This window comes from Eumetopias jubatus, unplaced genomic scaffold (assembly GCF_037043125.1).
Source record: "Eumetopias jubatus isolate StellerSeaLion01/CBP00866 unplaced genomic scaffold, mEumJub1_p1.0 scaffold_16, whole genome shotgun sequence".
Classification (NCBI taxonomy): Eukaryota; Metazoa; Chordata; class Mammalia; order Carnivora; family Otariidae; genus Eumetopias; species Eumetopias jubatus.
This window is the reverse complement of record NW_028274822.1, coordinates 23,128,484-23,200,572: the sequence shown is the minus strand read 5'-3', so window position 1 is coordinate 23,200,572 and position 72,089 is coordinate 23,128,484. Positions and strand designations below refer to the sequence as shown.

At 39.1% G+C, this 72,089-nt stretch overlaps 2 pseudogenes; one reads left to right on the top strand and one right to left on the bottom strand.

Moving 5' to 3' along the window:
• Nucleotides 1–25,854: 25,854 nt before the first annotated feature.
• On the bottom strand, nucleotides 25,855–50,063 carry LOC114204976 (AP-3 complex subunit sigma-1-like; annotated as a pseudogene).
• A 635-nt stretch (nucleotides 50,064–50,698) lies between these two features.
• On the top strand, nucleotides 50,699–51,748 carry LOC114205101 (hepatic sodium/bile acid cotransporter pseudogene; annotated as a pseudogene).
• Nucleotides 51,749–72,089: the final 20,341 nt, after the last annotated feature.

The window sequence follows — 72,089 nt, the reverse complement described above, 5'->3', positions numbered from 1 at the left end:
TCTATCCAAATTCATCCTTCAAGATAAAATTCAAAAGTTATTACAATTAAGCTTTTTTGACCAGCTTCAGTTCCATTTCTGAACTCCTATAATGCCTTTAAATTACTCAAGTGGTTTAATGTGATAAATTAGTATAAAGTGACTTAAGAAATTTTTCATATTTCTGCCTTTTACATCCACAGAAAACGAATGTTAGGAACACAAGGAACACGCAATAAATACATTTTTTAAAGCTTGCTTTTGTTGAGTTTTTTTTTTAACATTCTTAATATTTCATTTTTAAATATCTATTGACCTATGAGTATAGTCTTAGCCTTTTTTTAGACATTGGGAAACTAAGTGAAATATGCAAATTCAGATACCAAATGAGCTGAAGACCTATAATAAACAAAAATATTCAAATGGTGATACCTTCTATAAAGAAAAATAGGGTGAGGGGCCTAGACAGTGACTGGAGAGGGCTGTGTCTGAGTTTATACAAGGAAGGCTTCTCTGAATAGGTGACATTTGAACAGGTAGCTGATGAAAATAAAGGAGTAAATCATGAAGATCTCTGGAAGATAGTTCCCATGGTAATATTGTACAATTGTGCATATAATACATGATAAAATATTGCATTATATTGAATTCATGAATATTAATGGGTTAGAAAAGTTGAGGTTATTGTGCTATCTCTGTTTGCTCTTCATTAGGGATATGAGATAATTTGTGGTGAAGAAACCCGTTTTTCCTGATTTCAGAAACCAGAGAAAATAGACATGGAGAATTTGTTTCTTACTGATTTATTAATGTAACTCCCAGTGAAGCAAGTCATCTTTCAGAAGGATGGGGTTGAGAGGTAAAAAGATAGCTACTGATACAGTGAATTCAAATGCAAAAATGTAGTAGAGAGAGAGAAAAGGGCACTGGCCCAGAGAGTGAATGAGGTGGGTAGTGTCCTAGTGGAAAGTAAAGTAAGCAGACGTCCTTCAAAGCCCCCAAACCAGAAGACAAAGATTGAAACGCAAGACAGAGCACTCAAAGGTGTGATAGCTAACTTACTGGGAGAACAAGGATTCAAAGTTGTGAGAGTTACAGGTTAAAGCAGCTGAAAAGAACTGTCGCTGGGATGGGGACAGTAAAATCAAAGGCAAAGCCAGAGCTCACTCTCCTTGGCCCTCGGACTGTCAGTTCCCGTGCCAGTGACCTGAATGAGGAGGGATTTTTGCCTAGTTTAATTTAGCAATGAATATTTTATGTTCATGTTGCCATTTCATTAAGGAAATAGTAGCTTAACAGTTAAGAGCACTGTCTCTGGAGTCAGACTGCTTGGGTTAGAAGCCTGGCTTTGCTTCATTTAGTTGTGTGACCTTGGCAAGTTACTTCATCTCTCTGTGCCTCAGTTTCCCCATCTGTAAAATAGGACAGGTGTGCTATTATGATCCTAGGATTATAATGCAATTTAATTAAAACAGCTAAAGCATGTAGATAATACTGACATTAAATAATCCCTTTTATGTTCCAACTTAGGAAGCTTGGCATCCTATTGGTTAGCATGATACCTGAGTATGTATGGACCTTGCTGTCTTTGTTTACATACCTTGACTTCTAGGCTGAGAATGACAACTTGCTTAAATCCATCTGTATGTAATTACTGGCTACAACTGGACTGAGGTATAACTATTTCTTTTAATTTGAAGAGGGATGACTGCAGTAGCACAACTCTAATTTCACCATTAATCACTAAAATATGTCAGCAGTCTCAGGCTATCTGAAACTTAGAATGATAAAACTGTTATTAAAAATAATAGCTTGATCAGGAGAGGTACCGTGTCTATTTTGATTGCTCTTGTAGGTCAGCATCAGGTTCAGTGTAGAAGCTCAATAAAAATTTGTTGGAAGAATGAATACATGTGTATTTTCACCACTGTACCAAAACTTAGAAATTTTAGTCCTTTTTTTTTTTTTAAAGACTTTATTTATTTATTTGACAGAGACACAGCGAGAGAGGGAACCACAAGCAGGGGGAGTGGGAGAGGGAGAAGCAGGCTTCCCGCTGAGCAGGGAGCCCAATGTGGGACTCGATCCCAGGACCCTGGGATCATGACCTGAGCCGAAGGCAGACGCTTAATGACCGAGCCACCCAGGTGCCCCTTGAGTCATCTTTAAGAGAAGCTACACGTGGCCCCACTGATGTCAGAATGACCTTCAGATCCAGATTTCAAATCATAAGGCAGAGCCAGTCACATTTAGATCAATAAAAGCTCTAATACCTAAGTGTGATCACCTGGCTTTGATCATGAACCTTATTTGCCACACTTGGATTGTTTTAATTAAATGGACTTTTTCATAAAAGTAAATTGCCCCTCAGGTATAAGAATTGGTCCATTGATGGGTTATTTAAATAAATGTGTTTTGGTCAGTGAAAGACTTCCTGTAAACTAGGTCTCAGACAGCTGGAATTTAAACACTGGGAATGTAGGAATGAGGGCGCACACACCCCAAAGAACGGCTTGAAAGAGTGAAGGTGAGAATACTCCTTTGGATGTATAATTTCTAGGATGTTTAAGAGGTCAGTTGTGTTATTGTTACGCCTTACATTGCATCTCTGAGAAGAATAAATCAAAAGGTGTGAATTTAGAGAAAATGAGTGAATCATTACAAAGTTAAAACTCTGGGTCTCAAGAGAATATTTGTAAATATTGGTGAATTGAACTTTTATTTTTTCCAGTGGATTCATTATCCATTTGGAATTATTTTTTTAAAATCCATCTTATATATTAGGTGAGAATGAAGAATTTTACTTCATTTGGTTTCCTGTTTCATGATATAAATGACTTATGAATGAAGGTTCTGTGTTCAGTCATATTGACCCTTGGCAGATTGGTGGTCTGACCTATTCTCAGAAATTAGATGATCAGTTTGGTAGATTCTGATGACCAGATTGATTAGACTGTAAAGGATCAGGCCAAATAAAAATTACCACTTGGCATCAACCAATAAGACAATTTAAAAATGGATTTTGACCTCAAAATGTTTAGTGTAGTGCCCAGAGTAGAAAAGGATATAATACACATTCTCTAGAGTAGTGGTTCTCAAACTTCCAGTGCATCAAACTCACTTGGAGGGCTTGTCTGAAGCACATTGCTGGGCCTACCCTCAGAGCGTCTGACTCCCTAGGTGTGGGTGGGGCTGGAGAATTTGCGTTTCTACCAAGTTTCCGGATGCTGGTACTGGTTCAGAGATCACACTTAGCAACACTAAGAAGTAATGCATTATTGGGGTCATATCAGATAGTTCTGAGAGTCTATTTTATAGAATACAGGGGAAAGCAAGTGCTGGAGACTGAAGTGGCTAGACTTCATGGAGGAACTGATTTTTTTTTTTTTTTTTTTAAGATTTTATTGTCAGAGTGAGAGAGAACAAGCAGGGGGAGAGGCAAGCAGAGAGAGAAGCAAGCTCCCCCTGCTGAGCAAGGAGCCCTATGCGGGACTTGATCCCAGAACTCTGGGATCATGACCTAAGCCAAAGGCAGACGCTTTACTGAGTGAGCCACCCAGGTGCCCCTTGTTAGGTTTCAGTACCATTCACCAGTAAGGCCAAATAAAACCAAGAATCCAGGAGACTGTGCATTTTCTGCTGCTTCACATTTCTTGTGAGGAATATTCAGAGAAACGAAGAAGATTAAGATGCTAATTGCTGCCACAATTTCTGAGCAGATCAGTGCCATACAAGATTTCTGTGTTACTAACTGGTGTTTGTTCCTGCTTGCAAAACTGAGTTTGTACAAATGGACAGAGTCCAAAAGGTCTGAAAGAAGTTAATCAGTTTGTTTGCCGAGGCCTTGTCCTCTGATCCTAGGACTAGGAAATAGGATAAACCCGATGCATATAAATCTGTACACATAAGTAAAAGATTATGATTATGTTTAATATAATTATCCATTTTCACATGATCATAACTTTATTGGCTGCAAATGGAATACAGGTCAGGAATTTTATGATGGAAAGTGAGAGATAGGAAATGTTTATGCTGATATCGATAGTTCTCTAGCCATGGCCCAGTGCCCCCACAAGCACCTGTGATATTTAAAAACAATACAGAGTCTAGGCTCTCCTCCCTCGAGGGAGGAGAGCATGTGGAATGTGTCCTGGAAATCTGTATCTTCTTAACCAGTTCATCCAGTGATTTGGTTTCATAGCTATGTTCGGAAAATATTGGTCAAAATGTGTGCACACAATGTTATGCTATGCATTGAAAGGGTGGAAAAGACTTGTACACTAGTCTTTGTTGTCTAGCAGTCATAATGTGGTAAAAGGAACATGTGCCAGACATACAGAGTGAATAGCAGCACTCTGAAAGTATGCATTCTTGGGGCCATATTGGGTACTACTGAGGGTCTGTTGTGGGTGATGGGCCAAGAAGGTACAATATTTTAGAAGTAGATCCTTGAGTCCTGGGTGACTAAATCATTTCCTAGATGTCACAGTCAAAACAGTTGATTGGGGATCTTTACACTTTTCTGCAGCACAGCATAATGGGAGAGTTACTAGGCTTAGAACCTTTGGGATAGGAATTCTTTTACATTCAAGGCGCCTAGAAGAGTGTCTGACCCAGAGCGGGAGCTCAATATAACTGTAAGCAGTAATGAACAAAAACAACCTAGTTAGTCATCAGTCATTGCCAAACGACCCAGAGGACGTCAACTCATGTAAGTGCTTTGCACAGTTCGAATGCTTATCAAAACATGGGAAGTATTGCCACTGATGTTATTTATATTAATTTGATTTTTAGCCAGTTAGTTCTCTGTGGCCACTACAAATGGCATACTCACTTGGCTTCATTGTGCTATAAACTGATATACATAGAACTTAATGCACTGTTACCAGTTTAATATAAAATTCTCTATCCTGGGTGACCAGGCAGTGAGTAGTTCCCCATGGAAAATAAAGTGAATCAAATGTCTCTTATCAGCACCTCAACTGCTACTGTGGATCCAGAGCCAGGAGATGAGAACACGTCATCGTGCAGCCACACTGTCCTTTCTGGTCACACCTCTTTATTGCCTCTACACCACCAGATATTTTTAATGAAGTTATAGCTGTAATTGTGCCTTCATTCATGTAATCTGTGGCTCGGTGTTGGAGGCATACTCTGAAGTCTGTGGGTGGGAGGCACCCTGAGGGCACAGCACATCTATTACCCCGGAGAAAGTAGAACAGGAAAACAAATGATAATAGCAAAATGCTAATGTCTCAAATGAGCTGAAGATGATGATGTAGCACTTAGAGTTTTCCAGCTCTTCTTGTGATGAGGCAGGGCCTATCGTTAGTTTGATATATAAATGTGCCTTAGAGAAGTCTTGCAGGGATGTTTGTCTCTCAGTGATAAAGAGAATTCATTAGCATATGGAGCCTTCTCCAGTGACAATTACCTGAGGATGCATGTGGCCTGCCTTTGCACAGATATTGCAATGTAATTGTGCTTAAGGGGGCATTTTGACAAAGAAGGCAAAACCATTATTTTTATCCATGTACAATAGCAAATTAATTGAACAATTAGTAGTAATAGCTTGGATGTGCATAACAAGGTGTCTTGCATCCCAAAGTACTATACTGACAAAATATGAGCACTAAGGCTCCAGTAGTGAGAAATGGAGCAACCTCTTCACGATTTCCAAGCAGAAGAAAGAGAATGGCATAACCAGCTGAAAGGAAGAATTCATCAAGAAAGAACTGGAAGATACAGCAGATTCCATATGTGGCCTTTGACTTACAAAGAGAGTAAACTACACGTTTCTTTTGTTCACAGAAAGAGGTTGACATCACTAGATAGATTCAATAGGACTTTAAACATAGCAAAATAATAGAATTGAAGTGAATACTAGAACCAATTCTTGGGCCTATATATTTTAGAAGGGAATATTTATGGATTTGAGGGGCTTGATAGCAAGGTGAGGAAAGTGAGCATTGGGGAGAGGGTTTGCCACCATTTTGATATTAAAGCATCTCTCTTCTTGAAAGGATTCCTAATCAGACATTTTGATTGCGAGTCACCATATGATTGTCAGCAGTGCCATGCTGTGATTAGAATAGCTCTTCAGTCCCCATATTCTGTAGCATACCCTATGTCATGCCTACTTTCATCCGGCTGATAGCACATAAACATGGAACTGTTAACAAATGTAGTTAACATACAGCTCCATTCTGGACAGACACCCTTAAGTGCTAGTGTTGAAATACATAACTCATAGCATTCTAGACTTTGTAAGTTTAGAAGAGCTAATTTTCAAGTGATTGCATAACATTGTAATATTTTACTGTGGATTGATTCATATGAAATACCTGAGGTTTATAAACAGTTGGCTATTTTTCCCTCCAAAAAAGGGGATAAGTAATTATCAACATTAGCACCCTCTTCCTAGCATATAAATTCCTGTATACTTGTACACTAGCAGAGAATACGAGGGAAGCATAGCTAGACTTGGGAAGATCCTTATCTTAGCCTAAGACTCTCCAGTAAATAGTGTTCTATGGAAGCCCTAGGAAATAATTACTATCCTCAACTTAAGGCATAAATTGTTTTTGTTTGCATTCTTTGACTTCCGTAATCGATCCAAATGTTATGTAAATCTGGTTGATGTAACATTTCCCAGACGATCCATTTGGCTTTTATTTGCCCATCCAAAATATAATTTTTCTCCCTGCCTTTAAAAAAAAAATCATCTGCTCAATGCATATCATCTTTTTCAGGTTTATTAAAATAACCTTTCCAAGATCCTGCTTCCACAATCTCATCTACCTATTATAAAACTCTCATGGTTTTCCAGCACTTCCAAATAGAGTCCAAATGTGCCACTCTGGAGTCCAAAACCTGTACAGTCTGGTGCCAATTCATCTTGCTAAAATTTTGTTGCCAGTATTCCTCAGGACACACACTTTATCCTAATTACACTGCTTAATTACAATCCCCAGAAACCTCCATTTGCATTTTTGTCTCTGTATTTTTAGCTCAGATCGCTCCCCACCATTTAGAATACCTCCTTCTAACCCAGTTATCTTAGATAAATCTCTTATAGCTTCTAAGATTCCACATGACTACATACCCATTGCTCTGTGGGTAATGGAATTCAGTTGTCTGAGCATAGCATGAGCTTAAATAGCCAGAGAGCAAAAGGGCCAAAATACTATGTGGTTTTTAGCATTCTCATGGTGCTTTAATGATAAAAATTGGAGTTCAGAACCCATCATAAATAAGGAATACTAGGAAACTATTCATATTATTAGATAGCTATGTCTTTGGAGTAGGGACAATCCAAAAATAGACTGACCTTAGAACATACAGATTAGCCCCAGTTAGCTCAATACCAGATCAGACTAAAATAATCAGTACTCCTCCTACTGTTAGAAGCTAGAATGAGTCACTTATTCGGAGCCTCTATAAATGTTTGTACATAAACAGCATTCAAATATTACCAGGAATTGCAAAAACAACTATAAGAGAAGACATAGACATTAGAAACAAACCTACAAGTGACCTAGCTATTAGAATTATCAGACATAGTCTTTATTTTTTTAATTTATTATTATGTTAATCACCATACATTACATCATTAGTTTTGATGTAGTGTTCCGTGATTCATTGTTTGTGTGTAACACCCAGTGATCCATACAGAGCGTGCCCTCTTTAATACCCATCACCAGGCTAACCCATCCTCCCACCCCCCTCCCCTCTAGAACCCTCAGTTTGTTTTTCAGAGTCCATCGTCTCTCATGGTTCAACTCCCCCTCTGATTTCCCCCCTTCATTCTTCCCCTTCTGCTATTTTTTTAACATATATTGTATTATTTGTTTCAGAGGTACAGATCTGTGATTCAACAGTTTTGCACAACTCACAGCGCTCACCATAGCACATACCCTCCCCAATGTCTATCACCCAGCCACTCCATCCCTCCCACCCCCCACCACTCCAGTAACCGTTTATTTCCTGAGATTAAGAATTCCTCATATCAGTGAGATCATATGATACTTGTCTTTCTCTGATTGACTTATTTCACTCAGCATAACACCCTCCAGTTCCATCCATGTCGTTGCAAATGGCAAGATCTCATTCCTTTTGATGGCTGCATAATATTCCATTGTGTGTGTGTATATATTCTTCCTTATCCCTTCATGTCTTGATGGACATCTTGGCTCTTTCCACAGTTTGGCTATTGTGGACATTGCTGCTATAAACATCAGGGTGCACGCTCCCCTTTGGATCCCTACATTTGTATCTTTAGGGTAAATACCCGGTAGTGCAATTGCTGGATCGTATGGTAGCTCTATTTTTAACTTTTTGAGGAACCTCCATACTGTTTTCCAGAGTGGTTGCACCAGCTTGCATTCCCACCAGCAGTGTAGGAGGGTTCCCCTTTCTCCACATACCCGCCAACATCTGTCATTTCCTGACTTGTTAATTTTAGCCATTCTGAGTGGTCTGAGGTGATATCTCACTGAGGTTTTGATTTGGATTTCCCTGATGCTGAGCAATGTTGAGCACTTTTTCATGTGTCTGTTGGCCATTTGGATGTCTTCTTTGGAAAAATGTCTGTTCATGTCTTCTGCCCATTTCTTGATTGGATCATTTGTTCTTTGGGTGTTGAGTTTGCTAAGTTCTTTATAGATTTTGGATACTAGCCCTTTATCTGATATGTCGTTTGCAAATATCTTCTCCCATTCTGTCAGTTGTGTTTTGGTTTTGTTGACTGTTTCTTTTGCTGTGCAAAAGCTTTTTATCTTGATGAAGTCCCAATAGTTCATTTTTGCCCTTGCTTCCCTTGCCTTTGGCAATGTTTCTAGGAAAAAGTTGCTGCGGCTGAGGTTGAAGAGGTTGCAGCCTGTGTTCTCCTTTAGGATTTTGATGGACTCCTGTCTCACATTTAGGTCTTTCAACCATTTGGAGTCTGTTTTTGTGTGTGGTGTAAGAAAATGTCCAGTTTCATTCTTCTGCATGTGGCTGTCCAATTTTCCCAACACCATTTGTTGAAGAGACTGTCTTTTTTCCATTGGACATTCTTTCCTGCTTAGTCAAAGATTAGTTGACCATAGAGTTGAGGGTCCATTTCTGGGCTCTCGATTCTGTTCCATTGATCTATGTGTCTGTTTTTGTGCTAGTACCATACTGTCTTGATGATGACAGCTTTGTAATACAGCTGGAAATCCGGAACTGTGATGCCGCCAGCTTTGCTTTTCTTTTTCAATATTCCTCTGGCTATTCGGGGTCTCTTCTGGTTCCATACAAATTTTAGGATTATTTGTTCCATTTCTTTGAAAAAAGTGGATGGTATTTTGATAGGGATTGCATTGAATATGTAGATTACTCTAGGTAGCATTGACATCTTCACAATGTTTGTTCTTCCAATCCATGAGCATGGAACGTTTTTCCATTTCTTTGTGTCTTCCTCAATTTCTTTCATGAGTATTTTATAGTTTTCTGAGTACAGATCCTTTGCCTCTTTGGTTAGATTTATTCCTAGGTATCTTATGGTTTTGGGTGTACTTGTAAATGGGATCGACTCCTTAATTTGTCTCTCTTCTGTCTTGTTGGTGTATAGGAATGCCACTGATTTCTGCGCATTGATTTTATATCCTGCCACTTTACTGAATTCCTGTATGAGTTCTAGCAGTTTTGGGGTGGAGTCTTTTGGGTTTTCCACATAAAGTATCATATCATCTGCAAACAGTGAGAGTTTGACGACTTCTTTGCCAATTTGGATGCCTTTTTTTTTTTTTCTTTTTGTTGTCTGATTGCTATGGCTAGGACTTCTAATACTATGTTGAATAGCAGTGGTGATAGTGGACATCTCTGCCGCATTCCTGACCTTAGGGGGAAAGCTCTTAGTTTTTCCCCATTGAGAATGATATTTGCTGTAGGTTTTTCATAGATGGCTTTTATGATATTGAGGTATGTACCCTCTATCCCTATACCCTGGAGAGTTTTGATCAAGAAAGGATGCTGTACTCTGTCAAATGCTTTCTCTGCATCTATTGAGAAGATCATATGATTCTTGTTCTTTCTTTTAATATATTGTATCACATTGATTGATTTGCAGATGTTGAACCAACCTTGCAGCCCAGGGATAAATCCCACTTGGTCGTGGTGAATAATCCTTTTTATGTACTGTTGGATCCTATTGGCTTGTATTTTGGTGAGAATTTTTGCATCCATGTTCATCAAGGATATTGGTCTGTAATTGTCCTTTTTGATGGGGTCTTTGTCTAGTTTTGGGATCAAGGTAATGATGGCCTCATAAAACGAGTTTGGAAGTTTTCCTTCCATTTCTATTTTTTGGAACAGTTTCAGAAGAATAGGTATTAATTCTTCTTTAAATGTCTGGTAGAATTCCCCTGGGAAGCCATCTGGCCCTGGGCTTTTGTTTGTTGGGAGAGTTTTGATGACTGCTTCAATTTCCTTAGTGGTTATAGGTCTGTTCAGGTTTTCTGTTTCTTCCTGGTTCAGTTTTGGTAGTTGATACATCTCTAGGAACGCATCCATTTCTTTCAGATTATCTAATTTGCTGGCATATAGTTGCTCATAATATCTTCTTATAATTGTATTTCTTGGTATTGGTTGTGATCTCTCCTCTTTCATTCATGATTTTGTTGATTTGGGTCCTTTCTCTTTTCTTTTTGATAAGTCTGGCCAGGGGTTTGTCAATCTTGTTAATTCTTTCAAAGAACCAGCTCTTAGTTTCGTTGATCTTTTCTGCTATTCTTTTGGTTTGTATTTCATTGATTTCTGCTCTGACCTTTATTATTTCTCTTCTCCTGCAGGGTTTAGGCTTTATTTGATGTTTTTTCTGCAGCTCCTTTAGGTGTAGGGTTAGGCTGTGTATTTGAGACCTTTCTTGTTTCTTGAGAAAGGCTTTTATTGCTATATACTTTCCTCTTAGGACTGCCTTTGCTGCATCCCAAAGATTTTGAACAGTTGTGTTTTCATTTTCATTTGTTTCCATGAATTTTTTAAATTATTCTTTAAGTTCCTGGTTTACCCATTCATTCTTTGATAGGATCCTTGTTAGCCTCCGTGTATTTGAGTTCTTGCTGAGTTTCCTCTTGTGATTGAGTTCTAGTTTCAAAGCATTGTGGTCTGAAAATATGCAGGGAATGATCCCAATCTTTTGGTACCGGTTGACACCTGATTTGTGACCTAGGATGTGATCAATTCTGGAGAATGTTCCATGGGCACTAGAGAAGAATGTGTATTCCGTTGCTTTGGGGTGGAATGTTCTGAATATATCTGTGAAGTCCATTGGTCCAGTGTGTCATTTAAAGTCTTTATTTCCTTGTTGATCTTTTGCTTAGATGATCTGTCCATTTCAGTCAGGCGCGTGTTAAAGTACCCCACTATTATTGTATTGTTGTGAATGTGTTTCTTTGCTTTTGTTATTAATTGCCTTATATAATTGGCTGCTCCCATGTTAGGGGCATAGGTATTGACAATTGTTAGATCTTCTTGTTGGATAGACCCTTCAGGTAGGATATAGTTATCTTATTACAGTCTTTGATTTAAAATCTAATTTGTATGATATAAGGATTGCCACCCCAGCTTTCTTTTGGTGTCCATTAGCATGGTAAATGGTTTTCCACCCCTTCACTTTCAATGTGGGGGTGTCTTTGGGTCTAAAATGAGTCTCTTGCAGACAGCATATCAATGGGTCCTGTTTTTTAATCCAATCTGATAACCTGTGTCTTTTGATTGGGGCATTTAGGCCATTTACTTTCACGGTAACTATTGAAAGATATGAATTTAGTGCCATTGTATTGCCTGTAAGGTGACTGTTACTGTATATTGTCTGTGTTCCTTTCTGATCTATGTTGCTTTTAGCCTTTCTCTTTGCTTAGAGGACCCCTTTCAATTTTTCTTGTAGGGCTGGTTTTGTGTTGCAGATTCCTTTAGTTTTTGTTTGTCCTGGAAGCTTTTTTTCTCTCCTTCTATTTTCTTTTCTTTCTTTTTTTTTTTTTTAAAGATTTTATTTATTCCCCATGAGAGAAAGAGAGAGGCAGAGGGAGAAGCAGGCTCCCAAGGAGCAGGGAGCCTGATGCGGGACTCAATCTCAGGACCCTGGGAACATGACCTGAGCTGAAGGTAGATGCTTAACCATCTGAACCACCCAGGTGCCCTCTCCTTCTATTTTCAGTGACAGCCTAGCTGGATATAGTATTCTTGGCAGCATATTTTTCTCATTTAGTGCTCTGAATATATCATGCCAGTCCTTTCTGGCCTGCCAGGTCTCTGTGGATAGGTCTGTTGCCAATCTAATGTTTCTACCATTGTAGGTTATGTATCTCTTCTCCCAAGCTGCTTTCAGGATTTTCTCTTTGTCTCTGAGACTCTATGGTTTACCATTAGGTGTTGGGATGTTGACCTATTTTTATTGATTTTGAGAGGGGTTCTCTGTGCCTCCTGGATTTTGATGCCTATTTCCTTCCCCACCTTAGGGAAGTTCTCTGCTATAATTTGCTCCAATATACCTTCTGCCCCCCTCTCTCTTTCTTCTTCTCCTGGGATCCCAGTTATTCTAATGTTGTTTCATCTTATAGTATCACTTATCTCTTGAATTCTGTCCTCATGATCCAGTAGTTGTTTATCTCTCTTTTTCTCAGCTTCTTTATTTTCCATCATTTGGTCTTCTATATTGCTAATTCTCTCTTCTGCCTCATTTATCCTAGCAGTTAGAGCCTCATTTTTGATTGCACCTCATTAATAGCTTTTTTGATTTCAACTTGATTAGATTTTAGTTTTTATTTCTCCAGAAAGGGTTTCTCTAATATCTTCTGTGCTTTTTTCAAGCCCAGGTAGTATCTTTAAAATTGTCATTCTGAACTCTAGTTCTGTTATCTTACTAATGTCTGTATTGATTAGGTCCCTGGCAGTTGGTACTGCCTCTTGTTCTTTTTTTTGAGGTGAGTTTTTCCCATCTTGTCATTTTGTCCTGCGGAGAATAGATGAATGAGAGAACAAAATGCTAACAGGGTAACAACGTCCCCAGAAAATATACTCTAAACAAATCAGAAAAACCTGAAACCAGGGGAAAAGAAAGGGAAAGAAAGAAAAAAGAAAGAGAAAAAAAAAGAAAAAGATAAAAACAAACAAAAACAGAACAAAACAAACCAGAATATGATCAAATATGATCAGGCTAGTGCATAGATCAGTGCCACACACTAGAATTTGGGTGTATTTTGGCCTGGTAGAAGAAATTGCCTCCCAAAATTTTAAATAAAGACTTATATATGTACAAAATAAGGGTTGATACGATGAAGGGATGGAATATGAGTGTAAAGATGGAAATTATAAAATTTTTATAAAAGGAATTGATAAGTTTGAAAAAAGAAGAGGATTAAAAAAAAAAAGAATGTGATCAGGCAGGAGACTAGAACAAAACCATACACTTATGATTTAGGGTATATTTTGATCTGTTAGAAGAAACTGTATCTCAAAATTTTAAAAAGAACAACTTATATATATATGCCAAAAATAAGGTAACTAGTATGAAGGGATAGAATAGGACTCTAAAAATGTAAAATGAAAATGTTTTTTACAAAAGGGATTGAGAAGATGTTGGTTGAAAAAGGGAAAAAAAATTAAAAAAAAAAGTTAAAAAAAATTAACTTGAAAGACTAAAGAATCATGGTAAAAATACCATGAATTCTATGTGCTGTATTCCCCTAGCTCTGGAGTTCTGCCATTCTCATTGATCAGTGAACTTGATCTTGGCTGGCTGTTCTTGCTGATCTTCTGGGGGAAGGGTCTTTTGCCGTCGTTCCCAAATGTCTTTGCTGGGGACGGAATTGCCCCGCCCTTGCCAGGCCCGGGCTAAGTAATCTGCTCAGGTTTGCTCTCTGGAGCTTTTGTTCCCAGCAAGCTTTCCCTACAGTTTTGGAGGAGGAGAGTGAAAATGGTGGCCTCCCAGTCTCCATCCTGGAGGAGCTGAGAGCTGGGGGCTCCACTCCTCAGTACGCTCCCGGAGAAAAGCAGTCAGTCACTCCCGTCTCTCCGGTCTCCAGCGGCACTCCCTGCTCACCCGGCCTGTGACCGAGCATTTCTGTCTCTGGCACCTGACCCTGTGTGTGAGTCTCCAAACCCAGCACATCCCTGCGGTGCGCTCCCACGCTGCTCCTCCCGGGGGAGGAAGTAGAGTCTTCCTGGATCTGCCACTTGTTGGGTCCCTGCTGGAGTAGAAGTGGCCTGACTGTGCCGCACATCACATTTTATGGCAACCCCAAGCTGAGAGCCCACGCCTCGGTTCTGTCTCTGCAGCCGGCTTCTCCACTCTAATACCTGGGAGCCCTGTGGCACTCAGGCACCCGCGGTCTTTCTGTGACCCTGAGGGTCCTGAGACCACACTGTCCCGCGAGGGTTCCACCACCCGCTTAGCCACTGGAGCGACGTCCCTCAGCGGAGCCGACTTCTAAAAGTTCTGATTTTGTGCTCCGTGGCTCTATCACTTGCCAGAAGCGGCGGATGGAGGCCCCCTCCCCCACCATCTATCCTGCCGAATATCGCCTCGGATTCACTTTTCTGCAGTCCTACCTTCCAGAAAGTGGTCGCTTTTCTGTTCAGAGAGTTGTTGCTCTTCTTTTCTTCGATCTCCTGTTGAGTTTGTAGGTGTTCAGAATGGTTTGATCCCTATCCAGCTGAATTCTGAGACCAGACGAAACCCAGGTCTCCTACTCCTCTGCCATCTTGCCCCTCTCAGACATAGTTTTTAAAGTAACTGTAAATAGTGGGTGCCTGGGTGGCTCAGTTGGTTAAAGTAACTGTAAATAATTAAAATAAATGGAAAGATCTTGATGTTACCCAACTTAATTTATAAAAAATGGAACTGAAATGCTAGGAGAGAATTAATAACTGACGTTAAGATTCTAAGAGATTGGTTTAACAACAGATTGAGCACAGTTAAGAGATTATTAAATAGAAAAATAGGTCAGTAAAATGTCTGTAGAGGGAACAAAGGGATAGAAATTATAGACAAAAAGTAAGATGTAATGGCACAGTGAAAATATACAGAAAATTAGATTCCCAAAAGTAAAGGAAAAAGATATTGGGAAAAACTAACATTTGAAGAAATACTATTTGAGAAATTCGCAGTAAAGAAAAATAGCCATATATACTAGCATTTCTGTGAACCTCAGATAGGATAAACAACCCCCCCCATAGACATATTATCTAATTGCTAATAATCAAAATATATAAAATCTTAAAAACAGCCAGAGAAAAATGTTAATTTCAATAACAAAATTGACAGCTAAATTCTCAATAGAAAGACTAAGTAATTATACATTTAAAGTAATTTTTAAAGTGCTGAAGGAAAATGACCGAAAACGTAGAATTCTATATTCACTTAAAATATCCTTTAAAAATAAAAGTATAATAGTTTTCCAGCTATGAAAAATGAAATCATGGTCAGCAGATTGCTATCAAAAAAAACATACTGAAAGTTCTTCAGGTCAAAAAGAATATGATTCCATATGGAAGCTTTGTAATAGAGTGAAAAGCACTGGGTAAGGGTAATTATGTATGTAAAATTCTAATCTTCTAATTTTCTGGATTATAGTGTAGAATTAAAATATAGGAAAACAAAAACATAAGCCTGGAATGTGGTCAATGGAGTTAAAGTGTGTTAACATCTTGGATTCTTTGTTTAGTGGCAACTCTTGACAATGTGGCCTGGGTACCATTATTACAACTTCTTATTAGAAATTACTAAAAGTTAGAATACTCCAATAAGTTAAGGAGGTATGTTGTAGTCTTTAATATAACCACTAAAAAAATGTTTAATAAGAAAATAGAAGGAAAATTATTATGGAAATACTTGTTAATGTAAAAGAAAAGAGGACCGATGAGTCAAATTAAAAAAAATAGATATATAATAAATTTAATCCAAATATTCCAGTAATTTCGTTAAATATATATAGATATTCCATGTAAGAAAAAAATAATCAGGTGAGATTAAAAAAAAAAACCTCTAAGGTGCTTAAAAGACAAACATTAAATAAAAAAAGCCAAAAAGTCAATAATAAGGATGAAATGAAGTATAGCTATGTTTGTATTAGTACCAAGTAAAAGTCAATTTTAAGAATTTACTATTTCATAATAAAGTGCTTAATCCAACAGGAAAATATAAAATTTTTAATTTTAATTATAAAAAATATTAATTTAATTATAAATTTTTATGTACCTAATAACTCAAAATTATAAAGCCCAAACCAAAACCAACTGCCAAATGTGAAGGTATATAAAAGACATTTTAAACCACAAGATTTTAGAACCTTTATCTCTTATAAATTCTTACTTTGGAGGGTAGTATGTCCTCAAACAAAATTAGAAAGTTATCCAAACCAGAATATGGCATGGGACCGGGGAGTGGGGGAAGCATATAATGATGACAGTGGTGTGCAGACCTGGAGGTCAACCACCCAGATTGGAGAAGGACAGCAACGCTAGAGGAGACATCCCTAAGACAGAGTGGGGGCTGGTGGAATACCTTGATAGAATATCAGCCAGAGAACTAAAAACATTATTATACAGAAGACATTGGAAGAAGAAGAAGATTTAAAAAAAAAAAAAAAGGAACTTGCAGTTACAAAAGGAAAACATCAAAAAAGAAAGGAAATATATTCATGATACCTTATTTGATTCTCAGTAAATAAAAATTAGTTATGATACTGAACACTTTTATAGTGTTGACTGAAAATGGTCCATGAGGATGGAGAGCAAAAAGAGATATGTTGTATAAGATATCTAATTGACATCCATTACAGTAAGGCAAAGAGAATATTTAAAATTAACATTATATGAGCACTGCTTAACAATATATAGAGGAAATCATGAGAAGGAAAAAACCTAAAGAATGCATAGTTGTTGCATCTGGGCAGCAGGATTGGGGTAAGTGTGGGTTAATTCAAGGGACAGTTATTTTTCATTTTTTACTATGTTTAGTTACTACTTTGAGATGAAAATTAAAGTGGTAAGAGTTTCATGCTAATTAAGGGAAATCTTAGAAAAAGAAAATGATAAAATAAAAATGATCCTGATTCTATCACCTAGACTGTTCGGTTTTGGTTGTATTCCCCCAAGTCATTTGTAAAACACATAACTATTTTTTAAACAAAATTGAAATTGTATTGCATTGAAACTTTAATGCCTAAAATTTTATTATTAACATTTCTGTTTTCTAGCTTATAAATCAAACATACATTTTAATGTCTGCACAGTTTTCTAGCATCTAACTGTTGAGATTTTATTTCACTAACCAGTGGTTGAATATTTAAGGTGTTTCCAAATTCAGGAGTATTATAATGTTGCAATAAATATCTTTTTACATAAACATTATATATCCTTTTACATAATCAGAGGTTATATAAATAATGTAGCAATAATTGTCCTTTCTTCATAAAAATACTGATTATCTCCTTATGATAAATACTTAATAGAGCTACTTACTGAAGTATATAAATCATTTTAAACTTCTTGATATCATTGCAAAATTGCTTTCTCTCAAGGTTGAATGAATAATGAAAGTTGTAGAGGCCAAGTTGAGAAATACAGAGAATATTTGATACAAAGGAAGGGGCAGATCTGGGTGGGCTGGAGTGGGCAGGCAAGGCCCCATACATGAGTTTGGCCCTCACATCTTTTGGGAATGTACACTGTTATCACTTAACAGTGATGCAAAATAGAAATAAATGAAGTCCATTTCTCTAAAATTTCTGCTTTCTCATGAAGAATGCTTCCTAAGAACTGAAACAGGTTAATTAAGATGCTAAGAAGGCTGGCACAATCTGTGCAGATCAACATCATTCAAGATATCAGTGTAACATGGGTTTATTCCTGTCTGCAAAAGCTGTGTTTATGCCTGTTGGCACTGAGTCCAACAGGACTGAAGGGGAAAAAATGTATTGGTTCAGTTTGTTGCTGCCTTATCACCTGGTGCAACCCAGAGGTTATAGGAGTATGATTATTAATACAGTTCTTCATTATCACTATCAGAGCTTTGGATTTTTATTAAAAATCTGTTAAACATAAATAGGATACACATTGGAAAATTTATAAGGGATGGTTTCCAGACCAGCAGTCCATACACTAGTACCTCAGAATTACCAGAGGGAGCTTTCCATCAATCCTGGAAAAAAATACACGTGTGTTTGTGTGCGCATGTGTTGACATCTTGCTAACTCTAAAGATATCTTGACATAGTAGAAATTTGCCTCTCTTTCAGTCCTAGAGAGAATGAATATTTTTATATACATTGTTTCTGAATATTTTTAATATTTTCTTTTTAAAAAAGATTTTATTTACTTGAAAGAAAGTGCGTGAGCATGAGCAGGGTGAGGGACGGAAGAAGAAGTAGACTCCCTGCTGAGTGGGGAGCCAAACTGGGGCTTGATCCCCTGACCCTGAGATCATGACTGAGCCAAAGGCAGATGCTTAACCCACTGCCACCCAGGCACCCCTGTTTCTGAATATTTTTATTTTTAGATTGCCTTTTATCATTTTTTAAAATCAGGATATCTTAAATTTTATTGGTTTTTAAGAGCTCTTAAAATATTAAGATTTGTCTTCCATTTCTTAGGAATTTGGAGATAGCAAAAATGAAATTATTCTGAGGATTCAGTTTAGGAATTAGCAAATAATAGAATGGAACAGATAGCTTTAAGAGAAAATGGTACCTGGCTGTGAACAGTTGAATTATTGAATTTACCATATCTAAAAAAAGATGACACTTGTAAGATAACCTATGGAAGTGAAGAAAAGTGTGATTTCAAGTGTCAAATACTAGGCAGACCAGTCACTGTTGTGGTCTTGAGAATGGACTTAGTCCTTTTAACATATTATCTTAGGTTGATGTTATCAAACATTCAAATCATGTCACTGTTTCCTATTTGATTTCATTCTCCCTGAGAAACTCCTTCATTTGCTCCCTACATGCCTATAGGGAGAACATGTAGTAGGCAGAGAACTTAATTGTTTGATGTCTCAGCAGTTTTGATTCTCATTACGAATTAATAAGCCGGCATCTTGGTTATACTTTGCATCCTGAGCAAGAATGTGTTGGGTGGCATTTAAAATTGATAGTTGCTTTTGCAGTTATTTCTTATTAGAAAAAACAAATGCCCTTCTGATTCTATACATCAGTCTCAGGAGCTTGGTAAATGAATCCAGACCTGATATGGATTCACTCTGGTTCTTAAATCACTCTGAAAATGTGAAGGTCAGACTTAGGACTTGAACATCACCGCTTTGGGGTTCTTCTTGGGAGATAGCTCTCCACAATTCCTTGTACTGAATGAGCCTTTTGAGTATCATTGAGAATGAGCCTTATGAGATACTTTTGAGTATCAACAAAGATTCATCTTATTAATCCAGAAATCATTTTTGTAGTTTTTTATTTTGTTTAGTGTTTGAGGATACTCAAAGATGTCAAATTATAAACATATAACTGAATTCATATAATTCATAAATGAGTGATTATCTTGCATGTTTAACTTGGTATTCTGTGGATGTTCCATAAATACTTGATAATGCCAAGACATTTATGGCCTCTGCATTTTTTAGTCTTTACAGTGAAACTGACCTTCTCTAAGCAAGAAGGGAAATGGATATGTCAACTTGAGCCTGGAAGTTGGCCCCTGCTTCTTCATGTCTTTTTTCCATTTTCAGGATATCGTGATACTTAATTTCTATGAGTTTAGTTGCTCCAGTAGATTCAAGAGTACAAGACTTGGCATGATGTGTGCAGGAAGCTACAAACAGTTTGCTGGTGTTACAGGCTAAAGTATGAGGCCCCTAATGATGAGAGAAGAAGTCAGAGGGGTCAGAAGCACCAGAGGAGAGAGTCCTCATGAAATATGTTTAAGACACTCCGACTTTAGGGGCGCCTGGGTGGCTCGGTCAGTTAAGTGTCTGCCTTTAGCTCAGGTCATGATCTTGGGATCCTGGGATAGAGTCCTCAGTCGGGCTCCCTGCTCAGCAGGGAGTCTGCTTCTCCCTCTCTCTCTGTTCCCCTCCCCCATGCGCGCTCTCTCTCTCTCTCTCTCAAATAAAATCTAAAGAAAAAAAAAGATTGTTCTGTACACAAGTGGGTCAGAGGACTGACACAATGAGATGTGAATATTTCAGCTCAATCCAGCAGAACCAGAGGGAGGAGGACAGCCAGTCAGGAAGCAGGGGCTATATTTCCGACACTGAAAGATGAGCGTTGGCCCTAGGCCAGAGTGCAGAAGCAGGAAAGGCTTTGAAAAAAATATATATATTTGGAGTGTGGAACGAGTACAAATTATACCTTTTGAAATGTCACTTTGTTATTTAGTTTTTTAAGATTTATTTTAGAGGGCACAAGAGCAGGGGGAGGGGCAGAGGGAGAAAGGATATCAAACAGACTCCTCGCTGACTGTGGAGACCCACACAGGGCTGGATCTCAGGACCCTGAGATCATGACCTGAGCTGAAATCAAGAGTGGGGCACTCAACTGACTGAGCCCCCCAGGTGCCCTTCACTTTGTTATTTTGAGGGTGTTATTTGAGTCATACCATAAGCCCAGATCAATAGGAGTCTAAGTGTATATCACAGCCTTTTTAACATTGTTTAAAATTTCCCACCAAACCCTCAGGTGTGATGTCTGCTTTCAGAGTCGCTCGGAACATTATGGAGCAGCTAAGGTTGGTTTTCAGGCCCTTGGCCTCTCTTTGTCCTTTCCCCCCCCCTTTTCTTAATTATTACTTATGGGAGTAAGTTTATTTTCCAGGTAAACTCTGACACATTTCTCATTACTTGTCTACATCTTTTGTTTTCTTTCAACACTGCTTCCTTAAGACCCCAAATTCCTAGTTCTCTTTTATTGCCAGGTTCCTGATATTGGGAGGAAAAGCTCTGATAATAGTCACATGCAAATTAATCCATATTTCAGTGATTGCCTTTGGGATAAGATCCCAGGATAAGAACGCCAAAAGAGCTAACTTCTGATGGTGAAATTGCAGATTCTGGCAGTTGAGAAGATGGATTTGGGAATAGAGGGATATTCCCCTCAAACATCACCACATCAGCTGTCAACTATTGCCATTTCATCATTCTCACCTCTCACAAAGGGGCTTTGGACCCCGGTTTTCCCACTCATTTTCTTTACACACTGGTGAAAACAGAATATTTGAGTAACTGTTATGAGCCTTTTATTTAGTTCGAGTCCACTAGGGATGGAGTAAGAGTAACTGGCAGGTTCACAGTTAATTGGATAGACAGAAAGCTGGTTAATTCAGAATCCCAAGTGACTCTGTTGAGAAACAAGAGTTAAATTTTATAGCTAAGACAAAATCCAGCACTTAACTGATTAAGGGTCTACTTCTGTTTTCTATATCCCCATTCATCTGCATGGTCCCTGCCTTCAGCCCCTAGGCTCCATTCTACCAGATTCCTTTGCCAATCTTGATTAAGTCAGAGTGATATCCGAAAGGACCTCACCTAACTCTGAAATTAGTCTTATGCTCATAAGCTTGGCTTCCCTGCAGTGAGCAGCTGTCCATCCATCTAGTCTTAGCCTGCTGTGTGAAACCGTGTGGGACAGTCTCTCTGATGGGTTTCATCTCTATTTCTGCTTCGTAATTCAGTTCCCCTGCTGGATTTGGAGGCTTGCCTTGAACTCCAGCCCAACTGACTAGGATCTTGTCAACATGCCTAGCACTTGACAGTCCCTGTAATTTGTCAGCTGGATACTGTTTCCTGGAGTTCCAGCCACTGAAAGGAGTCTTGTTCCAAATTAAATGGACCACCCAAACTCTGAGGCTTCCACCCACCTGACTTTGTGCATTGCCTTTGCCTGGTGGCTCTTGATGTCCAGCAGATGGGATCCTTATTAACATTAGGGATACTTGGAACTCCCACCACCCTTTTGGAGTATGCTGTAAATTACCTTCTATTCCTAGGGGGAAGGCCACTTTAAACCCAGCCAGTGCTCTTTCCTACCACTGGTTCTATTTCCAGCTCCTTGTCCCCACACTTACCCTACATATACCAAGGCTTAGCATGCCTTGCTACCCACAATATAGTACTAATATGTTAAGAATCTTGTTTGTCTAAATTACTTTCACTGACACCAAATTTAGCTTCAACATGATTGAATGTTTCTGCTGAGTTTATATTATATTCAGCAAAGCGTATAAACCTATAGAAATAAAGATTTGGGGGTTTATAGTTCAATGCAATGTATCTGGAAGGCAGCAGTTGACAAACCAATATTATACTGTATTTCTAAAGTTCATATTAGTAATGCAGCCAAGACTGATGAAGCTCTAAAAGACAAGCTGAAGGAGAGAATACGTAGCTGCTCTTGGTATGAGAGGAAGAATGCAGAAACGGGATGCTCACTGTTTAGTTTTTCAAGTTTCTAAGGAGAAAAAAATCTTGGACTTTTTTTGTGGAGTCATTTATGTAGAAAACAATGGTACATAGAAACTTTCTGAGAAGAGTAGAGGGGGGAGAAAGGAAATAATTGGCTATCATAAGCATATTGTTGATCAGAGAAAGTACTCCTTGAAGGTTTAATATAGAGCAGTCCATTAGAGTGGACTAAAGTTATAACACCTGCTCAAAGAATGCTTAATCTCTCCTTAATTAGGTTTTGGCAGTGCCTTAAGCTGAGTCAACAATAAACCAAAGAATATGCCAAGTTTATTTTCAAGTCATGTTCTTCCTATTTAGGTTTGTAATTATGTCTATACTACCTGAGAACTGGGCACCTTACCCTCTTGGGCAATGCCTTTCCTGGCTATGACCCTGCTGCAAAGAATGACCTAAATCTCAAAACAAGTGCCACAAATTTGAGAGGGATAAAATTAAGATGAAGGAATTAAGCTGTAAAATTTTTGACTTGCAGGTATCAAATGGTAAATCGGACTTCTTTGGTAGTCAGTAGATGCTCTACTGACGCTATAAAATCGCTTCGTATAGTTGGTAGCTAATTCCTCCTGTTAAGATCTGCAGAGCTGAGAACTAGAACTCCAGTAAATGGAATCCTGGACAATTAGCTCTTGTTCGTCTGTATAACCCTGCGGTAAAGTGTACTAGACCTAAGCACCGGCCACCACACTGGCATTCTACAGTCGAAAGTGTTGTAGTAAGAGAAATAGGCAGTGAATGTTTACATATCAGTTGGATAATTTTTTTTTTACAGAAAAACAGTGATTTAATTTAAAAATTTTTTCATTGTACTGCAGAGTGTCCTGCCTTGTTATTGACATACAACAAGTAATTGTATATGTGGTATAACTGACGTACAGTGTTAGCTTCAGGTGTACAACATAGTGATTTCACATTTATATGATGCCAAATGATCACCACAATGTCTGGTTATCACTAGTCACCATACAAAGTTAATACAATATTATTAACTATATTCCTCATGCTGTACATTGCATCTCCATGACTTATTTTGTAACTGGAGGTTTGTACTTCTTGATCCTTTGCCCTCATTTTGCACTCCCCAACTCCCCTCTCTTCTGGCCACAATCAGGTATATGTATTTATAAATCTGGGTTTTGCTTTGTTTTATTTTTTAGATTCCACATACTAGTGAAATCATGTGGCATTTGTCTTTCTCTGACTTGATTCCACTTAGCATGATACGTTAAAGGTCTACCCATGTTGTCACAAATGGTAGGATTTCTTTCTTTTTTATGGCTGAGTCGTGTTCCCCTGTGTATATATACGTTACATTTTTATCCATTCATCCAATAATGGACATTTGGGTTGTTTCCATATCTTGGCTATTGTAAATAAAGTTGCAGTGAATGTGAGGGTGCATATATCTTTTTAAATTAGTGTTTTTGTTTTCTTCAAATAGGTACCCAGTAGTGGAATTGCTGGATCCTCTGGTGTTTCTATTTATTTTTTGAGGAATCTTCATATTGTTTTCCACAGTGGCTGCATCCATTTACATTCCCGCCAATAGCGCACGAGTTTCCCTTTCCTCCCCATCCTCACCAACATTTATTATTATTGTTTTTTTAATAATCGCCTTTCTGACAGGTGTAAGGCCATATCTTATTGTGGCTTGGATTTGTGTTTCCCTGTTGATTAGTAATGTTCAGCATTATTTCATGTGCCTTTTGGTTATCTGTATGTCATCTTTGGAAAAAAAATGTGTACTCAGATCCATTTTTTAATCAGTTTTTTGTTTTGTTGGGTTATGTGAATTTTCAAATATATTTTGGATATTATTAGGTTTACAATTTACAGATATTGTCTCCCATCCAGGTGGTTGCCGTTTTTGTTGTTCTTGATGGTTTCCTTTGCTGTGCAGAAGTTTTTTTTTTAGCTTGGTATAGTCCCACTTGTTTATTTTTGCTTCTGTTTTCCTTGCCTTTAGAGACAGATCCAAGAAAAACCACTAAGCTCACAGAGTTTACAGCTTATGTTTTCTTCAAGGAGTTTAATGGTTTCAGGTCATACATTCAAGCCTTTAATCATGAGTGATAGGAATCCAGTCTCATTCGTTTACACATAGCAGTGCAATTTTCCTAACACCATTTATTGAAGAGACGTCCTCTCTCTCGTATATTCTTGGCTTGTCATAAATTAATTGTCATAAATTAATTATGTCATAAATTAATTGACCATATATGCATGGGTCTATTGCTGGGCAATAGACCCTAGTCTGTTGCACTCATCTATGTTCTGCTTTTGTGCCAATGCCATGCTGTTTTGATTACTATAGCTTTATAGTTTAGTTTGAAATCAGCATGATACCTCTTGCTCTGTTCTTATGATTGTTTTGGCTATTCTGGGTATTTTGTGATTTCATACAAATTTTAGAATTATTTTTCTGAAAAGTGCTACCGGAATTTTGATAGGGATTGCATTGGGTCTTTTGATTGCTTTGAATAGTATAGATATTCCATGCTCATAATTCCATCATAAATAATATTGTTAAAGTATCTATTTGTATCTTCAATTTCTTTTATCAATATCTTAAAGTTTTCAATATACAGATCTTTCTTGGGTTAAATTTATTCCTAGGTATTTTATTCTTTTGATGCAATTGTAAATGGGATTGTTTTCTCTATTTCTCTTTCTGATAGTTTATTAGTATATAAAAATGCAACAGATTTTTATTATTATCATTATTATTAGGTATTATTAGGTAAGTTCCATGCCCAATGCGGAGTGTGGAACCCAATGTGGAGCTTGCACTTACGACCCTGAGATCAAGACCTGAGCTGAGATCAAGAGTCAGATGTTCAACTAACTGAGTCACCCAGGCACCCCTGTGTATTAATTTTTTAACAGTAATAAAATATACTTTGTTGACTCAGAGGGTCATAAAAATTATTGCTAAAGTAGATATCAGGCAAACAAAAAGGTGCTTTAGAAGTCCAGTTAACTTGGAGTTTATTTAAACTAAGAAAAAATCATAATGTTTTCATGCAGTACATTCTTGGTTCTTTAAATAACAATTGTGACACACAGCAGAAAGAATTGTGGAATGCTGCACTTGTGATCCATACAAAACACCAACATTTTGGATTATACATAATTTAGGGAAATATCTCAAACACATTTGAAATACTGTAGTAGCGAAAGAGGCATGGCTTAGGTGGGCATAGGAATGCAGTTTAGAAAAAAAGTATCACACTGGAACTAATCAATTTCTTCAAAATCACTGAGCAAAAAAAGCAACATTGAACTTCCGTATTGATTTTATACAACCTCTGTATAGTACCCTGACTTAAATCCAAGAGCAAAAGTTAAGACTTTCTTCCTCTATTTTTGGTAAACAACTACATGGTAAACTTAGATGACGTTTCCCTTGGGATTTTACCTGGGAGTGGCCTTTTTAATTTTTTATTTAAAAGAGGGCAGCTTTGGCACTTTTATACTGATGTCACCAATGTTAATATTTCTTGGGATCTCAGCAAGATTCATATTCTTTACAGGTGATAGAGCATGGGCCGGAGCTCCCTCTAAGCCAGCCTAGGATTTCTCCAGTTTATTTTGTGCATCAGTTTGTGTAACAATCGCATCCATGTTGGTCTCCATTACCATTCCCCCATCACCATTTCTGGAAGAGTATTGTGAACCTTGGGGTGCCTGGGATGCTCAGTTGGTTAAGCGTCAGACTCTTGGTTTTAGCTCCATCATGATCTCAGGGTCCTGGAATCGAGCCCCTTGTGGGGCTCTGTACTCAGTGTGGAGTCTGCTTGAGGATTCTCTCTCTCCCTCTGCCCCTCCCCCTGCTCACATTCTCTCTCTCAAATAAATCTTTAAAGAAAAAGAATATAGTGAACCTTGTCTACATGGAAAATTAAGTCCAGTTCAGAGACATATTCAAAACACTGGTCTAATATTTCCACAAATACTTGAACTAGATCCAAAATGCCAAGTTCATTTTCTGAAGAATCCACACACAAGCCAAAATGTTGTATAATGTTTGTAAACCAGTTTGTTGTCAGATTGTCCAATTAGCAATACTCCTTGTAGGAAATTACCAATGTTTTCATCCCTTAGATACCAAATGGAACATCTCCCCGATGTTTTGCTGTTCTATATCTTCACAGTAGGCCTGGTAGAACTTCCAGAGCCACAGCTTTCTTGTGTTTGTTGAAAATGAGTATCGTCTTTATCCCAGATGAGCTGGGCTGACTGGGTGGGGGCCGGTGTGTGAGCCTTCCCTGGGGATCTTGCCAGCGATCCTTCCCCACCTGTAGTGTATTAATTTTGTATCCTACAACTTTACTGACTTCATTTATTAGTCCTAACAGTTTTTTGTTCTTTTTTTTGGTGGAGTGTTTAGGGTTTTCTATGTATTCTGTCCTATCATCTACAAATAGTTGACAGTTTTACTTCTTCCTTTCCAATTTGTGTGCCTTCTATTTCTTGTCTAATTCCTATGGCTAGGATTTCCAATACCCTGTTGAATTAAAAGGGTGAGAATGGGTGTCCTTGTCTTGTTCCTGATCTCAGAGGAAAGGCTTTCAGTTTTTTACCATTGAGGTTGATATTAGCTGTGGGTTTGTCACATATGGCCTTTGTTATGTTGAGGTACGTCTCCTCTAAGAGAGTTTCCATCATAAAAGGATGCTGAATTTTGTCATACTTTTTGTTTTTTTTTGCATCTACTGAAATGGTCATATGATTTTTATCTTTCATTTTGTTACTGTGGTGTATCATGCTGCTTGATATACAGCTCTTGAATCATTCTTGCATCCCTGGAATAAATCCCCTTGATCATGATGTATGATCCTTGTAATATATTGCTGAAATTAGTTTGTTAATATTTTGTTGAGGATTTTTGCATCTGTGTTATTAGATACATCCTTGTCCGGTTTTGGTGTCAGGGTAATGCTTGCCTCATAAAATAAATTTAGAATTATTCCCTACTTTTCAATTTTTTGGAGAAGTTTGAGAAGGATAGGTTTTAAATCCTCTTTGAATGTTTGGTAGAATTCACCAGTGAAGCTGTCTGGTCCTAGACTTCTGTTCGGAGATTGTTGATTACTAATTCAATCTCCTTACTAATTATTGGTTTCTTCAGCTTTTCTATTTCTTTATGATTCAGTCTCAGAAGATTGTAAGTTTCTAGGAATTTATTCATTTCTTCTAAGTTGTCCAACTTGTTGGCATATCATTGTTCATAGTAGTCTCTTATTTTTTGGATTTCTGTCATATCAGTTGTGACTCCTCTTTGATTTTTTCATTTTCTTTTGAGACCTCTTTTCCTTTGGTGAGTCTAGCTAAAGGTTTGACAGTTTTGTTTGTTCATGCAAAGAACCAGCCTCTTCATTGATCTTTTCTATTGTTTTTTCAGTCTCTATTTTCACTCTGATCTTTATTACTCTTTGGGCTGCATTCTTTTTTGTTTGTTTGTTTCTTTAAGGTGTTTCCTTATTGATTTTCTGTCTGGACGATCTATCCATTGATGCAAGTGGGGTGTTAAATTCCCCTGCTATAACTGTATTGCTGTCAATTTCTCTCTTAGGTCTGTTAATATTTGTTTTATACGTTTTGGTGCTCCTATGTGGGAAGAGTGTATGTTTGTAAACATTATAGCTTCTTGCTAGATTGACCCTTTTATCATTATGTAGTGCCCCTCTTTGTCTTTTTTTTTCTGAGTCTTTGTTTTAGAGTCTGTGTTGTCCATTATGTGTATAGCCACACTAGCTTTCTTTTTCCATTTTCAAGGAATATCTTTGTTCCATCCCTTTACTTTTAGTCTGAATATGTCCTTCTATCAAGTCTCTTGTAGGTATTATATATATGTGTCTTTTTATCCATTCAGCCACTTTATTTTGATTGGAGAATTTAATCTATTTACATTTAAAGTAATTATTGACAGATAGGTACTTATTCACATTTTATTAATTGCTTTCTGGCTATTTTTATACCCCCTCTCTGTTCCTTCCTTTTTCTCTCCTCCCTTGTAGTTTGATGACTTTTTTTAGTGTTATGTAACTTGATTCTTTTCTCATTTTCTCTTGTGTATTTAATTTTTTGCTTTGTGGTTACTGTGTGAAGTTCATATATTATCCTATGTATATTATAACCGTGTATTTAGAGTTGATAGCAATTTAAATTTGAACACATTCCAAAACTACACTTTTACTCTTCCCCGATGTTTTATGTTTTCAATGTCACATTTTATATCTTTTCATTTTATGTATCCCTTAACTAATTGTTGTGGTTTTAGTTAATCTTAATAGTAGCTTTATAAATGACTAATCCACTGCCTTTACTATGTTTATCTTTTCCAATGAGATTTTTACTTTTGTATGGTTTCTTGTTATTAATTAGTTCCATTTCTTTTCAGCTTAAAGAAGTCCCATTACATTTGTTGTAATGCCAGTTTAGTAGTGGTAAACTTTAGCTTTTGCTTATCTGGAAAACTCTTTATCTCTCCTTCAATTCTGAATGATAACCTTGCTAGGTAGAGTAATTTTAGTTGCAAGTTTTTTCCTTTCAGCACTTTGAATATGTCCTGCCACTCCATTTCTAGCCTGCAAAGTTTCTGCTGAGTAATCTATTGATAGTCTTATGGGGTTTCCCTTGTATATAATAATTTCTTTTTCTCCTGCTTTTACAATTGTCTCTAACTTTGGACATTTTACTTATAATGAGTGTTGGTGTGGTTCTCTTTGGATTCATCAATTTTGGAACTCTCTGGGATTCCTGAATCTGGATATCTGTTTCCTTCCTAGGTTAGGGAAGTTTTTAGCCATTATTTCCTTAAACAAGTTTTCTGCTCCTTTCTTTTCTCCTTCTGGATTTATAATGCAAATATTCTGTTTGATGTCCCGTGGGTCCCTTAAGTTACCTTCATTCTTAAAAAAATGGTTTTTCCTTTCTGCTCTGTGTGAATTCTCTTGCTTTGTCTTCCAACTCACTGATTTTTCTGCTTCATCCAGTCTTCTTTTGAACCCTTCTAGTGTATTTTCAGTTCAGTTATTCTTCAGTTCTGTGATGTCTCTTTAGTAGTTTCTTGCATTTTCTCTCTTTGTTGAAGTTCTCAATGTGTTTATTGTTCTCCCAAGATCAGTGAGCATCTTTATGACCATTGCTTTGGAATTCTTTATCAGGCAAATTACTAATCTTTGTATCATTAAGGTCTTTCTGAGGTTTTGTTTTGTTCTTTCGTTTGGAATATATTTCTCTCTCCTCATTTTACTTGACTCTCTTTTTGTTTCTGTGTATAAGGTGAGGCAGCTACCCCTGTCTTGAAGGAGTGGCCTCATGTAGATGATGAAGCTTCTCATTTACCCTGCTCTAGCTCTTGGTTGTCTCTCAAAACCTTTGTGATTATCTAAACTTCTTGATTTATTTTTGATATATCTTCATTGTTGAGAGTGTGCTGAGACCTATATGAAGTGATCATTCCAAGGGGAGGAATCTTAGCCCCTAGTTTCAGGCTGATTGGAAGCCAAACTCTCAAGCAGCAGCTTTTAAAGTATGCAAATATTTATACCATCCTATGGGGCCACAGTTGTAAACACTGCTGGCCTCTAGATCAGGATATCTGGAGGTGTATCTGGGCAACAGTTGTAAAAAAAATTTGGGGAAGTGTAGAAATAAGCATAGAAACTCCTTTCTGTGAAGTCTCATCTCTCATCAAATTGTAGCAAGGCCAAAAGGATATGCAAAGATTGTTTCTCCCTGATTATCTTTCCTGGGAGCACTTCCTTAGCTTCTAGATGTGTAGGAAACCTGAAGCCTGTCTCTCAGGCTGAAGTTCCAGGCTAAGTAAATAAGGCCTTTTCATAGGTAGACTGGGGTTGTGTTTCAGTCTGCTGTCTGTGTGGTGCCCTGGGTATGATGGCCTGCCAAGAACAGTCTTTCCCATAGTTACTTTCTGGTGCAGCTCAGGAATGCCCATCCCCTTGGCCACCAGAGCCAGGCAATCAAGAATATCCCCTGTGTGAATTGTGCATGCCTTTTGCAAGGTGGAGGTAGAGGGGCAAGGCTCACTCACTGGCTTCAGAAAGGAAGTGGGAAAATGTCTTGATGGTGTCCTTCTGTGGGCTTCGGGAATGCAGTGAAAGAGTACCTTACCTCTGTGCATGCACCAGCTTTAGGTTGGGGTTAGACAAATGCCATGATTGCTTCCACTTCCCAGCCCTGGCCAGGGAGCAGGGGATGTTACAACTTCCCATGTTTGTTGACTTTAGGGAGCAAGAGAATGCCGTGATGGTTCATACTTGCCTGCCCCAGCCAGGAAGCAGGAGAGTACTGGAACCATACATGTTCTCTGACTTCAGTAAGGCAGCAGGATGGTGGTGTGAATGCCTGCCCTCTCCTGTTTTAACAAGGTGGCAGGAAGTGCCATGTCTAAGCTAGCTTACCTGTGTTAGCAGCAAAATTGGCACCCACCAGTGCTTCCCTCTCTGGGATAATTTCAACCATAACCCATTCTTCCAGTAGGTGTTTCTAGATTAGCAAATGCATTTCTTTTACATGTAGCCTAGGTGCTTTTCAAACTGCTGTTTTCCTCTGGGGTGATACTGTATGCAAGTCCTTCAGAAAGGGAATTTCAGTTTCCTTGAGCACTTTGGGACCTCTGGACATCGGCCCTGTTGGTTTTCTTTCTTTTTTTTTTTTAAGATTTTATTTATTTATTTGAGAGAGAGAGAATGAGAGATAGAGAGCACGAGAGGGAAGAGGGTCAGAGGGAGAAGCAGACTCCCTGCTGAGCAGGGAGCCTGATGTGGGACTCAATCCTGGGACTCCAGGATCATGACCTGAGCCAAAGGCAGTCACTCAACCAGCTGAGCCACCCAGGCGCCCAGCCCTGTTGGTTTTCTGAGCTAGATGTTTTAGGGGCTCATCTTTGTTGTACAGATCCCAGGGCTTGGGGTGCTTGATATGGGTATCAACACCTTGCTGTTCCAGGAGAAATACCAGACTGTTGAGATTCCTCCCTATCCTGTGTTGCCCCACTGGGTTGGGATTTTTGGTGAGACCATCTCTGTCTCTCCTACTTGTCTCAATGTGCTCTTTTTGTTTTTTGTTGTGGAGAAGCAGTTGATGTATTTTCAGATCTTTTTCAAAGGAAAATGATCCATATGTAGCTATAGATTTCATGTGTCTGTGGGAGGAGATAAGTTCAGGATACTCCTACGCTGCCATCTTCTGGATAGTATTTTGGTTATGGGGTGACAGCGGACTGATGTGGATGCTGGCATCAGCTCTCTGGTGGTGAGACAGTTGACCCATCAGGCTGTTGTACAATATTAGGTTATCTTACTGCAGTATTTGTTCACACCTCTGCACAAGTCAGAGTCCTTATATGTTTATAAAACTTCTGGGACCTGAAATATATAAAGGAAAAAGGAAAAAAAATTGTGCAATAGAGGTCAAATAGACATATCAATGCCTCGGGAGAAAATATCTGGAGTCTTAATCCTAATGCTTAGGATTTAAAAGAGTTAACTTGCTGAAAAGTACTCAATAAAGATAATGTCTATGCACATTCGGATTTTTTTTTCTCTTTATGGCATGATACTTTGCCACTCATACTATTTAGTCTCTTTTCAAATGCTAGCCTATCAAGTAGGAGGAAAGTGAACTTCTCAATTGGGCAGTCTCAAAAGTATAATGCCTTTCAAAATTTGCAGAATCTAAATAAGATGGTAGCAGTGAGTTGAGTAAAATACAGGTAATATCGAGGGAAAGATCTCTTTAGAGAAAAATTGACACCTGGCTAAAATGAAAGCTTTGGAGTTTCAGAAGGGGAAAAGAGAGTAGCTACAAAGAAAAAAATGTCAAACATCAGTGTTACTTCTCTTTTTAAATTTGTATACACTTATTTTTAAAACTGATTTTTTTGTTACTGAGTTCTATGAATTTTGATAAATACAAAGGATTGTGTAAATGCCCCCAAATCAAATCCCCCAAAATTATCTCCTTGCTTCCCTTTTGAAGTAGAACATTCCCCACAGTCTGACCCTTGGCACCTGCTGTTCTCTTCTCCACCTTTATGGATTATATGCTAATAGTATCGCCATCCAGAAAACAAACAGCTATTAACAAAATCTTAAAAGAAAATACTTCAAAAATTGAATTTGACTTTAGGTAAATATTTTTGCCTGCTTTAGTTTTGAATGAAGTCATCATGCCTTCTCTGTTCTCTTTCCCCTTCCACTGATGGGATGGAGGGGTCTGCCAGGCCCTGGGGGATGGTATATACATGAAATATAAACATTTGTAGCACTGAGCCTTTGAAAATTGGGGTTTGGTAAGTTGGTTAGAGCTCTAGCCTATGCACAAAAGCCCAGTGTTTTTACTGCCTAAGGGAAGACCAGATCCATGTCTATTTAGAAATAACAGACAACACACCTGCCTCAGCAACAGTAAAGACAATAAAGAAGGATTGGGATAGCCAAACCTCCAGTGAATAAGTGAATAAGATTTAGTGGCTTAGAAACTTAAACATTTCAACTAGGAGCTCTATCAAAAGAGTAGATTGAAATTAACAAAACAAAAAAACATATGCAACAAAACAACTAGCCTAAACAGTAGGAATCCAAACTATGGTGTTCCTGAGGGAAAATAGTCAAAAGAAGAAGAAACATCAAAATAGCCTTTACATTTGTTAAAAAGAAGTAGGCAGTAATTGTCAGTGAGGACTTTGTGCCTCATAAGTAGGGAGCAAGGGACAGACCAGACAGTATTGTTGAAAGTCTGAACATTTCTCCTGTGTTGATTAAATACTGTGAAAATCATATTTCCACTGCTCAACACATGCTTCCAGGCTTTGGGGAGCATGTCTAAATGCAACTTTGAAAGTCCCCTTCCTTCCTTTTCTTCCTTCCTTTATTTAAAGTAGGAATTGAGTAAAGGAAAAAAAAATTGCAATTGGGCATTTAAAAGCTGAGAGCATCTTTCTGGCTCAGATGAATAATGGCCCATTCCATATACTTTGAAAAACTGAGCCAGGGGAATGAAAATGATTTCCACACTCTTCCATATTTCATCCAGTTGGTCAAGAAACAACAATTTACAATGGGCAAAGTGCTGTGGGGAATGACACAGTTTGTCCTTAGTAAGCTCATAATACATATGTGTTGGGCGAAGGATATAGATAGAGGGGAAGACAGGCCTGAGCACACAGAGTTAAGTGATGCAGCCATCTCGGACAGCTCTGTGACTTTATGGAAAAACTCAGTCTCAGGAGGATTGTTTTGTCTGAGAAAGAGGGTCAGGACTAACTGGCTTCAAGGCAACTTACAAATGCCCCTGGGAAGCTGACATCTTAGCCACCTGGGATTACAAAAGGCACTGAAATGGATTTTCCTGCAAAAATATGGCTGATTGTGAGGGTATGAGCAATAGAGTTTCTGCAGGTCTAGGTTTGATAAGTATAGATGAAGCTGACAGCTTCAATTCATGCCCCTAGAAAACTTGAACTGAGGGTACTGAATGTCACTGCTGAGCTCTGGGAGATGGCTTAGCTGGTTTTCATGAACCATGTCCCTGTAAATATGTGAAGCACAACATTGGGTCAGGGTGACATGCGTCATTTGCCAGGTGCGTCTTTGCTCCTTGCTTTCCGATATTTGGAAACATACAACATATTGTGAACATACCCTGTTTCACCAAGAAAAAAAAACACCATTGCATAGCTGGATAAAGGGCACATGTGAGGAAGAGGAATTTTTGACTTCAGCAGAAGGACCTGGTCAGGATAATTGTTGACTATTGTTAGGTTGAGGGGCCACCAAAACCCAGATTTAGTCATCACATCTTCCCAATTTTCTCTATTTCTTTGCTTTTTTAAAAAAGGGTCTGTCTTTTCAATTACCTAACCCATGTCATATGTAATCATCATGCCTGAAATTCAAGGTATGTTAATTAAATGCTTGGAGAGAGAAAAATTAGGTCCATAGGGAACTCAGAGAAAAACTAACTCTGAATGAGAGTGATCAGCTGAGACTTTAAGGAAAAGATAGTAATTGATATTGACTTTGAAAAATAGGAATTGAAAAAAAACCTTCCCTATGTATAACACACATACGGAAACATGCACAAACCTTAAGTGTACAGGGAGATGAGTTATTTTGAAGTAGAAGTAAAACATTTTGAGAACCTTAAAGTCATCATGTGTCCTTCCAGTCACTGTCCCTCCTTCCTCCCTGAGAGTAACCATTATCCTGACATTTAACACCACAGACTAGTTTCATCCATACCTGAACTTTATATAAAAGTATAATTACACAGTATGTATTCTTCCATGTTGGGCTCTTTTGTTCTAACATTTTGTTTCCAAGTATTGTTGCATATTGTAGCTTTTCATTAATTTTCATTGTTCTGTGGTATTCCATTTGATGTATTTACTGCACTTATGTACCTGAATGTTGATGTAAGCTTGTTTCCACTTGCATTTGGTTCTTACAAATAATGGTGCTAAGAATATTTCTTTTACATGCTTTTTGATGTGCAGATATATACATATTTCTTGAGTATGTATCTGAGAATGAAATGATTGGGTCATAGGGTATGCATATGATTAAGTCCACTTGGTATGGTTATTGAATAGATTTAACAGCAAACTGTGGGGAAGAGAATTAGAGACAAAAAATTTCATGGTGAGGAGGCAGAGACATGAAACAGCCTGTCATGCTCTAGGACCAGGAGTGTGTTAGGGTGGCTAGAGTTTTGAGTGTATGAGGGCTACACTAATAAATAAGTCACACATAGGCAGGGAGAAGAATATGGAAAGCTTGAATACCTTTCTTGGAAATTGGAACTTGGTTGTAAGTAATGGGAAGTCCTCAAAGAAGCTGAGGTAGGAGAGTGACAAGATCAATTCTGTGCTTTAGGAGGAGGAGTCAGTATGGACTGGCTCAGGGTAAGGTGGAAGATGAGATTCTGACTTAGGGTATTGAGGATGGAAATCAGGAGCTATCTAGGAGATAGAATAGCTGAAGTTCCTATGAGTAACTGTTATCTCTTTTGCAACTCAGGTCCCTTTTTCTGACCTTTGGAACTGTGAAATTGCTGGGGTTTTTTTTGTTGTTTTGTTTTGTTTTTGTTTTTATATCTTTCCCTTTTTAACAACTATTGCTATGTACTTCTGTTAGCGTTCCTTAATTTATTTACTCTTAGATTTTTATTCTAATAATATGAGCTGCTGTGGTTTTAAGTAGAGATGAGTTGCAAGTAAAAGATAGCTAAGGATGGATAATTGTATATCTGTAAGGAATGTTAGGTATAAGCAAGGGGTAACCCAGGAGCCTTTGAGCTTAAATAGTAGTACTCTGTAAAAAATGCTGTCAAAAAGATGCTGAAAGACTTTATGATTTCTAGTCCACACACCCAAATATTGGGAAAAGCCCGGTCAATATGTGGTATTCTGTTTATAATTTTAATAGGAAAGGCTTCACAGTCTAAGAATAATTTGTATGAAACCATATTAACCATTGATCACCCGAAGACCAATTTAATCTGATTGTTTTATGATGGTATTAGCACGCTGTTAAGGGGACCAGATGGGTCAACAAAGAAGTACATAATTATGTGGAAAAGAATGAATTCTGTCAATCAGTTTTTTCTATCAGCACAACAAAATACATTAACACCACTCCCCCTCCCCCCCATGTCAAAGGCTTGACATTACCCCTGTTTTTCAACACAAATCTGCCATCACTTAATAGCTTTGGGGTTTGGGCTCAATTAGTTTCAATCTTTGTGGTATGAGCCTGAAACCTAGGCAGAGGCAATCACAATAAATATTTGGTAGACTCCAGAAGAATAATTGTATTCCCTAGCTACAAGCAATTAAGCACTAGATGTATTCCTTGTAAACCTTTGCAAATGCAATGAAAAACATGTTTTAAAAGACAAATAATTAAATGGCTTCTTTCCTTTGTTGGCATTTAGGTAAAAGAAAATTAAAGCTTGTTGTTTTACCTAGGAGGAAAAGATATTTTCTGCTGTAAAAATTATGATGGTTTGTATATAACCTGCTGATAATCTTTCAGAAATCAAGAGAATAGGATAGATGCCAGAAAAAAGATGGGCAACGGTCCCAAATTTCAAGAGGATAAAAAGAATGGCTTTCACAAACTGCTGGGGAGAAGCTTAATTTCAGTTCCCTTCTATCTTCTAGAATGCAGTATTAACGTTAGATTTGGAAATACTGTCCGATCCTCTCCCAACACATAACCTGTTCTGCAACATCCAAAAATATACCCATTATTTATATAGAGAGGAAATGACAACAGAATTGAAAGTTGTGTGGTCATTAGGGCCTTGTAAAATGAGAAGGCTTAGACATACAGCTAATGAAAGACATTTTGTCAGACTTCCTTGAATTTTTATATATGGATTTAAAGTAGGAGAGGGAGTGGACATTTGAAGAATCCCTTTAATATTATTTTCATCTTTACAACAGTTCTATGAAATGGATACTTAGAGCATAAAATTAAAAAAAAGAGGCTTCAAGAGATCATTTAATTCCTCCAAGATCATTTAAATAGTAAATGGTGAAAAATAGATCCTTTTTTTTCTCTCTGATGTTTCTGTATTGATATTATTCCCCCTGCACTGTACTCAGCCCTGTGCCTAATGCAACAACTATCTTATAGTTGTTACCCCTGTTTGACATGTCCTATTATGACATGTGTCTTCTGCATGAATAACTCCTGTGATGGGGAGCTCATTACCTATGATTTTATAGCTTTTTCTTTGCATTGGTTTTTCTTTAAATTATCTGATTACTTTTCCTAATCTCCTTTTGGTTGCCCTTTATCTTCAACCTATTTTACAGATGTGTTCCTTCCTTAGTGCACCTTCTTTCAATCAACATACACTCCCTGGAGTATTGTGATACATACATGGCTTCCTCTAACACCTGTATACCAATGATTCCTGCATTTAAACCTGGGGCCTGGATAGCTCTTCTGAGGTTAGTGTATTATGATATAGAATCATGTGGGCATGATATTGGATCCTGAAAGTCAACTTGATCATTTGGCTAACAACCTTCCTACAATTTCCCCAACTCTAAGTCTGTTACACTTTCTGTAATTCCACTCTGATCTCTTTCTACCCATATGCTCAAGTCAGAAACACAGTGGTTATTTGTCACTTCCATCTGCCTTTCCTCCCCACATCTACTTGATCATTAATCCCTGTTTTTTTTTTTTTAAGCTTTTGTCAGCACAAGCAGGGGGGAGCAGCAGGCAGAGGGAGAAGCAGGCTCCCCGCTGAGCAGGGAGCTAGATATGGGACTCAATCCCAGGACCCCAGGATCACGACCTGAGCCAAAGACAGACGTTTAACTACTGAGCCACCCAGGTGTCCCAATTCCTGTTTATTTTTACTGAAATGTTCACATCGCTTCCTTTCTTTCCACTTCAGCTGCCCCCAATTCAAACCGACTCACCGTTTGCCAAAATTACTGCTCAGCTTCAGGAGTTTTCTTTAGTTCTAGAGCAGCACCTTTCTATGGTGGTCAGAATGGTTTGTGTAAAACATGTACTTTACCATGTCCCTTTCCTTTCTAAACATTTTCCACATTTCTGCAGAATAAAATGTCTTAGCATGGGATAAAAGAACATTCTTCTAATTGAGCCACTTCCTTTTCCTATTTTCTTTACTAATCACTGGGCATAGGTATTGAAGATAATGTCCTAGTAGCTGAGTATTGGATGTTCCTCAAAATGAAAGCATATATGAATTCTTTGGAAAACTTAAAAAAAATTAGGCCTCTGGGTCTCATCCTGGACTGACAGAATTAAAACACCTTGTCTTTGAGTCTGTATTTTAACAAGTATCCCAGGTGATTCTGGCACAAGTTTGTACTTGGGAACCACAGTTGCAATAGATAAGAGGGAAATGATCTTTTAATGACCTTACAGTGTGTTAGGGGTGTTAACACGAGCATACTTGTAAAAACTAGGACATAAAATGAGGCAGATATTAAGAGACATGAGAATATAAGGAGTAGATTAGAATTTTGCTTTTGGAAATCAAAGGCGTTTGGAGAGTACTAGAAGCCTTTTTTTTTTTCTTTGTCAAGGAAGACTTTGTGAAAATTAGGTTGTGGTTCAGTTTCTTTGAGCTACATTCTCTGCTCTGACTTGAGTCAGGACAATGTGTATTCCTGAGATTTGTTCTTTTAACATTAGGAATTCTGCAATACAATTGCAGAATTGTATTCAGCTCTTCAAGGGAAAGCATACTCAGGCGTTCAAAAATAATTTCTTAGCAGAGAAGTGAGAGCTGATGGCCATAAGGTCAGCCTACAGGAGGAGATTGGGGTGATAGACATATAGGATGTGTCTCTTTCCTGGGCTGCTGGCTCTCAGAGATGGCATGAGAGTAAGTAAGCCCCCAAATCTATCAATTTTCTTATAGTCATGCACACACTACACTAGGCTGTTCAGAACTCTATGTCCTCAATAAAAAATGCTTGTATTCCCCACGCACCTCCTTGTATCTTGCCTGTCAGTCAAGCTGTATCCTGAAAACCCCAGTCTATTCTAGCTCACACTAATCCTTTTTAGGATCTGAATGAACAACCATTGCCATTCGTAGTCAGCTTCATCATCCCCTTTTCCTCTTAACATTCACGAAGCTCTTAGTTTACAACAAGCGTTGGGTTAAACATTTACATAAAATGTCTAATTGTCATGATAATCCTCTACACTCAGTATTTTTATCTTCATTTTACAATTGAAGGCTCAGAGAAATATTATCAATTGTCCAGTCACAGAGCCAGGAAGTGGCAGAGTAGGGGTTGGAACTCATGTCTCAATGATCGCAAGTCCAGGACAGCTTCTTCATAATCATTTCATGTGTGTTTTGTTCTTCCTCCTCCAGATCATTGTAAACTCCCCAGAGGAGATCCTTGAACAGGAGTCCATGTGATGATGACTGTTCTTTGCAGATTCATTCTCAATATTCCTCTTCTTACCTCTGTGTCCCTGTAGGCTGGTTTCTGTGAACTTGCATCATCCAGAACTCCCTTGACCTCTGCCTTCCTGCTGATTGGGCTTGGTCAATAGGAGTCAGAAGAATGGAGGTAGGAGACTGGGAGGAGAGGTAGACCAGGTTATTTCTTCCATCAAAGGGAAAAAGTTCTGCAAGAGTCTGAGTAGACATATATATATTTTAACCTCTTATTCATTCCAGAGCCAACATCACCACATTCCTTAGTCTACGTCCTTAATATAGTTAAAATCCACCTCCTCCTCTCTCTCATGCTACTGATTCTGTTTAGACTCTCATTGTCTATCATTGGGACAATTAAATTGCAACAGCTTCTTAATTGGTTTCTTCAGTTCTGGTCTTGCACATCAACACTGCTGCCAGATTGAGCTTTCTTTTTAATTTAAAAAGTGAGTAGATGCTTGTTGGGAAAATTCAAATAATATATTTATAAAGTTAAAAGCCCCCTCTCATCACCCCAAAATCGTTCCATGGTGGTAACTACTGAGGCTATTTTGAACATGTTCCCTTTTTCTATGCATATAAACCACATACAAACACCTATAGGTTTGTTTATAACATTGGTATATTGTACATGCAGTTTAGCAATTTAAAATACCATATGCAAGATTTAGCTTTTAAAAACTAAAATCAACAATATTAATTCATCATTTTATCTCCTCTCCCCCTTAAAACTCTTCAATGGGTTCCTTATTTTTAAGATGACGTCTAGTTGCTTTCATATGACAGCTGATGAATCCTTATCAGAGTCTCCACCTTCATCTCTTCCCCTGTACTCCTCTTCACCCTGTGGCCCACCCACGTTGAAGTGCTAACTGCTCCCTAAAATGCCTAAGTGCTTGATGCCCTCATTTCCTTTCTGTGTACTTCTCCATTTACACAAATTTTTGAATGTGTCTTTCCTTGCCTAGTAGATTTTAAGCCCCTCAAGAAAAGAGCATGGAGACCAGTTAACAGTTCCTGGCTTTTGAAACCTCCAGAAAGTATAGAGACTCTGTATAACAGTTTAATTTTTATTGCCATCATCCGTTTCCTTGATTTCTCTATTTTGAGTCATAAACTAGTTAGTGGAAGTAAGGTAAACAAACTGTATTTGGAGAGGTGTGTCTCTGAATGTCATGGCCCACTCCCTAAATGTTTCCACTGCTATAAATTTGTTTAAAAATATCTGATCGCAGAAGTCTTAGTAATTTTCTATAACCTAGATGCCAGAAAATTAAAACTAATTAGAATATCATACATTAATTGCCCCTTAAAATTCTGATATAAATTTTTTATGCTTAGAAATTTTTATGCTTTAGAAATTTTGATCTCTCTTGTGTCTTAAATGTATACAATAGAAAACAATAAGATGAATACAAATTAAAACCATTGGTATTTATACACATCATAAATACTATAAACTCAGGTGGCAAAAAGAGTGGACACACACAGACTCTTCCTCTTAAAATAGTCTTGAGAAATTATACATTTCTGCATTTTAAAAAACATAAAGACATGAACAGATATTTCTCCAAAGAAGACATACAGATGGCTAACAGATACATGAAAAGATGCTCAACATCACTTGTTGTCAGGGAAATACAAAGCCAACCCACAATGAGATACCACTTTATACCAGTTAGAATGGCTAAAATTAACAAGACAGGAAACAAGAGGTGTTGGATAGAATGCGGAGGAAGGGGAACCCTGCTACACTGTTGGTGGGAATGCAAACTGGTGCAGCCACTCTGGAAAACAGTATGGAGGTTCCTCAGAAAGTTAAAAATAGAGTTACCCTACAACCCAGCAATCGCACTACTGGGTATTTACCCCAAAGATACAAATGTAGTGATCCGAAGGGGCAGTACACCCCAGGGTTTATAGCAGCAATGTCCACAATAGCCAAACTATGGAAAGAGCCCAGATGTCCATCGACAGATGAATGGATAAAGAAGATGTGGTATATGTGTGTGTGTATACACACACACAATAGAATATTACTCAGCTATCAAAAAGAATAAAATCTTGCCATTTGTAATGATGTGAAGGGAACTGGAAGGTATTCTAAGTGAAATAAGTCAGAGAAAGACAAATACCATATGATTTCACTCCTATGTGGAATTTAAGAAACAAAAGAGATGAATATACAGGAAGAGAAGGAAAAATAAAAACAGAGGAGGCAAACCAAAAGAGACTCTTAACTATAGGAAACAATCTGAGGGTTGCTGGAGGGGAGGTGGGCGGTGGATGGGTATAATTGGGTGATGGGCATTAAGGAGGGTGCCTGATGTAATGAGCACTGGGTATAATATAAGACTGATCAATCACTAACTTCTATCCCTGAAACTGATAATACACTGTATGTTAACTAAATTGAATTTATTCATTTTAAAGAGATACTTATCTATTTGAGAGAGCGAGAACACATGAGCAGGGATAGGGGCAGAGGGAGAGAGGAAAGGAGTGAGCGAAGCAGGCTCCGGCTGAGCACGGAGCCTGATGTGGGGCTTGATCCCAGGACCCTGAGATCAAAATCGAGAGTTGGACGCTTAACTGACTAAGCCGCCCAGGTACCCCCTGTATTGAATTTAAATAAAAAAGTAAAACAAAAACAATAAAAAGCATAGGGATACCTGGGTAGCTGATCTAGTAAGTCTAAATCTCCTTATTTTGGAAGTGATAAGACGGTTGGAAGACCAGTTTGGTGAAACTATCACTCATACCTTACTAATTGTGGGAGTACCAGGGGGTGCTATGAAGAGGGATTAAATTTTTTTTATAAATGTTACCTTATAAGGGAATATGTCTGATTTGGTTCAGAGAGTACATAATATGAACATGATTAATAGTTGAACACAGTCTAGTAGTAGTTCTTATTGATACTTACAGTTGAGTTCTTTAAATGAAAACTGACCAAAGGATATTTGTAGAAAAACTCACTTTCTAGGAATTTCTGGTTGAAAATAGGGGCAGTATAAATGTAACCTCCAAATACTTAACATTAGAAAGAATTTAGAGTGTTTACAGTCCACTTTCTAGAATGTTTTATAGTAAAACACTTCCAAAGCCATTGTAATCAGTGAAATTTCCTTAGTGAGATGCACTTATTAGATCTTGGGTATACTCAGGATGTGTTTCTCCTTGTTGGCAGAAGGGGAATTGATGAGACCACTGCTGTTGCACTGTCCAGTCTTGAGAGTATTGGAGACATTCTCTATGGTTCACAATGCTGATCAAATTGGCAGTGAAAATAGCCCTGAAGAATTAGCTTGTGAGTTGTGGTCGAAAACTAATAGATCTGTCTACTCAGACTCTTGCAGAACTTTTTCTCTTTTATTTCTTACAGAATTGCTTTGGCTATTCAGGATCTTTTGTGGTTCCATACAAATTTTAGGATTGTTCTAGCTCTGTGAAAAATGCTGGTGGTATTTTGATGGGGATTGCATTAAATGTGTAGATTGCTTTGGGTAGTATAGACATTTTAATGATGCTTGTTCTTCCAATCCATGAGCATGGAATGCTTTTCCATTTTTTTGTGTACTCAACTTCTTTAGCAAGTGTTCTGTAGTTTTCAGAGTACAGATCTTTTACCTCTTTAGTTAGATTTATTCCTAGGTATTTTATTGTTTTTGGTGCAATTGCAAATGGGATCGATTCCTTGATTTCTTTTTCTCCTCCTTCATTGTTGGTATATAGAAATGCAAAAGATTCCTGCACATTAATTTTATAACCTACAACTTTGCTGAGTTCATGTATTCTAGCAATTTTTTGGTGGAGTCCTTCGGGTTTTCTACATAGAGTATCAAGTCTTCTGCAAATAGTGAAACTTTGACTTCTTCCTTGCCAGTTTGGATGCTTTTATTTCTTTTTGTTGTCTGATTGCTGAGGCCAAGACTTCCAGTACTATGCGAAGAAAGGGGAACCCTCTTACACTCTTGGTGGGAATGCCAACTGGTGCAGCCACTCTGGAGAACAGTTTGTGGAGGTTCCTCAAAAATTTAAAAATAGAACTACTCTATGATTGCACTACTAGGTATTTACTCAAAGGATACAGAAATACAGATTTGAAGGGGTACATGCCCCCTGATGTTTATAGCAGCATTATCAACAATAGCAAACTATGGAGAGAGCCCAAATGTCCATCAACTGATGAAGGGATAAAGAAGATGTGAGATACACACACACACACACACACAATGGAATATTAATCATCAAAAAGAATGAAATCTTGCCATTTGCAATGATGTGGATGGAGCTAGAATGTATTATGCTAAGTGAAATAAGTCAGTCAGAGAAAGACAAATACTATATATCATTCATCATGTGGAATTTAAGAAAACATGAATATATGGGAAGGGGGAAAAGAAAAAAAGGAGAGCGGGGAAACAAGCCATACGTGATTCCTAATGATAGAGAACAAACAGGGTTGATAGAGGGAGGTAGATGGGGGATGGGCTAGCTGGGTGATCGGTATTAAAGAGGGCACTTTTCGTGATGAGCTCTGGGTGTTGTGTGTAAGTGATAGATCACCGAATTCTACTTCAGAAACCAATATTACACTGTATATTAACTAACAAAATTTAAACAAAAACAAAAAATAACTTCTATATTCAGATAAATGAAGTATTACTATAATAAGTAACATCTCTTCCCAGTTACAGTGCATGCCATATGTTGAGGGTGGATACATAGAAAGTAAATTTAAGGTCTTGACTTTTGAGGAGATTGTAAAATATAGTAAAGCCTTGATTAACCATACTCCAGCTTCTAAAAATTGTAATTAATTATTTTTTCTTTTATTGCCTTTCACGGGAAGGAGACATGTCCCGTGGAAACAAATTGGTATCATAAATTTATTTTTTTAAAAGGAAAGAGGAAAAGCAATAGTACCTCTTGATTTCTTGAGATTTGTCATGGACCCACCTTTCAGTCTGTCCAGTGTGAGGCAACGATACTTGATACTCAAATGATTAATTTAAGGATCTCTGGCTTCCCAGATGACCAAGAAAGGGTTCCATTTCCTTCACTAACCTGTCCGGTAGTGAAGGAAATGTGAAGGAAATTAAGTCCGAAGGACTTAATCATTACCTGAAAGATTTTCAGTGTCAAGTGTTCAACTTGTTAACTCTGTTTATCAGAAGCTCTCCTTCCTAAAAACCAACATAGGCCCCCAATTTATCAGAAGCTCTCCTTCCTAAAAACCAACATAGGCCCCCAATTCTCTAAGTGTTTTGGCCCAGTGCGATTTGCTGCCATTAAGGATGTAAGATGCATGGATAATAGATAGCTATATGCTGGCAGTGCCCCAGCTTTTCCGGAGCCAGGGAGGTTATAGAGGGGAATTATGCAGTGTGCAGGTTAGGGCATGGTAAAGCTTTGAATGGAGGGAAGACAAAGGACTTCCTTGGATAATATAAGTTTTCACCTCTGCAAATGGGAAAAATCCTATTTCAGCGTTTATCTTCTGTACCAAAAGAAATATTTTAACCTGAGGAAAGGAAACTGAAGTAGTAACTTGTGTAGTCCGTTTGTGCCCTGAGCAAGATGGACATTTTCCTCACTCTGGACCAGTGTCAAATACATCCAAAACTCCTCTCAGCTTCCGCAAATCTTATTCTTCCTTCAGGGTCAAGCTGAAGTTCTGAGTTCCACCTGTCCTCAGCCTTCCTAGCCTATGCGCAAAGCAATATTACCACTGTCATCATCATCTTTTATTCACTATTGGAGCATTGGCTGTGGCTTTTCTTTCTCATGACAGCTTTAAAAATGGCATAGAGCCTCCTCTCTCTAAGAAGGTTTAAATGGGACTCTACCCAGAAGCAGCTGACACTGAACACTTCCTCGAGCCTCCTCTGGCCTAATGAGCCCTCGATTATTGTTTGGCATTATTAAATGTCAACAATAGGATGGTTCCCCTCTGGGAACTCAATGAGAATGGCAAGAAATATAAGTTTAGAATTGAGGAACCACATAAAACAGCTTTTATTTATTGGCAAAGGGGAGAAAAAGCTACTAAGCATCATCTCTATGTTCCTCTTTATCATCTGTTGTTGACCTCTCCTTTTTCCGCCTTGAGGGCAGCAGTTCTGTCTTTGTACAATGGAACACATTAATGCAACACATTTTATTTCAATAACGATATTAATAGTGGAGTTAGAAAACATTTATTTGCCAATCGTTTAAAAGGAAATTAAGCTGCATGGTTTCTTGCCCATGCTCCTCTGTAACAACTTTCTCTGACTCTGAGGCTGGAGCTGGTGAATCTACCCCTCTGGAGATTCATCAGAGGGAGGTGGCTTGCATTTGTGGAGTCCTTCCTGTGGGCCAGGCCTAGAGGTGAGGGCTGACATTTCTCATCTCACTTGGTTCTCACAATCACCAGTGAAGTATTACCACATTTCATAGATGAGAGGATGGACTGACAGGGGACAAAGTAACTTACCCAAGGTCATAGGGCTAATAGCAAGGGGGGTGGAGCTGGAATTCAAGCCCAGGGCAAGCTGGGCTTCAGAGCCTCCTGTTTTGCACAGACAGTGGAATGTGATGGAGGAGAGGGCAATAAAGCCAAAGGGTAGGGAGGGCAGGGATGGCTCTCTGTGTCTTTGCACTGTTTTGGGATTCCTCTGCTGCCAGAGGACTGAGGGGCACTGGATATTTTCGTAAGGGTTCAGAGACCATCCAGGTTAATGGCTCTTTTGTCTATATGGAAATCTGAGATTTGAGAGAAGGATCAGTACTGCCTCAGATGTCCAGAGACCTGACCTGCCCCACTCAAGTTATTTCCAACCTGAGCTTTATAGTATTCAGATATCCCCTGTGTATGGAACCTGCTCCTGCAAGGTCATTCCTTTGATGTTCCCTTCAGACATGGTCTCTCTAGGAGATGCTTCAGTTTTTATCCCCTTTATTATCTTGTAAAAGAAGCACAAGACTTTGGGATTCATACAGAGCTGTATTCACATAGCCACTTACTACCTGTAGTCTTGGAAGTTATTTACTCTTTGGGGTTCTTCATAGCAAAATAGGGTAATAATTCAGTAATACCTTTCATACTGGCTGGTTGGGAGGACTGTGTACCTAAAAATCCCACCCAACTAACAATAGGAAGTGCTCATTCTCTTCCCCATTCTGTAGGATAGTGGTCTCCAGTCATCCAAAGAACACGGCAAGGCGACATTAGAGCTTCTTTCAATCTTTATTCTTAAATAATTTATATTTTGTGTATGTTTATAAGGTACAAAATATGGAGTTTTAATGCATATAACTTATATATCTATACTTACTGGGATGTGAGAAAAAATTACTGAGGAACTACATAATCAAAAAAATTTGACCTATCTTCAGTGAGATTTGTTCTTAAGTATGATTGATATATTCATATTAAGGTATTAATTAACAATAACTTACTATAAATCACCAATCTATGTTTGCATTTTTTAATTTAATTTTTAAGATTTTTTTAAGTTTTTTATTTCAATTCTAGGATAGTTATTAACATAGTGTTATATTAGTTTCAGGTGTACAATATAGTGATTCAACAATTCTATACATTACTTAGTGCTCATCATGACAGGTGTATGCTTTAATCCCTGTCACCCATCCCCCATGCCCCCATCCACCTTCCCTCTGGTAACCATCTGTTTGTTCTCTATAGTCAAGAGTCTGATTCTTGGTTTGTCCCTTTTTTTCTTTTTCTCCTCTGTTTTGTTTCTTAAATTCCACATGTGAGTGAAATCATAGATTTGTCTTTTTCTGACTGACTTATTTCACCTAGCATTATACTCTCCAACTCCGTCCATGTTGATGCAGATGACAAAATTTCATTCTTTTTCTATGGCTGAGTACTATTCCATTGTGTGTGTGTGTATGTGTGTGTATATATACCACATCCTCTTTATTCATCTGTTGATGGACACTTGGGCTGCTTCCTTAATTTGGCTATAGTAAATAATGCTACAATAAACACAGGGGTGCATGTATCCTTTTGAATTAGTGTTTTGTATTTTTTTGGTAGATACCCAGTAGTGTGATTACTGGATCGTAGGGTAGTTCTATTTTTAACTTTTTGAAAGTTAAAATAGTTGCTGCACCAGTTTGCATCCCCACCAACAGTACACGAGAGTACCTTTCTCTCCACATCCTTGCCAACACTTGTTTCTTGTGTTCTTGATTTTATATGTTTGCATTTTAAATGAAATAATTAAACTATTTCAATGTCTCATAATAAAAAAATGAATCTCTAAGCATTGAAGAAAAATTAACATTCTTGACTGCTTAGGTGTAGGATATGCTTTCACTTCCTTTATTTCAGTTGTCAGCTGACTATGGCCCACAAAGCCTAAAATATATACTGTCTAGCCCTTTATAGACAAAGCTCGCTGTTCTTTGCCTTATCATTAACTCATAAGTACTCCATGTTATTTAGAGAAGCTGAGGGGTTTCTCATATATATATATATATGTACACAAACACACAAATATATATACACACACACACACACCCCCCTAAAGATGAATTGAATCCTACATCTAGTAATTTTAAAGTCTGTGTTCATTCTGCTAAACTGCACAGCAATTTTCTGTAGTATTTACAGTGGCATGTTATAAATAGAGCAAGTACAAACATTAGGATTAGGAGGATGATCCCTAATGGTTTGATGGAGTCAGCATTCTGAAAGAGAGACAGTATTTTACTACTGGTATGTATACTATTAAACCATGGCAGATACTGCTAACTGGTTAAAGTACTACTTTTTGCTGAACCAGAATGCAGCCACAGGATCCTTTTGAGCAGAACTTTCCAGGCATAATATGTGAAACATAATTGGCACTTCTGACAAAGATGAGTAGAGGGAGGTACAAGTATCTGAGTCCAGTAGAAGACTTTGAGGTAGAGATGTAGGGAATTATAAGAACATGAGAGAAAATGTGAATTTTGGTTTATTTATTTACTTTTTTTAGCAAGAATCTCATTCAAGAGGAACATATTTGAGAGATCCTCCTTGGCCAGCATATAGCTAGCAGCTTTAGGGGATCTAGGAGAGCAGAAAACAGCCTAGTAGAGTAGTTAGGACCATGGGCTCCAGAGTTAGAAGGTCTAGGTCCAGATTCCAGCTCTGCTCCTTCGTTGTGTGTGATCTTGGGCAAGTTTTATGTCTTGCTTCTTGGTTTGGTAGTCTAGTAAAATGGGAAAATAAAGGAAGCTACTATATGAGGCAACCATGAAAATCAACTGACTTGATTTACATAAAGCATGTAGGGCACTGCCCAATGTAGTGTAAAGGTTATAATACCAATGGCATGGCCCTTAATGTGCTTGACATATAGTTGTGAACTCAAGACAAACAGAGAAATAAAAAAAAAATGAAGATTGTATGGTGTAAACCATGTTCCAGGGTCTTACTTTTTGGTGTCATGTGCTTCTCAGCATTGTTTCATACATCTCTAAAAGTCAAAGATAAATGAAAACACTCACCATTTTCTGCATTTATGTATGATGGTGTTCCATCCTGGTGGATTTTATCCATCACCTTGTGAATTTGTCAGTAGCTCAAGACAATGCAATCCTATGGTAGATCTTGGTGTGACCTATCATTTGTTCTGTTTTGTTCTGTTTTTTTTTTTTTGTTTTTTTTTTTGTCCTTTGCAGACAAATAGACATTCTTGCCATTGTGGCAATTTGGAAAATGATTCATGTCACTCTAGTATTTTTCAGTAATGTTGATTTACCAGTACATTTAATCAGGTAGAGTTAAGTTCTCATTATGCTATAAAGCATCCGTAGTAAGGAGTTGCCTTTAAATATTGGAAATAATTCATTCCAAGTTGTGGGAAGCATTTGTGTTCTAATACTCAAGTACAGTGCCCCAGGGATATCTGGGCAGTTACGAATGAGCCAAACTACCTTTATAGCATTTCTCTAGAGAAATGAACTTCCATGAGGGGTGCCTGTGGGGCCTAGTCGTTAAGCGTCTGTCTTTGGCTCGGGTCATGATCCCAGGATCCTGGGATAGAGCCCAGCATCGGGCTCCCTGCTCAGCGGGGAGCCTGCTTCTCTCTCTCCTGCTCCCCCTGCTTGTGTTCCCTCTCTCGCTCTCTGTCAAATAAATAAATAAAATCTTAAAAAAAAAATGAACTTCTATGAGCCTGCCACACACACTGCCACACACACACACACTGCCACACACACGCACGCACTCACTCACACACACGGCAGGCCCTGCCCTACGTGCGCGCCTTTTTCTACTTCTGCTACCCGCCCAGAGCCAGGCTCCCAGCCTGAGACGCAAGGGCAGAGTGCAAGGAGAGCAGTCAGGAAATCAGAGAAAAGCCTGTGCATTCCTGCTTCCTTCTCAGCAAGTTTCCCAAGCAATGGGGCGACTCAGGCTGCTGGTGGCTGGGAAATCAGGACACAAACATCTCTGCTGCAAGGGTTCCCTGAGAGCTGCCTTTTAAGGAAAAAGCCCCCCAAGCTTCTTGAAAGCCCTTCACCATCCCAGCAGGGTTTACCCTCTGCAGAGCATATTCTTCCCCCTGGGACCTGTTCTGTCCAGGTACGGGAATAAGATAAGAGTTTCCCCAGAACAGGCGAGAAGGACACGAGCCCCCGTCATCTTCCAGAAGAGCCATGGACACATCGCCTCCTGGAAGCCAGCAGCACACCTGCCCCTCCCCTGTCCCACAGCCCTTTGAGATCGGCTACCTCTGTCCAGCAAGGAACCCTGACGCTCAGCTGTTTCACTACCCGGGTTTGGGGGCAGATGGAGGTGACCCGCTGGGCATGGGAAGGGCACCTTCCCCTGAATGAGAACTGAGGCATCAGGGACTGAACAGAGAACAGGAAGGACCAGACCCGGATCGGTGCAGGCCCTGGACAGGTCCCCCGGGACAGAAGGCCTGTGGAGTGCGCTCAGTGGGCGGCGAAGGAGAGAAATGGTTCGCCTGTCCCAGCGGTAGCAAACTGTTGCGAGGGAAGTGTGAGTGACAGCTGGGAAGGCTGCAGAGGCGCAGGAGGTGGAGGGCAGGGAAGGCCAGGCAGATAAGGCTCTGGGTTCTCTCCCCTTTGGAGCCGCAGCCAGAGAAACAGCACCACCAGTTGCATAATCCTTCTATTTGCCCAGAGCCACATTTTGTCCCGAAGCTTGCTGCCCTGGGAGGGGACTGAAGAAGACAACTAGCAAAGACTGGGCAGGGAAGGGAGTCAGCGGAGAACAAGAGGTGTGCGGGGTCCGGGGTCCCCTGGCCTTCGGCGGCCACACAGGAAGATGGAGGCCCACAATGTGACTGCCCCACTCAACTTCACCCTCCCACCCAACTTTGGCAAGCGCCCCACCGACAAGGCACTGAGCGTCACCCTGGTGTTCTTGCTGCTCATTATCATGCTCTCGCTGGGCTGCACCATGGAATTTGGCAAGATCAAGGCTCACTTCTGGAAGCCCAAGGGGCTGGCCATCGCCCTGATCGCGCAGTACGGCATCATGCCCCTCACTGCCTTCATTCTGGGCAAGGTCTTCCAGCTAAACAACATTGAGGCACTGGCCATCCTCGTCTGTGGCTGCTCCCCGGGCGGTACCCTGTCCAACATCTTCAGTCTGGCCGTGAAGGGGGACATAAACCTCAGCATCGTGATGACCACCTGCTCCACCTTCTTTGCCCTGGGCTTGATGCCCTTCCTCCTGTATGTCTACTCCAGGGGAATCTATGATGGGGATCTGAAGAGCAAGATACCCTATGGAAGCATTGTGATATCACTAATGCTGATTCTCATTCCCTGCACCATTGGGATCTTCCTCAGTGCCAAACGGCCACAATATGTACGCTATGTCAACAAGGGGGGGACGATCATCATGCTTTTGTTAAGCGTGGCCGTCATAGCACTCTCTGTCATCAATGTGGGCAACAGTATCACGTTTGTCCTGACACCACACTTGCTGGCCACCTCCTCCCTGATGCCTTTCGTCGGCTTCCTGCTGGGCTACATCCTCTCTATGCTTTTCCGACTCAATGCACAGTGCAGCCGCACTGTCAGCATGGAAACCGGATGCCAAAACATTCAGCTTTGTTCCACCATTCTCAATGTGACATTCCCCCCTGAAGACATTGGACCGCTCTTTTTCTTCCCTCTCCTCTACATGATTTTCCAGCTTGGAGAAGGGGTTCTTCTCATCTTCATTTTTCGGTGCTATGAGAAAATCAAGCCTTCCAAGGATAAAACAAAAATGACCTACACAGCTGCTGCAACTGAAGAAACCATTCCAGGAACTCTAGGAAATGGCACCCACAAAGGGGAGGAGTACTCCCCTTGCACAGCCTAGCCTTCCCCCAGTGGCCTGGATTCTGGTCAGAGGGCAATTCAGTGCGACCAACTAGAGAGCAAAAGATGAAAGAACCAGAGCCGTGAGTCGAGTTTCTCGAGCATTGCCAGCAGGAACTATCAGAACTGACAAACCTTGCCTGAAGGGAGGACAGTCAGTCTACCTGAAGAGCCTCACCTATCCCCAGCTCAGGAGTTGATACTTGTTTAAAAAATAAAAGACTTGTTCAAGGACAGCCCTATGAAAACAGAAACCAAAACTGCCTTTTGTCCCTGAATTTCCAGAACAGTGTTCCATAGGCACATTAAGAGGCACTCAGCTTCTGAACTAGCCAATAAATAGGGGCTTTTACCTTAAAATCAACTATCCAAATCCTATTCCAACCTTTGTGACAGAGAAGGGGAAATAAATGCTCAGAGAGCTGCCAGATTTTAAACTTCCAGAGTCCTTTACTAACCTTAAAATTCCCTTGACATTTCTATACACACACACACACACACACACACACACACACACACACACACACTGGAATATTATGCAGCCATCAAAAGGAATAAGATCTTGCCATTTGCAACAACATGGATGAAACTGGAGGGTGTTACGCTGAGTGAAGTAAGTCAATCAGAGAAAGACATGTATCATATGACCTGATACGAGGAATTCTTAATCTCAGGAAACAAACTGAGGGTTGCTGGAGTGGTGGGGGGGTGGGAGGTATGGGGTGGCTGGGTGTTAAGACATTGGGGAGGGTATGTGCTATGGTGAGTGCTGTGAACTGTGCAAGACTGTTGAATCCCAGATCTGTACCTCTGAAACAAATAATGCGATGTATGTTAAGAAAAAAAAGATAGCAGGAGGGGAAGAATGAAGGGGAGTAAACCGGGAGGAGGAGACGAACCATGAGACAATGGACTCTGAAAAACAAACTGAGGGTTCTAGAGGGGAGGGGGGTGGGGGGATGGGTTAGCCTGGTGATGGGTATTAAAGAGGGCACGTTCTGCGTGGAGCACTGGGTGTTATGCACAAACAATGAATCATGGAATGCTACATCAAAAACTAATGATGTAATGTATGGTGATTAACATGATAAAAAATTTAAAGAAAAAATAAAAAGTATTACAAGCTACTGCAAAAAAAAAAATGAACTTCTATGATCTATGACTGAATATTCCTTACATATGCCCTTATAATCTAGAGTTTAAATAATGTAGAAATGTTTTCTAAAGTAAGGTCACAGGGAAAAAAATACCAAATAGGCTGTCATCAGACCACACAGGAGGGTATCATTCCTCAGATACCTCCTAACCAAAATTCTACAAGCATTGGAATATATACCTTTTGAAAAGAGAGGCTCCTGGGTGGCTCAGTCATTAAGTGTCTGCCTTCGGCTTGGGTCATGATCCCTGGGTCCTGGGATCGAGCCCCACATCAGGCTCCCTGCTTGTCGGGAGGCCTGCTTCTCCCTCTCCCACTCGCCCTGCTTGTGTTCCTGGCTCCCTGCTATCTCTCTGTCAAATAAAAAAAAAATCTTAAAAAAAAAAGAAAACGTCTAAAGAACTAAATGGTGATTATAACGGCCCTAAAGGAGTTTTCTTCTGTTGTGGATTATTATTTCAAATTAGCCATGTTTTCATGAGCCAGGTTCTTTTCCCTCAATTATTGGTAGGTGTAGAGATGGCATCATTCCTGATATGCTGAAGCATGACTCTGACAGCCAATACTGGTCTTTGGGCATGGCAAATTAAATTATCTCCAGCAAGTATTTACTTCCTTCACTCAACCTGTGTGGGGAGTCTGTACTCACCTCATTGATGTGGGGTTTGACCACAGGCAACAGTGACAGTTTTGAGCCAAAGCTTTAAGAATCTTCACATGTTTCTGCTCAACTTTCTGGGGGCTTTTGACTTCCTGCATGAGAGGGACATTCCTCAGGTTGCTGCCACTTCTCCAGCCCCTGCCTAAGAATGAGACCAGCAGACCAAACCTAAAAAAAACCAGCCATGCTGGCCAATCTGTAGACCCGTTAGTATGAAAATAAATGCTTATTGTTTTAAGACACTGAGTTTTGGGTTTGTTAGGCAGCATTATTGTGGCAATAGGTGATTTATATAGGTCTTGGCCTTAAAGTTTCTTGGTAAGAGGGGATTTTCTCAAAAGGATTCGTTGTCTGATCTTCATATCTTAGTAGGAGCCTGGGCTATAAAAGGCATGGGGAGAGGTTGGGGAGGGCATCTTACCTGTCATCCTACTACTTTTGATCCAATCTCCCATTGCCTCATTCATTCTCAAATCAAGTTATGATTTAGTTGTGATTGAGTGCTGCTACTAAATTAGAACTTTTGACGCCAAAAAATTGCCCACATTTTTAAGCTTGCTGTGTCTTTTGGACACTTATATTTTAGATGACCTAGTTGGCCCATTTATTGATGATAAGACAGAGTGATGTAGTAAAAAAGTACATAGGAATAAGAAAAATTGGGGTTCGATTCCCTAATAAGTGTCACTGCCTTTGTGTAGCAGCAAGATACTTATCTCACTGAGGTTTGGTTTCCTCATATATAAGGTGTCAATAACACTTCTCTGTGTGTTTTAAAGAAACATGTAATTAGGAAAATGTTTAGTATAATTCCTCATATACTTTTTAATGATTACTCACCATTATTAGGCACCAGAGGCTTGTGCACGTATTTTCTCTTGTCATTTTTATTAAAAAATGAGACCTATTACCATCCCCATTTTATGGAGGAGAAAACTGAGATAATGGAGTTTATATAACTTGAATAAAGTTAATATAATGAAGGAATAGCAGGGCAGAATTTTAACCCAGGTTAGAATAGAGGAAGTTTGTAGGAGAAAGAGACCATCACTTATATCTTAAGAACAAACTAGATAAGTTAAAAAAAAATAACTTAAAACATGTAAAATACAAATCAACTAAGTTTTAGAAAGGAATAGGCTCTTTCTAGGAAAGAAGAGGCTCATGGCTCTTGTCATCCTTAGAGACAGGACAGAAAGAATTAAACCCCCTATAATGTGGCTAAGGAGAAATCAACGTGATTTCTGACTATCTTTTAATGCTCAAATGTGGACAGGCACAATAAGTGGAAATCCCAAGGATCCATGGTTGTAAAGCAAATATGCATAAAATCTCTGCATATTTCCCATGGTGCCTTAAGTGAATGCACAGGGATAGAATACCAAAAGTTAGGAGCAGAGAAGAGGAAATCCCTGAAGGGAAGAAGAGGCAGAGCTGAGAGAGGACATCCCTGAGGCAAAATGCTACTTCACTGAATTCAGGTCAGCAGTTAGCCAAAACAGGGTAGAAGAACTGAGCAAGATCCCCATCTCCATTCAGAAGTGCATGGGGTTTTTATGACCAAAAGAAAGTGCCACCCCCAAAGGGTGAGAACAAGGCAGGAGAGATCTCAACCCCTTCCCCAAGGGGCAGGAGACCTTACCAAAGAAATGGTAATCACCTAATTAGGATGGTGATAAGGCAGAAGTATTGAGAGAGAATCCTCTGAGATACACTGGGTCTTCACTAAAAGTTAGGGGGTAGGGCAGCAAGGTAGAGAGATTTTCTGAAGCATAGAAAACCAGGTATAGGAGTGGAAGGTGAGACTCTCTAGTGACCCCAAAAGGGTGATTATTGAGCTATATATCTGAGGATTCAGACCTACTGCTGCTGTAGCTCAGAAGGCTGGTGACTGTGAAACATGGAACAATCTCTGGAGTCTTGGTGGTGTTCAGATCCTAACCTCTACTAAAGGAAAGTTGTGCTACCACCATAAAAACATTTGAAGACAGTGGAAGACAATCTTTCTAAAACTACAACAGAGCCCAAACCCAGCCCAATAATAGATTTTAGAATCAGCTTCACCAAAATGATGTGAGAAAGGAAGTTGTCTGACCTTATAAAGGGGATAAACATTATTTATTCAGTCTCCGCTACTGTTTTTTTTTTTTAATACCCAATGTTTGGTTTACAAAAAAATAAAAAATAAAAATAACCAGGAAACATGCAGGAAAATATGACCTATAATCCAGAAGCAGAACCACAGAAGTATAAATTATTTACCTCTGGAGATTTTCAGTAAAAGTTTGCCAACCCCTAATCTAGGAAGGAAGAAATGATTATTTAGGGGCACAATAGTAAGAATGTCAGCAGAATTGAAAAAAATAATGGAGGATAGAAGTCAACAGAGCAACATCTTTAAAATGTTGAAAAAAGAAAACTGTCATCCCAGCTCTGAGACTTTTAATACCTGCACTGCATTCACTGCCATTTATCAGATTTTTTGTTGTGGAGCACATAGAAGCCAACTCCTCAGATCCTGATAATTGTACTAAAAGGTGAAGTTGAACAGTGTGACGCATGGGATGTATAGTTGAATTTTAAAAACAGTTGCTTACAAAGAAGTTACAATAATATATATGAAAAGGAGGCCGGGCTTGACAGGGTGTAGGATACTCAGTTTTGGTTCTCAGTGTTGTGTGGCTAATAGACCATGAGTTGGAGTCAGGAGAATCAAGTCACACTTCTACCTCTACAATGTTTTTATGACAGTTTCTCTCAGCTGTGCTTCTCTTCTCTATAAAAGAGTTGCTAACTGTCCCCACCTGCCTTACATGGTTGATTTGCAAATTAAGGGAATGGGAGTGAATGTTATGAGCTTTTGAAAGGCACTTCGATTATTCTCAAAATATAGGTTAAAATAATACTGTTAAAATAACAAGGCAACCCAAACTCCTACCATCAGTAAAAATCTGTAAGTGCCGTTGATATTTCGTGGATACAATTGTGGAAAGGGAGAAGTGATTTTGTTCTACTCTGTCCTGATAAGACCACTCCAGGAGTTCTGAAGTTCACACATTAAGAGAGAAATAAACCCCAAATTCTAAAAATCTTAGATGCAGAATGTTTGAAAGAAGGGGGGATTAGTAGCCTTTGAAGTAAAGAGAATTGGAGGTCTCAAGAAACAAAATGGAAAAGCAAGAACTTTTGGGTAAACCCCATCTTTGGAATCTTGGCTCGGTCACTCTGTGGGCAGCTTGGGACTGGAAAAATTAAGCTGCTTGAGTCTCACTTTCAACTGCTATTGAATGGAGATAGTTATTATACTTTTGTGGGGTTCAGTGAGATAATATTAAGTATGATAAAATAATATATAAACTGCTTTTATATATTTAAGATGAGTGATCTCGATTTGTCAGTGGGAGCTATACAGAAATGGAATTGACTATTTCTCATTGAAGAATTGGGTTATAAGTTTGGTGGAAGGTACTCAAATGTCATCAGTATATGGTTGGACTATATGATGTTTTAGATCCTTTCCAACCTTCAGGTCATATCTGGACAGTATTAGTAAATAGCACAATGTCAATTTGCCAACTTTTTTCTCATCACATGGAATTTGTATGTGTCTATACATGAGATTTAGGGTATGTTTTGAGGAATCAAGATAGGTTTTTGTACCAGCCTGGTCAGAAGAGCAGAGCAAACTGAGAATGAGAGAGACCCAAATAGTCTCTCTTATTGGACACCAATCTAAGTTTATGGTCCTTTGTCTCTAAATTTCATAGGTTTTCCCAGTAAAAACACAAGAGTTTTTATTATAAAAGCAGAGAAACTCCATAGATCTCATGGAAAGTTTTTAAAATTTTACTAAACATCAGATGAACTTTTGGAGGTGTCTAGAAAATGCTAGGAGTTTTATATTCTTCAAGCTAGGAGACAGGAAACATTATGCTTTGTCGTAACTCCACAGACATTTTATTTGTGAAAGAAACAAAACTTACAATGGCAGACATGTCTGGAAAAAATAACTAGAAATTGTCAGACTTGTGGACATGTTGTTGTCTCACGCTTTCATAATAAGTGGAAGTCTGACTTGAAGAAAAGATCTGTTAGTATTGTATCAGCAACAGTGACTGAACTACAAGGGAATGCATAAAGGGAAATGCTGTTTTAATGGAATATTTGAGGGCTATTTGAGAGATTTACCTGGAGAAAGAAAATACATTCTGGCAAAAGAGATGTTGTGATTTCCATGGACCAGCCAGGAGATGCTTTTTTCCTGAGAAGTTAATTTTTCTGACGTGCAGGTCCTGGTTTTATGTGATTAAATTAGAATCTGTGCTGAAGGGTTTATCATAACTTATTTTTACGTGTCCTAATTTATTCATATTTTCTTTGTCCATTTATAGTTGCATATATACAGGAAAAATAAATCCCCAAATTTTAGGAGGAATTAGTCTTACCCTAGAGTCAAGGATTAATTTGAGGCCCTTTGTAGGCAAAATAGCTAATTATATACATGAAGTTTTTTCATTCATTTTTTTTTTTTTTTACTACCCTCTATTACTATTGCCATTCTCGGTAGTGCCTATTCTCTCATCTCAATCATCACACTTTAAATTTATTTTGAAGAGCTTTATTGAGATATAATTCACAAACCATGAAACTGACTCATTTAAAGTGTACAATTCAGTGATTTTTACTGTATGCATAGAATTGTTCATTTGTCACCACAGTTTAGAACATTGCCATTACCCCCAAAATAAGCCCATATGCCTTAGCTGTTACTTACTTGCGCTCGACTCCCAGCACTAGGAAACCACTGATCTTTTATAAAGAAAAGAATGGAATCCTACAATAGGTGGTCCTTTGGGTCTGTCTGTTCTCATTTAGCTCGATGTTCTCAGGGTTCATCCATATTATGGTGTGAAACAGTGCTTCATTTTTAAAATTGCCAAATGTGTTTCACTACATGGATATACCACATTTTATTCATTCATTAGTTGACATTTGGAGTTTTTCCTCCTTTTTAGCTGTTATAAATCTGCTATGAACATTTCTGTTCAAGTTTTTGTGAGGACATATGTTTTCATTTCTCTTGGGCATATATGTAGAAGTAGAATTACTAGGCCATCTGTTATGTCTCTAACTTTTTAATGAAATGCCAGACTGTTTTCCAAAGCAGCTACATCATTTTACTTCCTTCCAGAAACGTATGAGGGTTTCAATTTCTTCACATTGTCACCAACACTTGTTATTATCTGTCTCTTGGATTATAGCCTTCCTAGTGAGTGTAAAGTTGGTATCTCATTGTAGTTTTGATTTGCATTTCCCTGATGGCTGATGATGGTGAGTGTCTTTTCACCACACATTAGCCATTTGTGTTATCTTTTCTTGGAGAAATGTCTGTTCAAATCTGTTCATTTAAAAATTAGATTATTTGTCTTTTTATAAATGAGTTGTAATCATTCTTTAGATTTTCTAGATACAAATCCCTTATCAGATACATGACTTGCAATTTCCCCCCCATTCTGTGGGTTGTTTTAAATCATCACATTTTATTGGGCTTCCTCCCCCTTTACTTACTAATATTTGCCTCTATGATTGGCCTAATAAGTTGTCATCATGATAGTTTTAACCAAAAAAATGTCCTCCTTTCCGTCAGCTATCATATTCACTCATTTGAGCACCTACTAGGTACTGGGCTTAATCACCAGGGAGGCAATGATCAGTATGGAGTCTTGTTCCTACATTCATGGCACTTACAATGTATGGTGGAAGAAAGACCTTAATCAGCCATTAAGATATTATGTTACTGCTAAAAATTACCACCTAAATCATTTACTTTTGCATCCAGTTAGCTCATTTTCCTAATCCATTCCAAGTGCCTCTTGCTGTTTACAGCTTTGATCTAACACATTTTCCCTTCTTTTAAAGGGCTTGGGTTTTGGTCTGCAGACTGAACTATTTTAAGAAGAGTTACATGGACCATGAAAGTAGGGGTACAAGGTAAATACTGCACAAAGGATAAGAGGTTTTTTCAAAATTGGCTTGAACACCAGGAATTATCCAAATAGCCTCCATATTGTAAACCAGAGACGGAGACTGCAGAGGATATGGTGAAAACGTACTTTCTAGCACAAGTGACAATAATAAGCCACATGTGTAGAGTAGAGAAGGATTATATTTCTTATCCAGTGAGCCCTTGTCTATTTACTTGTGCTTGGTAATTCTGATGGTCTTTTTTTTTTTTTACATTGGCTTTAGGTTACCCTTCAGTTCCATAAAATGTTGCAGTAAAAAGAGAAAATTCAGGAGTCTGAATACTGGGACAGTTCAAATTGATATCAGATTTCTCATTTCTTCTAAGATAAATTCAAATAGGCTAGAATCATCTCTGATTTAGAAAGGCGGCAACTACTCAGGGTTATAATGCATAAATAGTATGTAAAATAGATGATGAGGATGATAATAATTCATTACATCACTATTGCATTGGGATTTTTCAAAGCATTTTCACATACATTGCTCTAGAATCTAACATGAACCAAACAAGATTGCTGTACTCCATTATCCATGTTTCTATAAACTTTGCAATGAAGTATAATGTATATGGAAGAAATGCACAGGATCATAAGTCTATAGATCCTTGGATCTTCATGTATTGAATACTCCATGTAAACAGCTCAAGGAACAGGTCATTGCCAGCATCATGTTCTCCCTTGTGCTCATTTAATCACTAATACCTTCAATGTAACAGGTAATCACAGTCCTGATCTCTAAAACTAAAGCTTAACTTTTGCTCGCTCTTAAACTATAACTAAGTGAAATTATATAGTATGTACTTTGTTTGACTTCTTTCATTCAGTGTTGTATTTGTGAGATTTTCCTTAATTCTTATCACTGTATAATATTCTGATATGTACCCTACAATTCATTTATCCATTCTAATGAGATCTGAGTTGTTTCTAGTTCATGCCTAATATAAACAGTGTTATTGGGAACATATTTTACTTTTTTTATTTTTCCGGTTATATACCTATGAGTGAAATCACTGGGTTGTAATAGGGCCTATGCATGTTTTCAGATTTAGAATAAGCTACCAAACAGTTTACAGAAGTGGTAAACCCCATTTAACCTCCCACTAGCAGTATATGATGAAACTTTTGACTCACCCATGTCCTGGCCAAGCTTGATATTTTCTGTATTGTAAAGCCATTTTCCTGGGTGATGATTCACATTTTGAAAATGGAAATGTAGGGACGCCTCGGTGGCTCAATCAGTTAAGCCTCTGCCTTTGGCTCAGGTCATGATCCCAGGGTCCTGGGATAGAGTTCTGCATCAGGCTCCCTGCTCAGCGGGGAGCCTGTTTCTCCGTCTGCCTGCCACTCTCCCTGCTTGTGTGCTCTCTCCCTCTCTCTCTGACAAATGAATAAATAAAATCTTAAAAAAAAAAGAAAGAAAATGGAGACCTAGTGGCACTGGCATAGGAAAGGTCTAGAGTGTAAGTCTACTAGCACAGTGTTCTTTACATTAAGCCAAATAGCATGACATTTGTTTCACTTGGCAAATAAGGCTAAGGTATTAACATAGAAGATGACAAAAATATCAAAATGTATATAAATACTTCTGTTTTCAGCAGTGACATATAAAAGCTTGGAAGTTGTCATTTCCATCCTTACAAAAAGAAAAAAAAAAACGGGTCAATCTGAAAATTCAGTGACTTTCCTTGGACTCATTGGAGAACAGTGCACACTGTTACCCTGAAATCTAGTGAACAGGTGAATCTAGAGAATCAGATTTGAGATCCAGTTACCTGGAGCCAAAGCCCCTAGGCACACTTAATAGCAGTTGTGATGAATAGCTGGAGGCTGAGTGTGGAGTAGCATGAGTGAGAAACTCCTGCCTCCCACCCTTCCCCCCACCCGCCCCAACACACACTGTCATCATGCTATCCAGGGGAAAGGATTTTGAGTCAGATGCATCCTTTTTTATGAGATAGGACCAAATTCTTTCTCTACATTCAACCCTGGATCTTAGGAAGGGAAGTTGGAGCATCCTGGTATAGTTAGCTCCTCTCAGTTTTCCACTACTCTGAACCTAGTTGCTCAGAACTGTGAAGACAAGCCATTAGCTAGAGAGAATTTAACTTAAGACTCAGGATCCATTAACCCCTGAGAAGCCAGAGGAGAGGCTGTCCAAAGGACAAGGTTGCTGTACTAGAAGTGTATCACAGCATCTCCTCACTCAGAGCACCTTTCTAAAACAGGTCTCTAATAAGCCTAGCCATGAAAAAGGGCAATTACGGGCATTGTTCCTACAACTTATAATGCAAATTGGATTGAACACAGATTAATTAGAGAACATGGTTTGAATTTACATTATGCAGACAGCAATTGATTATAATGTGATCGAGTTCAGGAGCTAGCACCTTGAGAGCAGGGAAAAAAAGTCATTTGCAAGATGCGTAAACACACCTTTCCAGTGTCTGAGTGGCTGGCAGCTCAGTTGGCCTCCAGTTCTGTCTTCTTCTGTGGCATAGATCCTGAGGGGTTGGAGGTATGCTAAGATAATAGAGAACAGAGTTGGTGAGTAGGGCTCTATATTTATAGATTACAGAACAGAACTAAGTTGTGAGCTCAATTAAGCTCTCCTAGTCACTTAAAATTCTAGGTGTTCAGATACTTGGACTTAAGATCTATTATGTTGTATAGAATTTACAGGGATTCCAGAGTCCCAATGTCCAGGGGCTTTGCAAATAAATGAAGAACCAAAAGCTACACCTGCCCAGTGACTCAGGGAGGCAGCAGGGGTTAGAAGTGGCCGGGGCCAAGAGGTACAGTAGCACAAATTTCAACACCTGTTCTGTCCCTCCACCAAGCTTCCAGCTGCCCTCATCAAGGAAATATGCACAACACTAAGAATGATTAAAGTTTTGTCTTAGGGAGTGTAGGTGGCTAAGTCGGTTAATCATCCGACTCCATGTTTCGGCTCAGGTCATGATCTCATGGGTCCTGAGATCCCTGCATCTGGCTCTGCACTCAGCGGGGAGTCTACCTGGGGATTCTCTCCCTCTGCCCCTCCCGCTCCTCTCTTTTAAATAAATAAATCTTAAAAAAAAGTTTTGGGGCACTTTGGGTGGCTCAGTCAGTTAAGCATTGGCCTTCAGCTCAGGGCATGATCCCAGAGTCTTGGGATCGAGCTCCACATCGGGCTCCCTGCTCGGTGGGGAGTCTGCTTCTCCCTTTGCCCTTTACCGCACTTGTGTGCTCTCTCTCACTCTCTCTATCAAATAAATAAGTAAAATCTTTGGGAAAAAAAAAAGTTTTGCTGCGTGCCTGGGTGGCTCAGTCAGTAAAGCATCTGTCTTCAGCTCAGGTCATGATCTCAGGGTCCTGAGATTAAGCCCTGTGTCATGTTCCCTGTTCAGTGGGAAGTCTTCTTCACCCTTTCCCTCTGTCTGTCTTCCCACCTATGCTCTCTTTCTCTCTCTCTCAAAGTCTTAAAAAAAAGTTTTGCCTTTTTACATTTCCTAAAGGGCAGGATAAAATTTAATTCACAACTTTCTAAAAATCATTTAAAATTATGTTTTTAGAAGAGAGGAGAATAGACTCTAACCTCTCTTGGGAAATGCATGCAATTATGAATTACAAGGTCCCATCAAGCAAACAGAGAGTGAAAGGCACTCATCTAATTGGACATCATGTTGCTGTTACTAGCTCAGTGCTAGTCATCAAATTAGTCCAAAAATCAAAACAAACCATCAACAGGGCATTGTCTGATCCTTTTCCCTCTGAGAATTTGGTTATCATGTAGTCTGTGTTTGAAGTGCAAGAGTGGTTGTAAGTAGTTTGTGGAACTATTGGTGTAGCAGAACTCTGGAATACAGGAGAGGAGATGATGGGGTGCAGCATCCTGGGCAACACTGGCATGTAAGGGGCAAATGGAGAAAGAGAAGCCCATAAAGGACATGTTAAAGGAGAGGTTGGAAGAAAAAAAGCAAAACCAAAAAAAAAAAAAATTACAGCATCTCAGAAGTTAAGGGAGGCAAGAGTTCCAAGAAAGGAATGATGGGGTCTATTAAATGCCACCAAGAAGTTGTTATAGTGGTCTGGGTTCCTTTTAAAAGGGGGTCCTGAACCGCAAGCTAGCCACTCAGGTAGTTTACCTTGGGAAGGAATGCCAAGGAAGGAGGGAAGCCAGTATCAGATGAACTGTCTAGCTCACCCTCATTGGACAAATGAGGCTGGACCTTGAATTGACTGCCTGAGGGTGGAAAGGGGGAGCAGTAACCTACTAGCTCCAGCCCTCCACTACTCAGGGTCTCCCGCCAAAGGATGGGAAGGCCCTTGTATTTTCAAGTTTGCACATAGTGGTTCCCAGAACCTTCCTCTCACAGGTGAGAGATTCATAGTGTAGGGGAAGCGATGCTTTCCAGATACTTTGAGTTTTTACCTGCATGGACCTGCAGGCTGGCCTGAAGCAACATGAAGGGCTTAGCATGGATGATGTGAGACAGTGCGCGAGAGGTGTCCAATGCAGAGGTGAAGTAAAAAACCACAACTTGGCAGAAAATGGCAAATTAGCTTGAGTAATACAGGAACGTTTTTATCTTTGACAATCCAACAGTTTAGGACTTCACTTAACTTCAGGGGTAGATGGATCCAGAGGTTCTTTTGATATTGTTCTCTTCTTGATACTTTTGTTCTGCTTCTCTTTGTATTGGCTTCATTCTCAGCAAGCTCTCTCCAGAGTAGAAAAATGGCATCTGAAGTTTCAGGTGATTAGGAATTTACAGGTCCTACTCTCATGAGAAAAGATACCTTTCTCTCTGCCTTTTTTAATACCGGTCACTTAAAAAGAACTGATTGGTGTCATAGAGTCATATGCCCATTTGAGGTCCAGTTTCTGTGTCCAAGGTAGTAAGGTGTGCCTGTGCCATGTGCCTCAGCTGAGACCTTTCAAACAAAACTACTTAACTGATAGACCCAACAGTAGGCACCACAAAGGGGTAGCTGCAAAAAAAGTTGGGGAGACTACAAATGGAGCAGAAGAAAAGTATAACACATGCCCTGTATATGTAGTATGGGGAAGAAAAGGTTCAGGGAATTGTTAATTTTAAGTCACTGAGTGACCTGAGAGTCCTGTCTCTGTTACCAACCAGTTGGACGTTTGAACAAATTACCTAATCTCTCTGAATTTCAGCTTCTAATCTAAAATGAAAGTGAGACTAGTTGGTTTCCTTCTTTAAAAAATGTTTTTATTTTGGAATTTTCAACATTAACAACCATATAAAAAGCATCGAATTCCAAAACTCAGAACTACCACAAACAGCATTCTTGTGGGTGTTAGACTCATTAGAACTCCTTCTTCCTTTGATGACATATGCTAAGCTCACTGGTGAACTCTGCATCAAAGCCAGGATTCACTCAGCCAGTATTCTCAACCATAATCCTCCATTAGCACCAGTTCACAAGTGCCATTTATGTATCAAAACCAAGACAATAATCTAGGCAACATTGACAGCATTGACAAGAGGGTAACATAAGCATCATTTCATTTCACACATTGAGCCAATTTAGTTACCCAGAAATAAAACTGTCTTTTCACAAATGTGGATGCCCCTCGAATGCAAGGAACATCCATACATGATTTGGCATTGTTGCTCTTTACAAACTCTCTCACCAAAGCTGTGGGTTTGAGAGAGAGCAATCTGGACAAGTTAAAAAAATGTCTTCTGTGCCCCCAAGTCTCTGCATATGCTCTTTGTTTTGTTTTGCTTGTTCAGCCTTTTATGCCAGCACTACTATTAGTCCTACCAAAGGTTTCAGAAGTGCAAACACCTTCTGGTTCCATATCAGACTTGCATTCAGGATTGATAGGACTCCATGAAATATAGGGTGGTGGATAAAAATGGCACACCTGCTGTTAAAAACACAGCAAGTACAGTTTGATATCATATTCTTAATTGAGAAAGTATGTAGACAAGGAATTCTATGGCAGAATATTTATACCACCGTGAAGTACTTCTTCCACAGAATTTGAAATAAAACTAACTTCAGAGATTTCATGGAGGCTTTATATTGTATTTTATATGAAGACAGAAAATGTTAAAGTACTGTATGTGTTATCATTTCCAAAGAAGAGATTTGCTAAAGAAAAAATGTATCTAGTTTAGATTAAAATAAGAATATAATTTTAACCAATAAGTTCTGTGAACATTAAAATAATTTACTTGAATGTCATAAACTATACCAGCAGAAATCTTTTGATGTCAAATCATACTGCATTTGTTTTCCTATCTACAAACATTTGACTTTTAACCACTGAGTATTTGAAACCTTTTTTGTAACAAAGCGTTAACATTTTTTTTTTAAGATTTTGTTTATTTTAGAGATGGAGAGTGTGAGTGGGGGGAGGAGCAGAGAGAGAGGGAAAGAGAATCTCAGGCAGACTCCCTGTTGAGCGCAGAGTCCAATCCCACATCCCTGAGATCATGACCTGAGCTTAAATCAAGAGTTGGATGCTTAAACAACTGAGCCACCCCGTAAACGTCAACATTTCTTTACATCTCTTTATCTAAAGAATAATGTCCAAAATACTAACAAAAATACTTAACATTGAGTACAGTAATTCTGAAAATGTTAGCACAAAAGCATTCTTATGATATACTTGCTATTAGTTTGGAAAACTTCAAATTTTCACCAGGCTGTTCTAGCTAGGACCCTGGTCCACATTCTCCAGCCAGAAGCATTGGAACCAGTGTTGTGGCCAACACCTGCTTCAAACCCCTGCCTGATTTTGTTGTCCTGCTATCTTAGCAGACTCGGAAATGGGTAGTAGTCAAGGGAAGGGCACACATAAAAGATAAAGATAGAAAACACTGATAAGAGACAACAGAGCAGGGAGTGGGGCAGCCACATGGTTCCCTCTCATTATACAGTAACCCCCTGGGCTGCTTTTCCCTGATTAAAGAAAAGCTCTTTCTGCTACCTTGCTGTGGTAAGGAGTACAATTTCATCAAGACAGGCAACTTGTGTTCATTTTTCCTGTAGGCACATCAGAGCTTAAGTCATTAACATTTCAAAGTTTCCTGTTTTACAAAGAGCAGCACTGAGCTATTTTCAATCCATTAGCAGCCCAGGGCAAGTCTTGATTCATCAGAATTCATTCATTCAATTTTTGTTGAGTGTTGATTTTGTGCAAGGAACAGGCAAGGATCCTTCAGGGATACAAAGATGAACAAGACATTATTCCTACCTTCAAGGAGTTTAGCATCTAGCTCAAGAGATGAAATATGTACCAGATATGTAAGGGTTGAATAAATGTTGAATAGTCTGGATTGAAAAAGGGAAAAAAAAAAACCCACAAAAATTCCATAAAAGAGACATAAAAAGAAATGCTACTTAAGGTCATAAAAGGCAAAACTTAATTCTAGCTGTCAGGGAGAACGGTACAGATTGGGAAGGGCTCCTTTGTATATCTGGCATTCTATACATTTGATTTCTTGAAAAGATACTGGGTGGGTGGCAACCATATGCAGGCTCTGTGCTTGGCATTTAGGCTGGATCTTGAGAGAAGCTGAGTTTGGACATAAAGCAAATAGGATCTGGGGTTTTAGGGTATAGTAGTTCATGGTGTGTTAGAGCTAGCTCTTACTGGCTCATGAGAGCCAATTGTTAAATGTTCAGGAATTTTGCTAGTGGGTTGAGCAATGCTTGGTTGAAATCCTTATTGTGGGAGTTTGCCAAGGAAATCAGCAAACACTGCAATTCAGGATTTTTGCCCCCCATCCCACCCAGAGCTACTTGTTAAACATTTGTGGGCATGGAACATAAACAACAATCCACTAATTAGTTATGTGATTTCTTGCAATTACCTTGCTGGTCTATTGTTTTTTCTTATCTGTAGGAAATTTGATACTTAAGGTGTTTTTCTTACTCTAAGTACTATGATTTTTGGGGAAAGTGGAATGAAACCCAGTGGAAAGAGTTAATAAACAGGGAATTTCTCCAGCCTGCCTGCTTCATGTTGGGCAAGTGCTTGAGGAGAAGTGCTAATAAGCATTGATCTCTAAGCTGTTCTGAGGGGCTGCTAGAGTTCAGCTTCTCCATAGGAGTACTGTTGTCCCCTCTGAGATTTCCGAAGTGGCAGGATGGAGTCCTGAGCTGGAGAAATTGGGAGCCTTCCCTTTACCTCTCCTCCTTGCTTTGGCTCTGTGGGATCCCTGGGCAAGTTATTTAACCTCTCAGTGCTTGGTGGTCTTCATGCAAATTAGGCTCACTCTCTCTTCCTCCTGCCCTTGTGTGGATGATATTTGGAGGAACTACACACCAAGCTCAGGTTGTCTATTAAGTGTTAGCAAGCAAAGCAAAGTATTGTAAGAGTATGAAATATTGGTGTTGTTATTTGCCCAGGAGAGGAAGAAGGCCTTGGAAATTTAGCCAACCTATAACATCATCAAGTAGCCTAGTCTTAATGGTATCTGGATGTAGAGATGATGGATGCTACATTCTTCCCACTGACATTTCCTAATGACTCCTGCCAGGGGCCTTGACTACCACCTCTTTTTGAACCTTTTAACCTAGATTCCCTGTTTTCTTGTCAGTGAGTAAAAGCAGATCAGTATATGGAAAGATGTAGAGAGCAAAGGAGAGGAATGAGTTTCTTTTCCTCTTCTCTCACAGGTACTAGTAGATTTCAAGGCTAATTATTTTCTTTTCCTTCAAGTCATAGCTTCCATTCCTCCCTGAAGCTTCCAAGAAATACAAGTGAAGTCTGATTCCTTGGAATCAGGCTCTGATTCCTTCACCAAAGCAACTCTGTCTGCCACAGATGAATACTCTGGGCATTCATGAAATTGGCAACTGTGACATTCAGAAAAGATTAGACTTGGAGTCAGCACCGGGTCCACAATATCAGCTCTGCCATATACTGAATGACATGGGTCAGGTCACCTCCATCTATCTGTACTTGAATTTCTCATCAGCAGAATGAGTTTTTGTCAGCCCTGGCCTGTGTCCTTCTGTCCACAGACATAGTTCTGACCTTCCCCTGCTCTGCTGTATGTTGGGAGGGTTCACCCCATAGGCAGCAGTTTCCCAAGAGGTCTGCTTAGCTGGCTTCTGGCTGAATTGGGCTACAGGAGGCACTGGCTGGAGATAGAGTGGGTGTAGAGGAGAGAAGCAGGGAGGCTACTTTGCCTCTCCCCCAAGTACTGTTTCTAGAGTAGCTGGTCTCTTTGTGATTCTGAGTGCCCCAAGCTCCTACCATCTCCCCTTTCCGCCTTTGTCCCTCTTGTACTCCTGCATTAGCCAGTATTTGTGCTGCTTCAGTTTCCTGCTTTACATGGCCTTAGTTATAAATATTGGAAGCAATCTGTTTTCCTGGCTAGATCCTGATTGGTGTAGAGTTGATATATTTGTTTTACAAGGATCTTGTAAGATTTAAAAAAAATCCTGTACAGTTTGTTATTAAAGTAAGTGCTCAATAAATGTCTTACCTACTATCAACCCTTCTTTTGCTTCTCAACATCACTATTTTTTTTGCCCCTTGAAATTCTAAATATTCTTCAAAACTCAGTGTAGACTCTACTTCATGAAGTTTTGCTCATCCCTGATCAGAAAGGATTTTTCTCTCATAGCACTTTATGTAGGTGTCTCTAACAGAATTTAGCATATTTTGCCAAGTAGTTAATTATTTGTGAGTTTGCTTTCTCCTACTAATCTGTAAATTTCTTGCGGTCTCTTTCATCTTTGAATTGCTCCCAAACCCCTAAAACAGAAAAGGTGTTTAAAAATATTTTCTGGACTGAATTGAATAGGAGTACCTTTCATGTTACTTTTCTCTGCAGCTTGATTCTTACAGTGCGAGGAGGCTGTGGCAGACAGATACTTGGACTGACTCTGTAAGTTGGATGAATTCTTGATCAAGTTCATAATAATAAAAACTTTTTGATAAGTGCAAGTGTCCCATACTTTGTTGCCCCATACTTTATAACAGAAACCCATCAGATATTACATTTATCCTAAATTCAGTAGGTGTCGCATACGAAGGACATTCATATCAAAGTGCATGAAGTGTAAGAAAATGTTTTTGTGGGCACCTGGGTGGCTCGGTTGGGTGACTGCCTTCGGCTCAGATCATGATCCTGGAGTCCTGGGATCGAGTCCCACATCGGGCTCCCTGCTCAGCAGGGAGTCTGCTTCTCCCTCTGACCCTCTTCCCTCTCGTGCTCTCTATCTCTCATTCTCTCTCTCTCTCTCTCTCTCAAATAAATAAATAAATAAATAATCTAAAAAAAATGTTTTTGTAAGTGAATAACACAAAATCAGATGTTTGTGTTATGTGGGATCCATGAACATATATATGAAACCATGTATTAATGTCTAGAATTGTGCCCATCACATTATAGGTGCTCAATAAATATCTTGAATGCTTGAATGTGTACATGTTTGGGTAAGATTTCAGAGAAAATTACGTTTGTAGGTACCCTCCAGAAACCATTCTCTTGTATGAATTTCAAATTGATTTCTCTTCCCTTTTTTTAACAGATTTCTTTTTAAGTTTTATTCATGTATTTGACAGAGACACAGCGAGAGAGGGAACACAAGCAAGGGGAGCGGGAGAGGGAGAAGCAGGCTTCCCGCTGAGCAGGGAGCCTGACACGGGGCTCGATCCCAGGACCCTGGGATCATGACCCGAGCCGAAGGCAGACACTTAAGGACTGAGCCACCCAGGTGCCCCTCCTCTTCCTTTTTTTAAGGTCTCATTTATCATTTTGTTTTCACTTTTAAAGGAAATCCACCCTCAGGCTATCTCTTTCATTTTCCTCTCCACTCCCAAATATGTTATCCATTGGCCTCTGAAAAGCATCTTTAAAACATGACATAGTTCAGATTATCTCTGAGATGTTAGAAGTAGAAAGGATGGGGGCACCTGGGTGGCTCAGTTGGTTAAGCGGCTGCCTTCGGCTCGGGTCATGATCCCAGGGTCCTGGGATCGAGCCCCACGTCCGGCTCCCTGCTCAGCAGAGAGCCTGCTTCTCCCTCTCCCTCTGCCTGCCTCTCTGCCTGCTTGTGCTGTCTCTCTATCTGTCGAATAAATAAATAAAATCTTTAAAAAAAAAAAAAAAAGGATGGTAACAGTAGATACCAGTGTCCTGGAATGAAGATTGTTTCTTTTCTTTTTCTTCATGCTTCCCACCCAGCTCTCCTCCCTAACCCCTCCTGTGGCTCACCACCTCCATCCATCTCCCCATTACTCTTTGCAGCACCCCCTCCCCGCCCCCCGTGGAGACTACCTGCAGTTGTGGCTAGGTGGTGGGAGCTGAGGGTGATTGATTAAGGAGCATTACAAATGAAAGGAATCCTGCAGTTTCATGTAGTAAGAATCTCTTGATTTACAGATTACCAAAGTGGGGCCAAGGGTGAAGTGAACCTCTGAGGCTCACAAAAGAAGTTAGCAGAGGAGCCAGAATTTGGGTTCCTTGATTCCCAGTGGAATAGCAAGCATAGGTGGAAATTTAATATTGCCCCCAGAAGGGAGTGACTTGCAGGAATTGCCTGTCCAGTGCTCTCTTGCCCTGCCCCAGCTCCTAGAATACAAAGAATCTCTGTGCTAGTCTGAATATAAAGTGGCCACTCTAGTTTTTCTTACTCTAACCCTTCCAGCTTTAAAAGTTTTTCTTATCCTCATAGAGAAGATCCTCCCTATGAATTAAGGGTTCTATTAGCTCAGGCAGTATTTTTCTTAGCCTCCCCAAGCCTTGGAGGGTTAAGTTAAATTTCCCTGGAGACACGGGCCAGGCTAACTATCAGCTTGTGTCACCTTCCCTAGGGTCTCTGAGCCAGGGTTCCCTCCACAGACCGTTCCTTTTCATTGAGTGTCCTTGCCACGATTTATGATGCAGCAGAGAGAGAAAGAGCCACGTCAACTGTCCTGTGAAAGAAAATGAGATGCTGCAAAATTTAAGGACACTTTAAATGAATAAAAAGATCAGGTTAAATACTATGGGGTAGGATAATAGAGTAATTTTAGAAAATACAGAAGTCGTCTTAATTACAGGTACAACAGGGTCGAAGGCTGGATAAATGCCACGTAGTTCTTTTATAAGTCATGACATAATTAAATGACTGTTCATTTTATAGATAGGACTATGTCTCTGACATAGACACTGTGTACTGGGAAATCATCCATTCTTATCCTGACACAGACTCATTCTTACCTAAAAAGAGCCAAGAATATTCACACCGGCCCCAACTCTGAGAAAAACCATGGGCTTTGGAAGGAAAGAGATTTTTTCCATTTAAAAACAAAAGCTCAAAGTAGCCCACCCTCAGGTACATTGGTGGAGTCAAACAACAAATTGGGAAGGCTCAGCCCACCCTTATAATATCTGTCTCTGCCACGGTGCCCCATTCTGCGATAGGGCTGATTGATGACATTTTCTCAATTTTGTGAAGCACAGCCTTAGGACTGTTTCCCTACTTCTCCCCTTGATTCCATATTGCCAAGACCCTGAGGGAATTCTGGTATCATTAC